Source organism: Anolis sagrei, chromosome 2 (genome assembly GCF_037176765.1).
Source record: "Anolis sagrei isolate rAnoSag1 chromosome 2, rAnoSag1.mat, whole genome shotgun sequence".
In the NCBI taxonomy this organism is placed as follows: domain Eukaryota; kingdom Metazoa; phylum Chordata; class Lepidosauria; order Squamata; family Dactyloidae; genus Anolis; species Anolis sagrei.
Genome location: NC_090022.1, coordinates 143,962,422 through 144,033,087, shown reverse-complemented (window position 1 = coordinate 144,033,087; position 70,666 = coordinate 143,962,422). Strand labels below are relative to the sequence as shown.

Sequence of the window (70,666 nt, the reverse complement as noted above, 5' to 3'; positions counted from 1 at the left end):
GTAGAACTATAGAGTTGGAAGAGACCCATATAGTCCAATCCTACTGCCATATAGAAAGACCTAGAGTGGATCCACACTGCCAAAATGCAGTTTGAATTGCATTACGTAGTCAGTATAGACCAGTGGTTCTCAACCTGTGAATCCCCAGATGTTTCGGCTTTCAACTCCCAGAAATCCTAACAGCTGGCAAACTGGCTAGGATTTCCGGGAGTTGTAGGCCAAAACACTTGGGGACCCACAAGTTGAGTACCATACAAGGCAGTTTGAACTGACCACATAATGCAGTTCAAACTAAGTTATTTGGCAGTGTAGATCCAGTTTGACTCCTGATAGACTCCCATGTCCTGAGGTTTCCGGACCAAAACTCAAGATTTTGTCATGGTTCCTGGTGATGTCACTGAGCATTGTGCATTAAGGTTCAATCACAGTTACTCACAGTGTGTCAGTCAATCAAACACAGAGAGAGAGAAGTAGAAGAGAGGGATAGAGAAAATATAAAAATATTTTCCTGTTTGAAAATTTAAACAAAAATCTTAGCTAAAAGAACTATTTCCAGATCAAAGTGAAATGAGGATATTATTTTTCTCTCTCTCTTACTTATGGAGATAGGATAATAAGCGTTTAGCACAACAGAACATGAAGCCCAGTGTTGCAAAAACTGGGAGGAGAGGATGAAACTAATTCAATACAACCCTCATAACCATGGGACTGGTATCCACAATTTCATTCATCCATATCTGACAAAATATGCCCACTCTAGGCATTTTCTATCTCCTCCAGAGTGATCCTAATGTATACTTGGGCCAGAAGGACTTCATTTCAACAGGGTTCACTTTGTGTATTCATACAAAGTCCAGGAAAGCATCCCCTGCAGATACATGGGTCATGCTATGAATGCATATAGACCTCTTGGAGAGTAAACTGCTACTTACACAGAGTTGCAGATCAGCACACTATCCTTTGCTTTTGGGGGGCTTTTGTCCTATAGAATTAATGCAATTTGACACCCCTTTAACTGCCATGGTTCAGTGGTATGGAATCTTAGAAGGAGTGGTTTTACGAAGCCTTTAGCCTTCTCTGACAAAGGATGCTGTTGCCTCGCCAAACTATGACTCCCAGGATTTCATAGCATTGAAACCATAGCAGTGAAAGTGGTGGCCAACTTCATTCATTCTACAATGTAGATGCACCCTACATTAGAGGTGAACCCACCCAAACTGGAGAACGTATGCTCTTGTCTCTCACCGGTAAATGACCCATGAAAACTGGAGACCTGGGGCCAAGCTTTGAGATCTGGCAACCCTATGAATAACTATAGAGTTGCACTAACTATAGCATGCACAGATTATACAAATTTATTGTTTCTCACAATCAGTTCCATGATATTTTAAACATAGATTAGTGTTATTGAAGGCAACCATTTCTAGGTTTCAATCCTGTTGCTACAGTTAGGCCACAGATGCCACACACACACCTTGGGGTGGCTCCCTTTTATTTATTTTTGGAGATTGAGGAGATTGAGGCATCATTACCAAGGTGCTCCCAGCATTAGGGAAGGCTCTCCAGCTGCCAAGAAACAAGGGAAAGCCACGAGAAGTTGTTTGTTCTGGCTGGGAATGTAAGCAGAAGGAAAATAAAACTAATTAGAGAAGGGCGAGCCCCCAGTCTCCCTTTCTCTCTCCTGCTCACACAGGTAGGCAGCCTGTCTTGTCTGCAAGGAATGGAGCACAGTGTAAAAACAAGGGTCTACTATTGCTATTAATTATGGAAGAATACTAGCCCGATAAATTTTAATTTAGAGGTCCAGTGGAAGACCCTTTAATTTACTGGGAAATGACAAGGTGTCTGTGGGCAACGTGTGTAAAATTTACTCCTTTCTCCCTGAGTTACATGCCATTGGATATTTACTCTGAGTCTGAGGATGTATTTACTATTCATTCAGTGTCACAACCGATCAAAGGAGGGTACTCAGGATAGGTTGTGCTGGTATCCCATGCTGCTAAATACAAAATGTCCCTCACTTAGAAGGGGGTGGGGGACAATATTTCCAAATATTTTACAAAGAAACACATTCCTGGAAGCACACGGGTAGGTTTTTAAGTTTAAATAAGGACATGGGTTTTGACCAAAATAAAAACCCCAGATAAAATGGGCAAGTTTGAAATATTCTGCACTGTATATATTCAAACCTTTTGACAACGGGGTCAAACTATCTTTTAAATAGTTATTCTTTTCCCATACTGATTTTTTTTGAAATCATGTCAGGAGCGAAACTGCAACTCACTTATGGTGTGAGAGAATTGGCTGTCTGCAGGGGACGCTCTGATGTTTTAGCATTTACGTTTAAAAAAAAATATCCAACTCAAACAGCCAACCCAAAGGCTTTATATCTCTGATATATTCGGGGTACCCGTGTTAGACATAAAACAAAGGAGTGATACCTTTGTTGGCCAGCAAAGAGGCATAACATACATCATGCAAGGTTCTGTGTTGGAGTCATTGTTATCTGCCCATGTATTTGCCCACCTGTGTTCTCTCTCTCTCTCTTTGACATTATACATGAAGTAGTGGGATTGGATTTCCACCAAAAGATGCTAAGTAAACTTAGGACTTCATCAGACACAGAGAGCCCATCAAATGATGCAAGAGTATTTATTTATTTATTTATTTCAAGTACTTCTACCCCGCCCTTCTCAACCCCCGAGGGGGGACTCAGGGCGGCTTACAAAAAAGGCACAATTTGATGCCTACACAAAATACACATACGTACAAAGCAGCAGTTAAAACAATTACTTCCACCCATTGCCTGTGGGACTCCAACTTTAAAATGTTTCATAGAGTTGGAAGAGACCTTCCTTGGTCTATGGCTGTGGAATGGACAGAAGGCATGGGCAGGAAAGGACAGAAGGTTGATCTTGACATCCTGGCACTCATGGCTTATTATGTAATTAGCATCTATTTGTGTTAAGGCAGGATCTTCAGACATGCTGGTATGCCTCTCAGTGTCTGAGCAGCATGGATCACTAGTTCTCCAAGTCTATTGTTCCTGTAGGTCAGTGGTTCTCAACCTGTGGGTCCCCAGATGTTTTGTCGTTCAACTCCCAGAAATCCTAACAACTGGTCAACTGGCTGGGATTTCTGGGAGCTGTAGGCCAAAACACTGGGGATCCATAAATTGAGAACCATTGCTCTAGGTTTTGGACACAGCAGACTGACAATACAATAGTTCTGAGACAATCACAGAGAATTGCTTCCCTTTAGTTTGGAAATCTATTATTTGCACAAAACTCAGGTAAAACATACCTCCTGTAGGTTTAGGCCAAGACATTTTATGGCCTGATGAAAAGCTTCAACACACATAGGGATACATAGAGATACACACAGCTACTAATGAGTCAATGTGTGTAATCCTGAAACTGGTGAAGTTATTTTGACATCTGAGACAGAAAATCTCAGAAACACATTTTTCATTATCTGTCAAATGAAATACAACAGCAATAGATTTCATACCTAACAAATAACACAATTTCATAGAATCCAAAATCAGCTTCTTGGAGGGATTGCCTCACTCTGATGGCCCTGTATATTTTGGCAAGAAAATATCATGTGGTAGAAGTTGAAGATTAAGGGGCTTGATCACTTCTTCCAAATAGATCTCCTTGAGTTTTGGAGGTTGTTGTCACTTGCATATCCATTTGTTCTGTTCTTTTGGGGGGTCTGTTGTACCTTTGTGGAGTACGGTTTGCTGAAGTATTTTTGCAGTCTGAGGGGCATTTTGTATTTAGACCCCAAGAACACATCAGCAAACCATATGCCATTCAGATGCGATAGCAACCCCAAGAGAACATTTAACATTTTATAAAAAACAAGAATGATGAAGTTATATAGTGAAAAAAATGCCACAGCACTATAACTGTAGCACTATTTTAAAAGAGTGAGAAGGAAAGGAAACATACTGTTTCAATTTGTCTTGAAATGAAAAAGAAATCACTTGAAGGTAGGCATAAAATGTTGCCAGAAAATAGTCTGGGACAACAGAAAAGTCAGTTGGATATTTTGACTGCTCCTGAATACTACAGTGACAACACCATAACCTCCTGACATATTTGCTCATTGTATTTCATCACATAATAGTCGTCATTGCATAATAGCAGCACCCCTTTTTTGGGTCTTGGTTTTGGGTTTGTAACATTCCTCACATAATAGTCACACCCTTAGTGTGACTGGTATGCAAGGGGGCAACTCTCTGTAGCTGGGTCAGGTGAGATTTTGCCTGGCCAACTGCATCTCCCTTCAGAGCTATGGAGGGCTGTCTCATAGCTCTCGTCGGCAGGGTCATGGATGACCCCACATAAGAGTTTGGAAAGGTTACTTTTTTGGACTATAATGCCCAGAATCAGCCCTGTGGTCTTCAAATTATTTTGCTCCTAAAAGGAAAACGTAGCTCCTGCAAAAACAGAAAGCAAACTCTTATGTAGGGATAACTCTTCTATTCTTTTTCTGTTGTTAAACACAGGCAGTTGGGAAGAAAACAAAAGCCTTGCTTTATACCAGCAAGATCCCTGAATTGCAACAATTATTCAGACTGAATAGCACTGCAGCTGATATTTTCTAAGCCACTCCAGCTGCAGCTATAAAGAACTTTCAGGTGGTCTTCATTGTACAAGCAATTTCCCCCCTTAAAACATTCATAGTTTAGAGTCCAACAATGGCATAGGAAATTTTGCTGCCTGGAAATCTATAGCCCTAAAAGAGGTAGGTGTGTGTTTGTAGCAGCGTGGGCTGTAATGTGTATGGGGTGTTAATAGTTGATATTTCGTGTTTTACAGTGTGAAACAACTCATTCTTTCTTGATCTGATTTTACTGTTCAGTGCTTTAGTGCTTCCAAGGGACTGAGAGAAATACATATTCCTTTTTATTGTATGGGATATATCAGTTTTTGCTGGAGAGAAACATTTCAAATATTAAATGGGCTCTGGAGTAGCAAGTGTTTCAGACATAGCAACTCAGCCTATTATTCTCTACTGCTAAATTATTATATCAGAAAATAAAAAAAAGTTGTTGGGACCTGCCAGCAAAATAATGGCCAGTTGTTGTTTCTATGTGCTTTAAATTTGACTTATGGCAACTCTATTATAGATTTTTTTCATGGCAAGATTAATTCAGAGCTGGTTTGCTATTGCCTTCCTCTGAATATAGTCTATAGTATTTGGCATTCCCTGGTGGCTTCCCATTCAAACACTAAACAGGTCTGATCCTGCTTAGCTCCTGAGATCAGACAAGACCTGATGCCTTCAGAGTATTTTGGCTAGCCGGATATGGATTTTAGGCCCCCCTCTACACTGCCATATAATCCAAATTATTGAAGCAGATAATCCAGGTTATCTGTTTGAAACTGGATTATCTGAGTCTACACTGTCATATAATCCAGTTCCAAGCAGATAATCTGGATTTTATATAGCAGTGTAGAAGGGGCCTAAGTTTCAGTATGGTTTGATTGTCAATGCTGGAGAGCAATATGCCTGAAAGAGGCAACTGGCACTTCTAAGCACATGTACTCAGGCCCACTTGATCATTCTGCTTGGTTTGGCAAGGTAATAATGGTGATCTAGGGAAACATAATGTTTAGGTTTTCAGAAGATGTCACCTGATGTCTTCCAATGAGACAACAACATTTGAATGTTTAGGCTTCTATCTCTTTCCCCATCACTCTGGCACTTACCCCAAATTTGCACCAAAGGATTGGAAAGATCCTCAGAGCAGAACTGGGAGAAGAAGATGAAGGGATCTTGCAGAACAATGGAAAAAGGCTTGTTCTCTGCTTTAGATAGGTTGTGTTTCATCCTGCTGAATTCTAGTTAACTAAGAAAAAAATAACATGCATTTAAAATAACTACATTTTGCAATGGATTATCTTTTCTAGTGCGTCATGTATTCTCATGATATGGCTAAAGCAAGACACCTCCCATTAGTCGTCTTGGCTTCTAGAGATAGCTCAGGCTTCTTTTGCATTAGGACCCTTTCACATTGGTGAACAACTTCTTTCATTTCCGCATCATAGGACCGGCTGGTTCTGTAGCAATTTGGAGTCAGATCAATCCATGGATCTGGCTTCTGTGCTTGCTTTCACTCCAATTTTCTGCCTCAGTGTTTTTAAAGCGGCTTATAACACTACATGCCATACTCCCAAAGCACTAATATATGGTATCAACATGCAAGAATGTTCCAAGTGAAATGAATGGAAAATCATCCGAGAACCAAGTGGCCACTGCTCCTTCTGCATACATTTGCAAGGCTTAATAAGATTAAAAGGCTTTAGCTGGTTTCCTGGACATCAACATGGCTAGTACTATGCAGCTGTTCCCAGCTTGTGTGGATTTGTTTATTTCTTCTGTCTGTGACTTGGTTGTTCATTCATCAGGAGTAGAACTTGGAGTTTTATAAGCAATTTAAGAACAGATAGTTTGGGAGGGCAGGGCATGTTGCACGTTCTGCTTGTTGATTGCAGTGTTTACTGCAGACATACTGCTGGGACCCAATACTGGAAGCTTGTATTTCAGTCCTAGTTCTCTTTCCCCATCCTTCCAATGTCAATGATGCAAAAAGCAGGTGTAAACAACCTTTTAAAAAGGAGCACCACTGTCAGAAGCTTTGTTGACATATCCGTGTACAACGGATTTCTTCAGAATCTCCTAAAATTGGCTACAGGCAGCATACTAGCATGCATTGATGGAATGACAGGCTGGATATACACTGCAACATAATCCAGATTATCAAAGCAGATAATCCATATTATCTGCTTTGAACTGGATTATATGAGTCTTCACTGCCATATAATACAGTTCAAAGTAGATAATCTGGATTTTATATGATAGTGTAGAGATGGAGCCTTTATTAAGCAGTTGTTAGATCTTCCCTCTTACAAAGAGAAAAAATGTCACTTCTCACTGCCAAGGAGGACAGAGAAATGTAAAGAATAAGTTCAAAAAGTCAGTGAGTAAATACAGGTTGCATTTTCCTTATCTGGAATTCCAAAATACCCCCAAAGTGTCTGCATGGGTGGCTGAGATAGTGACATCTGAGACAGTGACACCATCCTGATGGCAATAATTCTGCAACAGTTTCAAAAGGCTACAGTGATAAATCTGGTGGAAAAATAGGTAAATGAACAAATCACACACTTATGAGATATGAGTTAGGTACCCCAAGATTTGGCCAATTTCACATGGCTTCCATGTCAATGCGGCAGTGAATCCATTCCAGGATCTACTGCCTGGAATGGATGAAACCACCTATCTGAACCAGCCCTTCCACACAGCCATATAACCTAGAATATGAAGGCAGATAATTCATAATACCTACTTTGAACTGTGTTATCTAAGTCTACACAGCCATGTAGACTTACAGCTGTATGGAAGGGATCCAAGGCACTGGATTTTCACCATAAATTTGGTTCACACTTGTATGGATCTTTACATTTCAGACTAAAACCTGGAATGTACTCATAGCCTCACCGACATGGGGGCAGGGAACCACAGAGGCCCCTTCTATACAACCATATAAAATCCAAGATGAAGTTAGGTCATCTTCATCCCTCCTCACCTTTAGAAAAAAGTTAAAAATGTGGATGTGGGACCAGGCCTTCGGGTAATTAAGCAGACAATGACAATAACAATGTTGACAACGGCTTGGAAATGGATTATGGATAAGTTTGATGGAGCATAATAAATAATAATAATAACACTTTATTTGTACCCCGCTATCATCTCCCCAAGGGACTCGGTGCGGCTTACATGAGGCCGAGCCCGAATACAACAATACAAGCAAAACAACAACAGTACAAGCAATTAAAATAAAAACATAGACAATAAAATATACAACATTATCAATAAGATAATGCAATTAAAAACAGTGGAGCATCCAACCACAGTTTTCGGCTAATAATGGCCACCGGAATGGTAATTCTTAGTACATTTTAATTGTATTGTTTTAATGGTTTTAATTATTTATAATTATTGACTGTTTGTTTTTATTATGTATATATTGAGGCATTGAATTGCTGCCGATTGGAAGCCACCCTGAGTCACCCCCAGGGGGTTGAGAAGGGTGGGGTACAAATATTTGAAATAAATAAATAACTATAATAAATATTATCTGTATTGAACTTGATTATCTAGCAGTGTAGACTCATATAATCCATTCAAAGCAGATAATGTAGATTATCTGATTTGATAATCTGGATTATATGGCAGTGTAGAAGGGGCTTGACTCCCACAGGTAGAGATAACCAACCATCATGGGAACCTGGAAGGGCCTTTCCTTGGCATCTTTGTCCATCAAAACCATACTCAGTGGGGAAAGAGAGATGGCAGAAGTTGCGTGTTGATGTCTTTTCTTCTTTTAATAGTCTCAACTGTTTCAAAATTAAGCATCAAACCCAAGGAGTACATTTTAAAAAAAATACATCTCCCCCTGCTTCTTAAGGCATTATTTGGGTGAATTCTTCCTAAATTCCTGTGTCTGTCCCGACCCTGTTCCCGGATCCATTATAAAACACAAACATAGCTCCCTAAAGAATTTGGTAGAGAAAAGGCACCCTTGATGCTCCTGAAATGGTTTTACTCATAGCTGCTTTGAGCCAGGATTTCAGAAGCGAAAGGGGGCCTCTTTCCTAAACACCCACGTCTGGGCCTCGCTGGGCTCTAACCTGACCCCCTTTTCTGTCATTCATGCGCCCACCCCACCTTCTGCATTCAACAACAGGATGCTCTCTTCAGTCCTTTCTCTCTACCTTCCCTCCCTCATCTGGAGGTGCAAACAAACCTGGAGCCACTCTGTCTGCCTTCTGCGCTCTCCCTTTAAAGAAACAGACACACATTTCTCACCAAAGAACAGTTAGGTAAACAATAATATTTTTTTAACGCAGAAAGCAACTCAGGCTTTCGCAGCGTGAAGTCAAGGTGTCTAGTAAAGCCCAAACTAATTTTAGGAGGGTGGCATCTCGGTGAGAGGTGGCTTCCCTCCCCTTCTGCCCAGCCATTTATTTCATTTACGTTTGTGAAAATTGTGGCTACTACAAACATTTTGCTGGTCTGGGGCAACAAGGAGGAGGCAGGAAACAAGGATAAAAATAGCCCACTTGGACCTGTGGGGCAAGGATGGGAGAGGTTTCGGGGGATTGCCAGGAAAGGATCTCAGAAAACATGTACCAAAGTTAGATTTGATAGGAAGCACATTGCTCAATAATACAGGGTGTGCCAAACATCATGCCCTGTAGCCCATTTATAATCTAAATTAAATTAAATCTTCTAATTGATTGTCATTTTCTTCTGAATACGTTCTTACTCTGATGATGTCTGACTTTTGGTCATTCCCTGGGAAAGTAACATTTTTTTCTGATGCAAATGTAGTGGCCTACCGTAGATCACCAAAATTACCCTGACCATTTCACATAGGTGACTACAGAGCTCAGAAAAATGATGTTGAGGTGACCTTTTAGTTGTTGAATGTTGTTGTTGCCTTCATGTCTTGGGGGTTCCTCAGATTGAGAATATGTGACTTGACCAAAGTCACCCAGTGGGTGGATCAGCAAATCAAACCCTGATCTTGCGAATCTCAGTTCAGAACTCAAATCGCTACACCATGAAAAGTCTAAATTTCCTAACCAACATGGCAGGTATCATGCCGATTGGGAATTCTGGAAATTATTACCCCCCAAAACTCAGCAAACCCATTACATACGCAGATAATTTTATTCTCCAGAAGGTAGAAGAGGCAACAAGAGGATCAGTTATTCTGGATCTGATCCTAACCAACAAAGAGGATCTGGTCAATGGAGTGGAAGTGGGATCTTTAGGTGGGAGTGACCATGTGCTCCTAGAGTTTGTGATATAAAGGAAGGGTGAAACTAAGAGAAGTCAAACACACATTCTAGACTTTAGGAGAACTGAAAATTTAAGGAAATGCTGAGTGTGATTCCATGGAAAGGAATACTGAAAGAGAAGTGTGTTAATGATGGATGGGAGTTTCTTAAAAGTGAGATACTGAAGACACAAACAGTGACAGCAAGGATTAAAATGAGAGAAGTATAAAACAACCAGAATAGTTGTCCAAAGAACTCTTAAATAAGCTAAGATTTAAAAGAGACATGCACAAGAAATTGAAATGGGGGGGGGGGGGGAAGTAACCAAGGAGGAATTCAAACAAATAACCAACATATGTAGGGAAAAGGTTAGTAAGGTGAAGGCACAAAATGAACTCAGGCTTGCCAGACAGATTAAAACCAATGAAAAGGGGTTCTTTGATTATGTCAATAGAAAAAGGATGAAAAAGGAAAAGGGCCTCTGCGTTGAGAAGGTGGTGAAATGCTGACAGGGGACAGGGAAAAGGCAGAGCTGCTCAACACCTTTTTTTGGCTTAGTCTTCTCCCAAAAGGAGATTGGTGTTCAACATCAGCAATATTTATTTATTTATTTATTTATTTATTTATTTATTTATTATTTACTGCGCTTATATACTGCAATTCTCAGCCCAAGGGCGAGAGCTGATAAGGCAATAGGGGAAATGCAACCCAAAATAAGTAAATAAGTAGTCCAGGAATACCTGGCTACTCTAAATGAATTCAGATCTCCAGGGCCAGATGAACTATTTCCAAGAGTATTGAAGGAACTAGCAGAAGTAAGTTCAGAACCACTGGCAATAATTTTTGAGAATTATTGGAGAACAGGAGAAGTCCCAGCAAACTGGAGGAGTGCAAATGTTGTCCCTATCTTCAAGAAGGGGACCCAAACAATTACCGTCCAGTCAGTCTGACATCAATGCCATCACATAGAAAAGAATGCTGTGATTACTAAAAGTTAACATGGATTTCTCAAAAACAAATCATGCTAGACTCATATCTCTTTTTTTGATAGAATTACATGCTTGGAAGATGCAGGGACTGATGTGGATGTAGCATATCTTGATTTCATTAAGGCCTTTGACAAAGTCCCCATGACCTTCTTGCAAGCAAACTAGTCAAATGTGGGCTAGGCAATACTACTATTAGGTGGATTTGTAATTGGTTAAGCGACCAAACCCAAAGGGTGCTCACCAATGGTTCTTCTTCATCCTGCAGGGAAGTGACTAGTGGAATGCCGCAGGGTTCTGTCCTGGGCCCAGTGTGGTTCAATGTCTTTATTAATGACTTCGATTAAGATTTAGAGGGCATACTTATCAAGTTTGTCGATGACACCAAATTAGAAGGGATAGCTAATACTTCAGAGGACAGGATCATCATTCAAAAAGATCTTAACAGATTTGAGAACTAGGCCAAAACTAACAAAATGAATTTCAGCAAGGATAGATGTAAGATACTACACTTAGGCAGAAAAAATGAAATGCAAAGATACAAAATGGGTGATGCCTGGCTCGACAACCGTCCATGTGAGAAAGGTCTTGAAGTCTTTGTGGACATAAGTTGAACATGAGCCAATGGTGTGATGCAGCAGCTAAAAAAGCCAATGGGATTTTGATCTGCATCAAACGGAATATAGTGTCTAGACTGAAGGAAGTCATGGTACCTTTGTATTCTGCTTTGGTTAGACCTCACCTGGAATACTGTGTCCAATTCTGCAGTTCAAACAAGATATTAGCAAACTGTAAGGTGTTCAGAGGAGGGTGACTAAAATGATCAAAGGTCTGGAGACCATGTCCTATGAAGAGCGTCTTAACAAACTAGATATGTTTAGCCTACAGAGGAGAAGTTTGAGAGGAGACATGATAGCCGTGTATAAATATGTGAAAGTGTCATAAGGAAGAGGGAGCAGGCTTGTTTTCTGCTGCCCTTGAAACTAGGACTAGGAGCAGTGGGTTCAAATTACAGGAAAGGAGATTCCACCTGAACATTAGGAAGAACTTTCTGACCATATGAGCTGTCCAGCAGTGGAACTCTCTGCCTTGGGGTGTGGTGGAAGCTTCTTCCTTGGAAACTTTCAAACAGAGGCTGGATGGCCACCTGCCAAGGGTACTTTGTGCTTTTCCTGCATGATGTTGGATTAGATGGCTCATGTGGTCTCTTCCAGCTCTAGTATTCTATGATTCTGTGATGACAGCTGCCATAAATCCCTCAGCCAATATGGTCATACTGCAGTTTGCTCCCTTCATGTCAAACAATCTGAACTAGCAATCATTGCCTCTTATGTGTGTAACACTATTATTATGACTATAGTCAGTGTGTGATTTTTCTGTTTGACATACTGTGAACTGATGCAAAAGCTCTGTGTGGTGATGGGCGAATTCTCACAGGATTACTGTTGTGAAGCAATAAATATGCTTGAGCAAACTTCCCTTTGTACAGTGAACTCATAATATTTAAGGGTTAGACTTTATACTGGCAGTCTTAAGCTATGTCCAGAGGCAAGTGAAAATCACATTTATTTTGTGTTCATATGCTTAGGAGAAGGGAACTATAAATTAACAGCAAGTGGCATGGAGAAGTCCAATCAGCATTAGATTTTATGTATACTATAAGACATCACAGAATTATAGAATGGGAAGAGACCACAAGGGCCACCAGTACAACCAGATCCTGTACAATCTTGGAAACTAAGATGGACTGAGGACTCATCTACACTGTCATATAATCCAGTTTCTGAATACAGATTAACTGCATTGAACTGGATTATATAGTACTGTAGACTCATATATTCCAGATCAAAGTAGTTGATCAGCATTCTGAAACTGGATTATATGGCAGTGTAGATCCTGTCTGACAGGAAATATCAGGTATTTTCAGAAATATTCCAGAAGAAGGTAATGGCAAATCATCTTTGAGTATTCTTTGCCTAAGAAAGCTCTGTGATATTTATAAGATCACTATAAGTAAACAAATGGCTTGTGTGCTTATTAGTACCAGTACTACTAGCTACCTTTTAGGTGTATGCTCTTCCACTTGCCCATCCCTTTTAAATTATTACACATTTTGGTAATATTTCATTGTCCGGGTGGAGGCCACTAGGGGGCACTAGTGAGAGAAGGATAGGACATTTTATGGTGAATGGGGGATTGAAGGAGGAAAACCATTTCTCTGTTTTCCTATTATTCCCCCCACCCATGTCCACATCATGGAAACAACCCTTGTTTATGATATGGGAAGGGGAGAGGGGGAATAGCCAACAAAAACAGGGAAAATGGTATTCCTTTTTTAATTCACCCCCTCAATAAAATGGACTATCTTCTCTCTCTAGCACCCCCTAGTGAGCCCCCCCCTAAAAATGGAACGGTACCCTACCCATATGTTCTAAACCTGAGAACCTTGTTGGATCAAACCAAAGGCCTATGTAATCCAATACTCTGTTTCAACCAAGGCCATCCAGGACCCTTTCACACTCAATAATTATAGTGCTCTGTTTTCACTTTAACTGTAACATCCTATGCTATCTCAGTCATGATTATTGTTTCTTCATCTCACATAAAACAGCCAAGAAATGCAAAAAAAATCCCTTGTTCCCCTCTCCCAGACCTCAACCGTGGACTTTGACTCTAACAACTGGAAGTGTGAAACTAGGAGATGAGTGGGAAACATGAATTAGATGGTTGAGTGGATGAGCTATGAGTAGGTGAGTTTGATGTCTGTGTAGAGTGGTGGGGGAAGTAGGGACAGGGATTAATAAAGGGGTGAAGGAAGGTACAGTATGCACCAGAAAAGAAAACAGCAATCTGCAGCCCTCTCAATGTGTTGAAGGTTAAGTTGCAGAAACAGTGCTTGGAAAGAGAATGTGAATGTGTTAGCAGAGGAGACTTGCTGGTGGATGGTGAAACTCTCCAGCTATCTATTCTCCCTTTGAATGCAATTTGTTTTGCATCTGTTCTCCTGATTTGGTCTCAGAGACCAGAAGTTAGTCCAGCTGGAAGGAAACCAATGCTTGGTGTTGAAACTTCAGGTGGAAATTAATGGGCAACACTTTAACATATATGGAATCTCACTGGTACATCACCAAGAGCTGGCCCGATGTATGCTTTTGTCTGATGCAAACCATACATACAATCTCTCTTGTTGGGTAGGCACTTGAAAGTAAAATTGATGAGCCAATCAGCCACCTTTTTGCCCTTTATCTCCTTCCTCTGACAATAGGTGCAACTAGAGCAGGAGACTTCACTCTATTGTTGCATGGAAATGAGCAATGTTAAATTAACCTCTATTTGCAGGGGTAATGTGGGCTAAATATCCTAAAGACACCAGATTCCATCTGATCTTGGAAGCTAGGCAAGGTGAAGAGAAGAAAAAGGGAGAAAGGGGGAGCAGGATGGCGCCACAGAGCCCCTCACTATCACAGCCCTTGGAGTGCCACAGAGCACAGTTTGAGAGCTCCTTGTCTATATTATAGGCTCACTATATTTTAAATCTGGCTCCCTTTTTGTGTATTTTATTTATTTATTTATTTATTTACAGTATTTATATGGCGCCTTTCTCACCCCTGGGGGGACTCAAAGTGGTTTACACATAAATAATGGCAAGATTCAATGCCTTACGTTGGGCACCGATACAATGCCAATATAAACAATTACAATAGTAAAACCACAATTAAACATAAATCACAATTAAAACAATACATCAACAAGCATTGAAATAATAAACCATCTCGTTTCAAGTGGCTATTTACCAACATATAGAAATAAAAGAGCTGAGACTGTTACCATAATGTATGTGTGTTTTGTTAAAGGAAAGGTCAAGTGTCTGATTCTATATCTCACATGTCCCCTCTACCATGGCTCTAAATGAAAACCACTTTTGCTGGAATTTTGCTGTCTGTATTTCTCTCTCGATATATTAATTCCAGACTGTGCCAGGTTTTTTTTAAATGCTTGACCTATTTTATATGCAAGCTTGCTCTGAAAAAGTAAACGAATGAACCCACATTTTCACTGTTCCTTAATCATCTTGCTGATGGTTGGTTTACCCTACATAGACCTGTTGGTGTCCCTATATGAAAAGGAGCAACTGAATTATTTTGACAGGGATGAGGAGTTGCAGAGACATCATATGCGTAGAAGACCAGCTAATTGCCTCACATCAGCAACTTCTCATATACAACACGGTTTCTGTGTCATACTCCCTGTGTAATGGAAAGTGCATGGGCAAAGCAAAAGAGGAATTGAAAATGTTTGTGTTCTCTATTTGTGCAACTGGGTCTTACTGTCTCTCCTCACACATGCCACACTAATATGCACCATTTCCTCATGCAAAGCAATCCTCTCCAGTCCAGAAAACCAGACTTTGAACTTTCCCCCCACAAATATCTGTCTCATTGCTTTTCACCATATTATGACCAGGCCATCCCATTGCTCTGTAGTAGATCCTCTAGAAAGCAAGGAATATGAACCAGGGAATGAGCTCCTAAGTTGCCTCCATGAGGGCAGTATCTCTTTTCTGAAGGCATTAACACAGCCAAGACAAGTGTCTCCAGATTTTGGCAGCCAGCTAGCTGCTTCTATCTTCAGTCTGTCTTACTAGACTCACATATATACCATTTAGTGATGTCTTACCAATAGAAGAAGATAGGGACATTTGGAGGCCTGACAGGTAGGATGTACTGTTATCAAGGAAGACCTCCACTTCTTCTGAAAACACAGATCGGGGGAAATGCATAAAAGAATTAGGTTATATCCACACTGCAGAATTATAGCAGTTTGATACAACATTAACTAGCCTATGGTTCTAGCCTACGAATCCCAAGATGTGCAGTTTCACAAGATATTTCACTGTCTCTTTCAGTAAGCTCTAGTACCTCACAAAAGTACACACCCCTGGATTCTGTAGGATGGTGCCATTGCATTTAAAATGGTTTCAAGTGGCTATAATTCTGCAGTTTGAATACATGCAAGGTCATGTGAATTTACAACTCATTTTGCAATACAACATTTACTAAGGACCTTATCACATGGAAGCTGAAAAGCCAGGGTACAGCAGTGAAACCAAAGAGCAGCAAACTGCTTTGTCCCTTCCTATGGTTGGTTATGGGATCCCCTCCCACGATGTTTCTTCGCTGTCCCCAGCTTCCTTGTACATCCTCCCCAGCTTCTTCTGTGAGGAGTCGGGTGTACACTTGACTCCTCAGGGCTCAATGTGTCTGCACTGCCAGCATGCTGCTGAGATGGAGTCCAGTGGAGAAAATGCAGCCTTGCCAGAAGGAGCCCTGCACCATCTGATGGCCTCCAGTGGGCTCTGTGCCAGCAGAAGTACTGTTTTGATTCCATGTGATAAGTTCATATGTGAGATTCAAAATGTAAAATGCAGCTCAGCAGATATCTTGCTCTAGTGAAAGAGGTAGAATTAAAACTATTAGACAATGAGATCTAAAATGTATGAAACTAACATTCAACAAGTTGAAAAGAATAGTCCATTTCATTTTTTAAAAGAAAAAAGTCAAAATTTGTCCATCAAGAGAAGGAATGGTTGAAATGCCATCGTACAGTTAAAATTAATGGACCCTTTCAACAAGATTTTAATATCTCTTTTCACTCTAATGAAATTGCAGTTGATCGTCTTTTGATAAAAACCACTTAAAATCATTCACTGAAGGCAGAAAATAAAAAAACCCTGCAAAATCAAACCAGAAATATATAATAAATCATTCTTAATGAAACTGTCCAGAGAAAGAGACACCACAACTTTTCTAACAACCTCATCAGGTGGGATAAATTTCAGAGCAACACCGGTTCCTCTTTAATTTTGTAACTGAGCCCACTTGCTCCCATCCCAAAATGTACAGGTACTTTCAGCAGGACAGTGTTACAAAACTAAAAAGGAATTGGTGTATGATACTGCCCTTGCAACACAGGAGGCTTTCCATGTTACATTGGTATCATCGGGCTGGGGAAGGGTGGGGGTGGGGAGTCAGAAGCTGGAGGCTTCCCAGTGTGGGATGAGGTAGAGGGGAAGCCAGGCGATATGGGGCATGGGTGGCGGGTTCCCCATACCCCCTGCCAGGCACCTCCAGATTTCCATGATCTGTGTCAATTCTGGTGGCATGTTATGCTGTCAAACATTTCTTTCATTGGGTTTCATTGTCAAACATTACTTACTATCAAGAAGTTCTGTCTAATATTGGGACTTTTGGCAAATATGGTTACGTGATTAGCCGAATATCCCCCATCTTTTAAATGTATATGTATCATTGGTAAGATCAGCCCCCTCGCTGATGGTGTTCCGTAGAAGATTAAAAACCTGGATGTTTGAACGAGCATTGGGTTAAACAGTGCAACCAATGTGATGGTTACAGGAATTGGAAAATCGGACGACGAACTGGATCATGATTTCAGTTATGAGATGTATGGTGTTGTTTATTGTTAGATTAATATTGTATTTTATGCCCTTGTGGTTTTACATTGTATATTGTTGTTGATTTTATCTTGTTGTAAACTGCGTTGAGTCGCCGGTCAGGCTGAGAAACGGCGGTATACAAGTATAAGAAATAATAATAATAATAATAATAATTGTTGCCTAAATATAGATTTTTTAAAACTGGTCTGATCATTATCATGGAATTCTGTACAGGTGAATTTGTCTTTGACATGTAATGCAAGGCCCCTCCTTTTCTGATACATTTATTCTTTTTCAGAAGGTTGTATTCTTGAGTTGTTATATTCCAATAATGGGAGTAATACCACCAAGTTTCTGCTGTACCTGTAAAGTTTCCTTTACCTTCTTATACATTCATGTTTACCTTCAGGCTCATTTTGTATGTTTCTCAAACTCTCTGTGCTGTTGTATAGATGTCTGTAGACCTTTTTGTTGATACCCTTGTGGCTCCCATTTGAAAGAAATCTTTTGAGGAGAAGGGGAGAAGCCAAGAGAAATCTCAGCTTATCCCCTAAATTTCACATCCTTGTATTTAAAGTTTGCCTTTGAACTGATGCTTGAGCTGTCATCTTCAGCTTCTCAAAAGATTTAATTTAACATTGTTTTGATCAGACTTGCCATGCTCTACCAAAAACATTCTCCCTCTGCTGTGTTGAGTGCAAGATACTTTTGCACTTTAAATTCACTTTGCAGCAAATAAAATAAGCTGAAGACAAAAAAAAAAAGAAAGAAAGTGGGAGATGAAGAGAAATACTGTAAGACTGTAAAAGCATTTGAAAAATTAGAACAAAGGAGGATTAATAGGGATGGTAGCCCCTGTCAAATCTGGACAGCTAAAACACTGCTATATGTTCCGTAAAGCTCCTGTTGGTTTACCTCTATTTTTTTAAAAAATATGGGCAAGATTTTATTGTGGCCCAATTGATAACTCAAGCAACTTATGTGATAATTGGATGAGTGAGGGATGCAATGCGTTATAATACAAATTATAAGAAAAATATTTTTAAAAATATAGTTATCATGTCATACTGAAAGAGTATAGGAGATAGATTTAAATACCACTAAGTGAACAACTATGGAAACAAATGTGGAATAAAGGTTCTATGTGACATAAAAATAATTGTTGTTGTTTTTCCCCTCTTCCCCTTTTAGGAATAATGTTTTTGCTGTTGCTGTTTTTCTTAGCAGTAAGATTAGAAATAGCATACCATTAGACAGATGCAATGATCCATCTCTTCACAGTGGAAGAATGAACTCAAGTCCTTGGTCCATATAGGATAGCTGACTATGTTAGTTCATCAAGACTAGCTACAGAACTCATTTTGGCGTAATATAGTTTTGTTTATCATTCTAAGTGACAGAATGGTCAGTATTGTCCATTCCTTGCACACAGTGCCTCTGTCAATATTCACCTACAAGTTTCTGAATAATGCAACTATCATGGGTTACTTTGGAAGACATATCTCTTATGTTTTTGTTTCTGCTACTCTTTTGTGACCTTAAAATGCTTTTGAAATAGGAAAAAAATTCCCCAAACTTCCTCCACCTCTGAGGATGCCTGCCATAGATGTGGGTGAAATGCCAGGAGAGAATGCTTCTGGAACATGACCATATAGCCTGGAAAACCCACAGCAATCCTTATTCCAAAAATTTCAAATGCTTTTTTATCTGTTTGGCCTTTGGCTGAAGATTATTCTTGTAGGGGAGAATTCATCAGTTGTTGCCAAGTTTGCAATCAATTCCCATTTCTCTGTCCTTCATGAAGAACTTTTTTGGACAGCAAGTCCCAAACTTTCCAGCGATCATGGCAAGTATCTGTGTTGACTAGGATGTTTATTGAGTTGAGGTCCTTCCCTCCCCAATCCCCCTCAATTTGTTTCTATGTTATCCAGAGCTAACACGATTGAAGAGGGCCCACTAAGTGCCTCCCTGTATATCTATCTGGGTGTGTTGCCTCTGTAGGACAAGTCCATGCCTGGTGGCTTCCAGTCTGCAGAAAGCTAGCAGGACTTGGCTTTCAGATTGTGTTGGCAAGTGTCATTTCCCCTGTCCTTGCCAACACACAGTGGTGGGGTGTGCATGATCAGATTGCCATGGGTAGGAGCCATTGCATGCTGGCTTTTTAAGTGTTTTCTTTTCTAGTGGCTGTTGGCTGTGTAGACAGGCTGGAAGCCAGTGCTTTAATGGTTACAGTGGGAGAAAATGTCTGGACAGCTCAGCACTCAAAGTGCAAATGGTACAAACCATGCAGACAGCTTTCAGGACAAAAAAGAAACAGAAAAGAAAAAAGCCATGAAAGTAAATAGGCTGTGTTTCTTTTGACAGATATCACACAATTCAAGTCCTAAGTAGTTGTTAAAGTAGTTTTAGCAAACCACTTTAAGAAACTCTGTGAACGTGGCATCACTGTATAGTTCACATGCGCCTATAAGATACACCACAAGGTTGGAGAGTAATTCATTGGTTGCACTTCAGAATGCTTCCTTGCTTCGCAGTGACTTAACACTGATCTTTTGGGCCATATTCAGAAGATAATTTTTGGGGGAAATTCTCTTATATCTCAATGGAATATTCCCTTTTGTTATGGTTTAATATATTTGTTAGATAATACTAGGAGAGATTCTTCACTGGTTTCATACTGCTTATAACATCCAGTTCTACCTTCCCACATAATGTAATAGAGATACAGGGATAGTGCCCTGAAATGGTGGTTTTAGGTGGAGGTGGAATTTGTTTTGTCTTTGAATAGCGTTCACATTCCCCAAAGAATGAAATTAAAATCTGGATGTCCTCTTGATGTGCACATAGATGCCCAGGTGGTGGACATAACCAGGAATGCATTTTGATAGTTACATCAAGAAGGATGGGAAGTCTGTAGTATATTTTGCCTTGACTACTACATTGCTTACTATGATGCTTCTAAGGACAATTTAGGGTACCAATTACATGTTGTTCCCTCTCATGAAAGAAAGAAAGAAAGAAAGAAAGAAAGAAAGAATGGAAGGAAGGAAGGAAGGAAGGAAGGAAGGAAAGGAAAGGAAAATAGGATATGCGTTAAAGGATGACATACACTTCAAATGCAAACGTATACATATAGTCTGTTTAGAAAGAACAACTAAAACATTGAATCAGACTGATTAAGACTGTTTGGTTGATTTGGGTGCCTGTTGTATTGCCCATACTGTGTTGAATTAACATGATAGTTATATCCTCTGAGGCTCTGCATAGATTGAAACTTGCACAGAGGATTTTCTTGCTCTAATTATCTCTCCGAGCTTTAAAATCATCTCAAGAGGTCAACAGTATATTGTTCCCAGGAACTCCACTGCTTTCCTCTGAAGGCAAAGGAGGGGATATTTCTTTATATACCTTGTGGAAGATGGTAAAAACTTTCAATTTAATATGGCCTGAAGCTGAGTGGCTGAAAGGTGGCTGAGGCTGGAGCCTTATTAGACTATCTGTCTTGTCTGATTGCAATATTCGGCTCGCTCTGAAGTTTTCCCGTGTGCCATCTTGTCTTGATTATTGTGCTTTTAACAGAAGTTTAGTAATGTCACTGAATAAAACATTATTTAGTTTCTGAAATCTGTTCTACTGGGCACTGTACTGGCACTCTACAATAGTTCTGAAGTCTAGTCTACAGGGGACTGTCCTTTATGCAAAGCGTTGTCAAGGAAGTCCTCCATTTCAAAGTGTCATCCCCATCCACTTAAAAAAAACCAAGAGAAGAAGGAGAAGTCTTCATGCAGTTGCTCACTGGCAGTGAGCATTTGGGCAGCAAATTGAGACTCTCTCATAATGTGCTATTGTAACACTATGGGTGCACAGTGTTCCCTCACTGTTTTGTTGTTCGCTTTACGCAGACTCGTCGTTTTGTGGTTTAAAAAAATAAATATTAATTTATTGGGGGCTGAGTCAGGGAAAGAGGAGGAGGAGAGGGGGCCGCCATCGAGAATGAGGGGAGCATGCCGCCACCTCCTTCCTGCTCTGGTGGCTCCTTGGATTGCTGCTGATGACAGAGGGAGGGAGGGTTCAGTGCTCTGCAGCGATGAGACCCTTCCCGGTGGTGGAACAGTGCCTCTTGGTGAGCGAGGGAGGCCGGGAGGGAAGCAGAGAAGGAGGTGGGGAAGGAGGAGGAGAGGCCCGGATCTGTGGTGAGCGGGATGGAGCTCTGCACTAGGAAGGGACAACCTTGGCAGAGCTGGAGATGGAGGGCAGCCGGGTCTTGCTCCTTCACTGGAGACGAAGGGGACAGGGTCTGGAGGGTGAGGGCCACCTTCAGTAGGAGTAAAGAAGGCCTCGGTCAAGCAGGCACCCTCCTCTCTCAGTCGTTGTCAGCAGCAGCAGCCAGGCATCCCTACATCATGGATTTTCACCTACGATAAGTGAGGGAACAATGTACAGACACTGTAAATGCATGAAGTTTGACAACACTTTAACTGCTATTACTCAACACTAAGGAGTCAGAATAGTTGTAGTTTTACAAGATCTTTAGCCTTCTTTGCCAAAGTGTGCTGGTGCCTCACCTAAATACAGCTCCAAGGATTTCATAGCATTGAGCCATGGCAATGAAAGTGGTGTCAAACTCCATTCATTCTACATTAGTGATTTCCAACCTTTAGTCCTCCAGTTGTTTTGGACTTCAATTCCCAGAAACCTCAGCCATCTTACCAGTTGTTAGGAATTGTGGGAGCTGAAGTCTAAAACACCAGGAGGACCAACCATTGTTCTACATTGTAGATGCATTTATGATTTTACTTTTAATGCCTTGGTGCCATCCCACGAAACTGTGGACTTACAGTTCAAGGAAGGGCAATTTGAATTCTTAGCCAGGAAGTTCCCCTCTGACCAAACTACTAAATCCAGAATCATACAGGATGCAGCCATGGGAGAAAAGTGGAAAGCACACCTTGTCACATCATTCCATACATTTGTATTCAATTTTCAATATATCTATAATTAAAACTATCTAAAATTAAGTTTGTTTTGGGTACTCTCTCATTTGGAGTGAACATCCAGTGGATAGTGTTTTCTGGTAATTTGCCACAACCATGTATTAGCATGCTCTGACAATTTCCTTCATTAATATTTTGGTTCACATTTTAGTATCACTTGTCCTAATTCCCAATTTCTGGACTAACACAAGGATTAGAATGTAGTTATTTTTAATTGCTTTTCATTCTTCTATTTTGAGTAAAAATGCATACCAACATATAAATCTTCAGGAAAGCTTCATGAACAAATATTCCAGTTGGGAATTTTTTTCCAAAGATGTACATATTGTACAGAATTGTACACAAATAGGCTTACAGTTTTGTGCAAACATAGAAGAAAATTATGTTTACAATACCATATGGAAATAGAAAAATATAAACTCATATTTGTAGAAGAGACAAAAAAAAAACCTTACAAAAAGTAAAACAAAGACCTGCACTTAACTTTTCCGATAAGGTATTTACTGAAAATAGTATTATTGGCTGAAATGAATTTTCATATATGAACCATGTCTTTCCCATTTGAAATGAGTGTCCTATACTGTGGCCATTTTAAGCCCCTCAGATTCCTGAGGGATCCCATGAATCATTGCATAGACAGGGGAGCTGATGTAGGTGAAGCTACGGCACAAGCTGGGATACATAAATTAAAAAGATGGGGATGAGATGGGGCTCTTTGAATGGGTCCTTTCACATGACAAGCTTCTCCCAGAATCAGACAGCCTTTGTTGGAGCAAGCAAGTTTTTACAGAGGCTTGAAATAAATGTATTTTTCTTAGCATGGCAGGGTCACACTGAGTAGCTAGTAAAACCTGTGTAAGTATTTGCTAGAGCCAAGCCAAGGGGACTTGCTACAGGGCAATTGAGACAGGCAAAGAACATAACGTTTGCAATTGCGGTGTGTGCTGGCACACATGGTTTTGAACACTGCAGAGTGTGTACAGCACTATTATGGGTTATTTATTAATTAAATGTATACCTAGGCTGGGAATATGTCTCTTTAGAAGTTAGGTACCGCTACAAACAGCATAGCCAGACCTCTTAAGGGATGACAGTATTTTTTTTTATCATTTTCAATATTTAAAGAAAATGCTCAATTTCTTTTGCCCTTGATTAAGACTAGAATCACAAAATTGTCTAATGTAGCAAAGAATGACCTGGCTTTTCACAAAAAAGGGTAGATCAAACTGCTGCTACTGTTGTCATCATCATCATTTATATAGCACCATTATTTCACATTGACTGCTGTAGTTGCCTCCTGTGGAATCCTGGAACTGGTAATTTGGTTGGCAATACCAGAGTTTCCTGGTTGTTGATTCTCAAGTCTGCTCCCTCAACTGCAAATCACAGGATTCCATAGGCAGTAGGCTTGTGCAGTCTGGGTATACTGGGATCTGTTTAGGTGTACCAATTTTCAGTGGGAGACCTGATTTTTGGGAGCCTCCCGAATTCAGGAGGAGTTTTGTATCCAGGAAGCTAAAAGATTCATTTTCTGTCCAGCACATTATGGAGGGGGGGGGGGGAAGCTTCCCACACTCCCCTTCCCATCATTTTAGGCATTAGAATCATAGAATCATAGAGTTGGAAGAGACCTCATGGTCCATCCAGTCCAACCCCCTGCCAAGAAGCAGGAAAATTGCATGCAAAGCACCTCTGACAGATGGCCATTCAGCCTCTGTTTAAAAGCCTCCAAAGAAGGAGCCTCCACCACACTCCGGGGCAGAGAGTTTCACTGCCGAACAGCTCTTACAGTCAGGAAGTTCTTCCTAATGTTCGTCTTTATATCCTTCATTAAGACCTAGATTAAAGCATCAGAGTTACCACTCTTTCTGCGATCCTTTCCCTTTTGTCTGTGGAGGAGACTGGGTTTAATGCTTTATTAAAGCTGTTTCTACTCTAGAGAAGACAGGCATGCATGTGATGCCCTCTCCCTGCAGCACACAGCTTTCCAAGGCATTTTAAGGTGGCATCCCTACTTCTCAGGGAAGGAAGAGCAATTGACCTGGAGCTATCCTACCCTGGGCTGCCTTAAAAAAGCCCCCTCTTTTCTCTTGATTTGCAGGCCTTGGAGTAGTGCTTTTCTCCCCCTCATGCCTTTCTGCTTTGGGTTCAATGCTTAGTAATTTAAGCTGTTTCTACTTTAGAGGACAAAGGTGTGGCAGGCATGTGTGGCGCTCTCTTTCTACAGCATGCAGCTTTCCAAGGCATTTTAAGGAGGCTTCCAAACTTCCTAGCGAAGGAAGAGCGATCGACCTGGAGCTATCCTACCCTGGGCTTCCTTTAAAAAAGCCTCTTTTCTCTTGATTTGCAAGCCCTTGAATTATGCCTTTCTTCCCCTTGCACTTTTCCTTTTAGCGACTGCCTCCCTCCTGCACTCCATTTGTAACTAAGGGCAGCCAACAGCCATTGTTCTATTGTGGCCGAAAAAAACCCATGGAGGCTGAGGCCTTGCCATTGCAATGATCCAAACCAGCTGGATTAGCTAAAGGGAACCAGCCAAATTGAATCCGTGCACAAGCCTAATAAGCAGTTCAAGAGGAATCATTATGAGATAACTTTACAGTTTGGATTGGCCCAGGGTACCTAAACTTTGTCAGAATTGAGCCAGAAGGTTGTGCAACAAAGTCAAAAATGTCAGCTAGAGCTGGAGCAAACTGAAGAGCTAGACTTGAGCGAGGGAGTCTTTATCAGTCTGATTTTGACTTATGAAGAGTCTCAGGGACTGCTCCTCAGCAGGGAGTGAGGCTAAAGGAACAAGATAAAGTGAAGGAACAAGATATAGTGAGTGAGATAGTTACAGTGCATGAAGAGTCCTACAGTTAATTCATTAATGAGTGCTTCATATTCACTATCCCAATGTATCACCACATTTAGGGGATACATCCCCCAGTCCCACTTACTGATCAACAGCCAGTGAATCTATTCACCTGTGACTCATGGAGTAGCAGAACAACACCCTCATATCACCCCCACCCCATCTCCATGCAAGTGATTTCTGTTGTGAAGGGAAATATTGTGACAGAGAGGCTGTTCCTGTGGTGTGTCGCAATGGAGATCACTAGCATGAGGAAGTGGAAATGTTAGAGCAATTGGGAATTGGGAATTGGTAAGGCCAGGATTCATTGTGTAGCTGTGCAATAATGGCGATTACATAGTTATGTAGTGTACAGAGGATTCCAGACATTTTTTGCAGTTTACACTAGTAGTTACCACAAAATTCTATGCATTGCTTACCAAGAGTTACCACAGTCAAAGTGTTACAGCTTTTCTACTTGCAGATAATGTCAACTAGTATGTCCATGTCAGCAGTGAAGGATGATTTTGGGATAGCAAACGCTACCTTGGATAGCTCCTTTTAAAGTTCAGATTGAAGCCCTGTTGACATCAGAGCATAGCTGAGTTCCTTTAATACAATCAATGATTGGGCATGAAAGGGTATTTAAATGCTTTTATATATACTCTTAACTCCAATCATTGAATGGAAATAACAACAGAAGCACCTCTTATTTAAATGGCACCTTCCCATCATGGTACAAATTTAGTACAACGTGTGGACAGCTACTAACTGAAGAAAGTGAAAGATTATTTCTTGTGTGGATAGTTCTTTGTTCATTCCAGGAGATAAATTGTTTGGGGGCTCCTGGTGATGCTGAATAAGCAGATATTTGGTTGTTGCCTCTACCCTGACATTTTGTGGGTGCTCTCGACATCCATCTAAAAATTCCTCAGAAATGCTTACCTGTCACTGACAGGGAAACCATATGCCATGGGGTAAGGTGGGGCATACAATAGCCAAACTTCTTTTTAACCAGTTGGACCACCTTCATGACATTAACAAAGAGGCTTCAGATAAAAGATGATGCTGAAATCCTAACTATTTGCCAGGACTTAGGTAAGAAGCCAACTCCCTGGGTTTGTAGCTGAATGGGAAAACCCAAGATTAGGTTCCAACTTTTTTTTAAAAAGAGGCTGTTTTGCAGTTTGTACAAACACCAATTTTAGCAGGCAAGCAAGCAAGCAGGGTTTTCCCATCTATGTTTCTCACAACTCATCATCCCTTTGCACATGCCAGATGACTGTGCCTTGGACAAAAACCTACCACATCTTTTACTCTGGACTGAAAAAAAGTTGGGCAAAGGAAGTGAAATGTCCAGCTCTGGGATTAGTTATGATTTAACAGTATTTTGAAGAAAAGACAAGGGTAGAAATTAGCTGGTGTCTTGCAAATTGACTGAAAATTCTTCCCAAATGCTTCAGCTTGCTAAAATATCTACCCATGGTGTTCTAGTCCTTCAAAAACTGCTGAGCCAATGCTTTGCTGACAGCCACCAACAGTGGTTGGATGATTTTATCCGTCCAACTCGCTGCCAATGGAACCAAATTCTTACATTCTTACTCTGTGCCAATGGAACCAGACAGTGGAAAAATCTAAATTTATTCAGCATCAGCATGCCTGTTTTATTTTCCCACAGTACTGGAAGAAAACTTAGTTTTACTTTACTTATAATTGCATCTAACATAGTTAATGTGCTTCGTTCATAAGGTAAAGGTTTTACCCTGACATTAAGTCCAGTCATATCCAATCTGGGAGTTGGTTCTCATCTCCATTTCTAAACTGAAGAGCCAGAGTTGTCTATAGACACCCCCAAAGGTCATGACAGCATGGAGCACCATTACCTTCCCATTGGAGTGGTACTATTGATCTATTCACATTTGCATGTTTTCAAACTGCTAGGTTGGCAGAAACTTCTTTCACATTCTATCTCAAAAATCTTACATTAAAAAAAACTGGAAAGGGATGCACTTATTCAACGCATTGGAGCCCTTTCATATGATTTCATTATAACCCCATGATTCCACTTTAACTGTTGTGGTAACACCCAGTAACAGATCCTGGTGGGAGTGTCTTGTAGTTTGGTCAAAGGGACCGGCAGGGTGGTCCTGGCTGAGGATCTTAAAGATCTCTCTCTCTCTCTTCCCTCAATTCCAGGACTCTACTGGATACTATGGTGGAACAGAACATTGTTAATGTGTAGTGTAGGGCTCAAAGGCAATGATCAGTTATGGGTGTCTCAATGATTGTTTGTATATCTTTCCTTCCAACTGGTTGTTCTTTTTCAAAGCTATATGGGTTTCCCTAAAGCATGGGTCAGGCAAAGTGCAACATTCAGATGTTGCTGGATTGCAACTACTAGCAGTCCGCATTACTGGTTACATCTACTGGGAATTGCAAAAGAGTCTATGTGGTCTGGCATAGACTCTGAGAACTGGGAAGCCCTGGCCTTTGAGCGCTCCAGTTGGAGGTCAGCTGTGACTAGCAGTGCTGCAGAATTTGAAGAGGCACGAATGGAGGGCGAAAGAGAGAAACGTGCCAAGAGGAAGGTGCACCAAGCCAACCCTGACCAGTACCGCCTTCCACCTGGAAACCGATGCCCTCGCTGTGGGAGAAGATGCAGATCAAGAATAGGGCTCCACAGTCACCTACGGACCCACCGCCAGGATACTACACTTGGAGGACCATTATTCTCGGACTACGAGGGATCACCTAAGTAAGTAACTATGTGGTGTAAGTTTTTGAGTATTGAAGTAGCACTGCAAGAGACCAGAATTTGACCCATGGAAAGCTACTGGATGAACTTGGAAAAGCCACAACCTCTCAAACCCAGAGTTAGACAATGGCAACTTCCCCTAAACAAACCTTGCCAATAAAACTCCAGGATAAATTTGTTGTACGGTCAACATATGATGGAAACGACCTGAAGGCATACAGCAACAACGTCTGGAGACCTGCTCTTTGTATATTCAAAGATGAGGAACAAATATTATCTCTTCAGATTTGGCAACATACTTTAAAAAGTGACCCGTCCCTCAACTTCCCATTCATAAAAAGGATTGTCACTAACTATACTGGGGAGGGAGCAGAGAGACTGAAATATGGAGGTAGGACATCTTACATATCTTTGAACAAGACATGGGAAATAAAATATGCTTTCATGTGGTTAAGCAGTCACATAGTGGCTTTAATTACATATTGAAGTTACAAACAACTCTTTTTCTCTTCCAGTGAGGATTTAGTATGCTATTTTGCACGAGTCTCGGGACCCTTCCACACAGCCCTATATTCCAGGATATTAAGGCGGAAATTCCCACATTACCTGAGTGTGGACTCAGATAACCCAGTTCAAAGCAGATATTGTGGGATTTTTTTGCCTTGATATTCTGGGATATAGGGCTATGTGGAAGGGCCCTCAGTAAATACGATGGGGAAGGAATTGAAAATTCTTGTAAGATATTTAGAAGTCCTTTTGCCCCTTGACCCTTTGCTAGAATTGCGGGAAGTGAAGATAGATGTGGGTTGCTTCCACACAGTCATTTAGTCCAATTCAGAATTTACATCAAAGAGATCTGATTTGCTCTGGTGTGTCTATATAAGCACCCCAGGAACCAGCTACAGGCTCCCACAGAGTCCACAAAGCTTAAATGATCCAGAGCTATTCAGTACAATTTATTATCACTTGCTGAGGATGCTCTAGCTGGAGCAAGGAGATGGACGGTTCTGGTCCAGCCTATCTTTGCGACTGCATCTCCCCCTATGAACTGGTGCGGGCTCTAAGATCTGCTGGGGAGGCCCTCCTCTTGGTCCCACCTCTGACTCAAGCACAGTTGGTGGGGATGAGGGAGAGGGCCTTCTCAGAGGAACACCCCTCCCAGGGAACTTAGACAAGCCCTTACACTACAACACTTTAGGAAAGAGTTAAAAACTTGGTTTTTCCAGAAGACATTCAATAATGTTTAGACTGTAACCAGAACTGATTGCCAATCACTTAGCGCTTTATATCTATAGTCTGTGCATTCAGTTGGGCTGCTATATTGATTACATAGATCTTTTAACTGATTCTATTTTAATAGAGATTATTGTATCCAATAAATGGAGCCCCTGGTGGCGCAGTGGGTTAAACCCCTGTGCCGACAGGACTGAAGACCGATAGGTCGCAGGTTCGAATCCGGGGAGAGGCAGATGAGCTCCCTCTATCAGCTCCAGCTCCTCATGCGGGGACATGAGAGAAGCCTCCCACAAGGATGATAAAAACATCAAAGTCATCCGGGCAATGTCCTTGCAGATGGCCAATTCTCTCCAGAAGCCACTTGCAGTTTCTCAAGTCACTCCTGACACGACAAAAAAATAAAATTGTATCCAATTTGTATGCCGGGTTTATGTAATGTATTATTGTTTTCATATTGATGTATTTTATTTTATATATTATGTATGTATTTTATGTGTGGTATCTTTGTGTGGTATTTTGTAAGCCACTCGAGTCCCTATGGGAGAAGGTGGCAGGGTATAAATAAAGTTTTATTCTTATTCTTATGAGCCAGATGGACCACTTCAAACTCTATTATAGCTTGAATGTAATGAATTATAGACATTTAGTGGAATCATTTGCATGCTCTGCAATTTCTAATTGTTTCTCTTATGCTCTACTCACAAGAATTATGGGTTAGCTAGGAAGGTAAAATATTCCTGGATTTTTTAAAAAATCTTTTCTCCTCTGACTTCTACAAGTCTGGCTGAATGCAATATTGTAATGTTAAACAAGGAGACGTTCAACTATTTACTTGAAGCCAGTGGTAGCTAATTTGATGAAATAGATGAACATCTAAAAAAAAATATTGTCTTGACTTGGAGGGGTGTGAGCAAAACATGTGTTCTGGAGTCCCTCGTCAGTAATCCCCAGCCCAGGGTGATATTTCATCTTCGCTTGCCATTTGCTTCTGGAACTCTTATGTGCATTAAATTCCAGGGAGAGAATGAGCACAATTTCTTCTGCAGGCAACTGTCCACAACACCAAACCAACTAATAATATGTCTCAGTTCATTACGGTTTGGTGGTGTGTCTGCTTTTAGGGAGATCAACAGGCCGGGAATAGCAAGAACAGCACTGGCCAACACACCTTGGCAAGCCTAGGAGGGGAAAAACCTGCCCCTTACTTAATGCCAGGCTCCAGTTGACTCTCCAATGATGGCTAAATTCCCCAGCAATTAAAAAAAGCACACAGATAATTGGGAAAGAGTAAGATTGGAGACTATTAACTGCTTGTTTTGCTCTCTGGACAGGAGAACTTCCTACAATTTGCTAGCCGGAGAGATGAACAAGACCTTGTTGTAGTTCCCAGATTCCCACATCATGCACTTCTTGAGCTCAATTAATTCACAGTAGCAGCAAGTCAACCAAGGAAAGTTAAATTTGAGCCAAGACTCACCAGAACTCCACCCTGGAAGTCAGTTCCAATGCCAGCACAGCACTGCTACATCACCAAGTGGCATATGATTAACCAGTTTGCACTCTTTCTCCAGAGCAGCCTGATAACATCTTTTTTCCCCACCTGCTCCTCCTTAAAAAAGCAAACCAATGCATTAAGATTTAGGAACATGGGATGTGTATCACTCTTCATGAATATATTGTGACTCCTCAAAGGCACTCTTTTGGGCAATTTGAGAAGGGAGCTGAGAGCATTCAGTCAACTCTGCATGAACAGCAAAGCTTGGGAAAGTTAGTTTGGGTAACAGCAATACCCAGAAAGTTCTAGATGGTGGGATCACTGGGAGTTACAGGCCCATAAAATAAATCCCCTCCCAGTGTCACCCCTCTTTCCTTTTGTGTTATGTCTTAATTAAATTGTAAGGTGGAAAGCAGAGAACCATTTGTTCTTTTCCTTGTAAAGTGCCATATACCGTGATGGTGTAGTAGTAGTAGTAGTAGTAGTAGTAGTAATAATAATAATAATAATAATAATAATAATAATAATAATAGAACTGGTGGAACCACAAGCCTGAAAAAGTTATAGAAAATGAACACATCAAACTACTCTGGCACTTCTAAATTCAGACTGTCAGAGTTTTGGAGCACAATACTCCTGACCTCACAATCGTGTTAAAAACAAAGTATGAATCGTTGATCTTGCAATCCCAGGCAACAGCAGGATTGAAGAGAAAAAAACTGGAAAAAACTGACATGATACAAAGACTTAAAGATTGAACTGTAAAGACTCTGGCACAAGCCAGTAAAGGTGGTCCAGTGGTGCTCAGCACACTGGGTGCAGTGCCTAAAGACTTTGGCCTGCACTTAAGCACAATTACCATCTGTCAACTGCAAAAGGCCACCTTACTGGGATCTGCACGCGTTATACGCCGATACATCACACAGTCCTAGACACTCAGGAAGTGTCCAACATGTGATCCAATACAACAGCCAGCAGAGTGATCTTGTTTGCTGTGTACTAATTTTGTTGTGTATCTAATAATAATAATAATAATAATAATAATAATAATAATAATAATAATAATAATAATAATTTCTAAATTTTGATGGAAAACAGAGGAAGAGGGAATCCTTTTCCTTTGTAGTACTGAAAGACCAGCACTTTGAAATGGATGTGGATATTTACGACCTCATCAAACATGCCACCGGAATCACCACAGGTTATGGAGATTCTGGTGGTGCCTTTTGGGGGCATGTCCCACATTGCCTGACCCACTGGTTGCCCCACCTCCCAGGGGAAATGCTGGCTGCCCAGCTTCCCCGCATTGATCTCAATGGAACATGGGAGTCCTCCCATGTTGCTGCTGCGGCTGCATATGCCAGTTGAACTTCCCTTTTGTGATGGAACCCCACCAGAAGTAGTTTGAGGTCATGAGACCTGGGCTCTTTCACCAGCATGTGCTGCCAATTTGGACCTGTCTGTTGAGGTCATTACTGGCATTTAGTGGAGTTGGTTAACATGGGAAGTTATCATGTATAAACTGAGGACAGGTTTGAGGCCAACATTATGGATTTTGATATGATATGTGGGTAAGTTGAAGGTCATTCTGTAGAGAGGGGAAACCCTCAGGGGTCTACCTGTTACTCACAGCCACCATTATTTTCCTGCATAGGCATTCAAAATGTCCAATAGTGGTGTCATTGTGGAGAGAGTAGAGGACTCATTTATTTGTGTTTTTAGCAGTTCACAGTACCTGCAGAACTGTTCTCCAGCACCAAATCACAAATTAGTTCCTATCCACTTTCTTCACCATCCAACTTTCACAGCCTTACATAGAAATGAGAAACATATAGACATGGACCATCCTAACATTTGTTTCTATGGTATATCTTTACATTTCTGAGTCTTGTCTAATTCCTTTACAGCCACACTTCCAAATTCGAGTCTTCATCTGATTTCTTCACTGCAGTCTTCATTCTGCTTAATGATTGAGCTAAGCTATGGACCATATTTGTGCATAATAAATACACAGTCTAATGGGGGAGAAAGAGAGAAGATAAAGTAGTTGTAGGTTAGAGCAGAATGAGTCTGGAAGAACAAACAAACAAATAGGAAGATTGCAAACATGCCATATGCTAGTTGCAGTGGTCATCAACTCAAGCTTTTCTATGACCATTTCAGGGCAGCTTACAAATCTAAAATATAAATCATATTTTAAAAACCCATTAAAAACAGGAGCAAAACAGTCATCATAAAAACATATCAACAAGCAGGCTTTCAGCTGTCATCTCCGTTGCTAAATATATATTTGTGGCAACATGACATCACCACCACCACCACCCTGGCTGGCTACCTGATCCTTGACTGACTGGGATCATGCGGCCACCAAGAAGATGAGGTCTGGAGAGGAAAACAGAGCTGGTGGCACAGAAATGCTGACAAGGAGGGCAGTCATCAGGAGCAACAAAGGATGGAAAAGGTGAATTTTTGAGAGACCAGCAGGTAATGTTTCATCTTCTCTGTGAAAAAAACAATAGTCTTTCCAACTGGAAAGACTGACTTATCTGGTGCAACCTTAACATTTATAGCAGAATAGAGGACTGAATTGGCCATGTCTTCTGTTCTACAGGTGTTGTTGCTGTAGCTGTAGTAGTAGTAGTTCTTCTTCTTGAATGAAAATAGCTTAAAATGTTTCATCATGTACCATGTTTTTGTCTTCTCTCCTTTTATACTGCTTTGAATATGACCTTCCAAACTATCTCTGAGAGAACCCTTATTAAACAAGTATGTGGGTTAAGGTGAAGTCGCCCTGTAAATTTATCCAGTTTTCATAAACAAAAAAAGCTTTTGCTTGATGTTTTGAATTTTTCTTATGAAAAACGTGAAAGCATTAGCCTTCTCCCCCTTTTTCTTTCGTATTGCAAAAGGGCTTTGTGTTGTCTGTCATAGGAAGATGAACTTGATCTTTGGTCTTCAGCTCAACTTTGTTATTTGCATGTATGTATCTTGTGTAGCAACCAAAGTTACATAACTTAAATCCAGGCACTGTAAGATTTACTTATAGAATCACTACATACTTTATAATAATTAGGTCTAATTTGGAGGAAAATCCTAAAAGTGAAGGTGCCTTTTCCAATATGGCATCCTCTACATCTGCAGGACTTCAGCCATCTACCCAAGTGCCCTCTCCTCTGAACCCATTGCTAGAACCTTCAGTAGCTCACTGTGATGTCTTTCAGAACCATTTTTCAGGTTAAATCTCTCACATAAGAGCTAACTTAGACACTGTCATCGGAGCAGAAGCTGATAATGTGGTGTCCAGCAGCTCTGTAATCAGTTTCAATTGGTGAGCACTGTTAATGCAGACAAGCTGCTGGAGCAAGTAAGGAACCTGCTTTCTTCATCCTTGCTCTCTTGACTGGTTGTCCAGGGAGGAGATGCAGCGCAATTTCAAATACAACAAATTATCAATGCATCACTCACGGAAGGGAATTTTCCCTCTTGATCAAAAGAAGCAGTAATCAGACCACTGCTGAAAAAGCCCTTCTTGGATCCCCAGGACCTTAATAACTATAGACCAATGTCTAACCTCTCTTTTCTGGGCAAGCTGATTGAGAATGCAGTTGGCCTCCAACTCCAGGCAGTCTTGGATGACACACACTTCCTTGGTCAATTTCAAACTGGCTTCAGAGGAGGTTACTGAGTTGAACATACTATGTTCACCTTCCTGGATTATTTCTGTTTCAACACTGACAAGGGGTGTATGTTCCTGTATGTGTTTCTAGATCTCTCAGTGGTTTTTGATACCATCAATCATGGTATCAGCTTCTGGGACACCTTAAAGGGGATTTGGGAATCAGAAGCACTGTATTACAGTATTTCCAATCATACCTCTCAGGCAGGTTCCCAATGGTAATGTGCTTAGAGATAGCTGCTCCTCAAAAAAGGAGCTATTATGTGGCATCCCACAAAGAGCCATTCTGTCCCCAATGAGTTTTTAACATTTACATGAAATGACTGGGAAAGATAATCTGGAAGGATAGGGTTGGGTGCTATCAGTACACTGATGACACTCAAATATATTTCTCAATGCCTTCAAAAACAGTCTCAGCTAAGGTTAGTGTGTCTCCTCTGAATGAATTCCTTGAGAAGGTTATGGGCTGGATGAGGAAAAACAAATTGAACTGAATCTAGACAAGACGGAAATTCTTGCCATCAAGGATCAACTAGTTCTGATGGGTTACACTCTCCCTGAAAGACTGCGTACATAGCTTGGGAGTGCTTTTGTATTTGTCACTCCAAATGACCACCCAGATAGATGCACTGGTTAGGAATGCTTACTATCAGCTTCAGTTGATATAGCAGCTACACCCCTTCTTAGAATTGGAGGATCTAAAAATTATAGTGCATGAGCTGATTTCAAAGTTAGATTTCCGCAATGCATTTTACATTGGACTACCTCTGTACCAAGTTTGGAAACACCAATTGGTTACAGGGGCCAATTGGTTACAGGAACTTCAGTTGGTTATAGACTGGTTATAGGAACATCTAGGAGTCAGCATATTACACCCATATTAAAGTCATTCCAATACACGGAGCCAAGCAACCTCAGAGTGGGGTTGAGATGGTGCAAGTTATTAATGTGGAAGAGCACACAGCTTGCAAGAGTTTGCTTTTGTTGGAGTCTAGTGGAATAAGAAGAAAGAAATTGGAACACATGAGCATAATCTGCATATGCAGTGTTGCTATGGACCTCTTGTCCTTTTTAATCACCTATTTTTCCTGCTTCCAAACAGCGTAATCCTTAATAAACTGTAAACCACTGATATTGGTGCATCCTTTATGTTCCCAAGAAAAATTATGATTGGATTTAAAAGCAATGCCAAGAAAGAACTCCCTGCCCCCAAATAAACATTACTTGCCAACATGTTTTAATTTTGTGGCACTGCTGCCGTATGTGGAAAAAGTCATTTTGTTGTGGATTAGATTTCCAAATTTTCATTTGATTAAGTCCACCTCCCTTTCCTCCCCATTCAATTGACTTCATCTTTGGAAAGAAAAAGAGACTTCAGCATTTTACTGCCATAGCTGCCTTCGGAGTCTGAAACTTCCCAAAAGCAAGGGATTGAATACAATGCTGTGGCACTTTGGAAAGCAGGTGTCGTGCGAGCACAGCTATGCCAACCCCACCGCCCTCACCTCAGTTGAAAAGTTAGCTTTGAAATATCAGTATTCAGTTTGATAGTCCTCCCTAGCTGCATCTGCTCAGATAGCCCCAAACTACAGGCAGTGGCATTGAATGAAATCAGTAATCCAGTTCTTCGTAAGATCTTAGTTCTGGCAGGAACAGGTCTTTTGTAAAACTAATAGTTCTTAATTGGTCAATCAAAATAAAGTTGATTGTGCTGCCTCAGAGTGTGATGAAGTCTCTTTCTCTGGAGCAGTGGTTCTCAGCCTGTGGGTCCCCAGGTGTTTTGGCCTATAACTCTCAGAAATCCCAGACAGTTTACCAGCTGTTAGGATTTCTGGTAGTTGAAGACTAAAACATTTTGGGACCCACAGGTTGAGAGCCACTGCTCTGGAGGTTTTCAAAGTCTGGATGGACATCTGTTGGGAATGTATGGCGGGGGTTGGACAGAGTAGCACTTGTGATCTCTTCCAATTCTATGATTCTATCATTCTAAGTCACCCATCACCGTTTCTGTCATAGAAGAACCCACCCCACTCTACTGTGTGGATTGAACCTAAGCACAGAGAAAGCCAATGCAATGTGGAAGATGATACCATCACTGCTGCTGATGACAAAGACCTGGTCCATTGAGTCTACGAGCCCTGGTGCCACTACAACACTGTGTGAAAATAGATGGCACACTGCATATGTGGAGCTCACTGCCTTTGCTCTTCCACAGATCCTGTGCAAGGGTAAGTAAAGGACAGCCTTCCAGATATTGCTGGATATTCCATTGGCCCAGGATAATGTAGCCAATATGGTGAGGAATTGCAGCACAAGAAGAACTGGAGTGCTGTAGTTTCTCATCCCTGTCCTACTTGGCTTTTCCTTGGGGTGCTTACACATCAGACTTTGATGTGGAATTGCCATGCTTTGCACATTCCCGTTTAATGGTCATTAGGAGACCACAAAGCATCAACATCCAATTATTTTATTAGGGATCGTGCACAGGATTTAAAGGATAGCACATAAGGTTCTACTGATATTTAAATAAGTTGAAACATTCTTCAGGCTCAATGCTGGAATGTTTATAGTTGTGTGAGTACAAATGACGAAGAGCCCGTGTGTGTGGCCCTGTGAGCCCCACAAGGGTTGCTATGTCTGTCGAGGCATTAATGCACGAAAAGAGGCCAAAGGCTCCAGTGGGTATTTGCTGTGTGCCTGCAGCACATTCTTGGAGCTGATGCTTTTAACACTGGAAGTGGCGAAATATGTATGTAAACATACTCTGAGGATCTCGGGCTGGCCAAGGCTTGTGAGGTTTGCGTTTAGCATGATGCGTATGCAGACGCATGTTTTCCTCCCAAAGATTATGTTATTCATTGCAGAGACCCAGAATGAATGGACAGACTGGAGCCACTGCACTTTAGATCTTGCAAAACATCTCTGAGAGAAGAAGTGAGCAAGCAAGAGATGGTACTTCAGACCATCACGTCACACTCTTTGTGTGGCTTCTTCACTCCTTCAGGAAGCCGGTTCCCCACTTTTAGGATCAAAGAACTAAGCTCTTAAGAGGTTTATCCCACTCTTCTCAGCTGAGAATATCGCATTTCTGAAATGTCACACTGAGCTATTCATCAGCCAATGATATAGACCTTCTCTATAAAGAGTCAAGATACTAAATTTGCACTGAACATCTTTTCCTCAAATTTGTTGTGTGCTTTCACACCATTTTCAACTTATGGCGATTCTAAGATGAATGTATTGTGGAAGTTTCTTGGCAAAATTTATTTTGAGGAAGTTTGCCTTTGCCTTCCCTTTAAGCTCAGAGTGTGAGATGCTCAAGGTCATCCAGGGGTTTTCTGTGACCCAAGTGAGGATCCAAACTCTGGTTTTCCAGAGCTCTACAGATAAATTCTTCAATATGTAGAAATGGTGCACAATTCGAAGTGCTTGTGTCTACCATGAAAGCCCAATGGGGCTAAGAACCAGTACCCTACAGGACCATTTCTTCCCATGTGCTCTGGTCCCTGCTCCAAGATCATTATCAGAAGCCTTTCTCCTTTCTGACTTGAGCTGGACGAAGACTGTGGGGAAGGTCATCATTTCCTGATCTTGGGAAATTCTTCCTGCTAGTCTGCTACAACTTGGCTGCTACTCTGATATAAATCTCCTTGCAGAATAATTATGTTCAGTAGTGATTGGCTCACTTTAATCATAAATCCATCTTTCTCACTTTTGCAATTTGTTTCAGAGAGGCAGTGTAGTATAGTGAGTTGGTGAGTTTACACTGTAGAACTAATGTAGTTTGACACCATTTTAACCTCTATGGGTCAATGCTATGTAATCATGAGAGTTGTAGTTTGGTGAGACACAAGCACTCTTTAACACAGAAGACTAAAGATCATGTACAGCTACAACTCCCATTATTCCACAGCATTGTTCTATGGCAATTAAACTGGTGTTAAGCTGTATTAATTCTGCAGTATAGATGCACCCTAGGAATCTGAAAACCAGTATCTGAATCCCTGCTCAGCCATGGAAGCCCAATGGATGGCCTTGGGAAAGCCATGCTTTTTAAGGCCCCTCTATACTGCCATATAATCCAGATTATCAAAGCAGATAATCCACATTATCTGCTTTGAACTGGATTATATGCATCTACACTGCCAGATAATCCAATTCAAAACAGATAATCTGGATTTTATATGGCAGTGTAGAAGGGACCTTTGTCTCAGAGAAAGCCCATCTCAAAACCCTCTGAACAAATCTTGTCGAGAAAACTTTTTGATTTGGCCACTTTAGATTATTCACAAGTCAGAAATGACATGAATGCCCACAACAGTAACCATTTGTCACACCATCCATTTGTAAATCATAGAATGTCATTAAATAGTTAAAAGGGAATATTGTGAGTTCTTTGCCAGCAAAACCTTAGGATATGATGGCTTGTAGGTACATAACAATAACAACTACCCTATTCCCCATGGCACATTCCTCTTCTTACAGTCACCCTCCTCTACTATCTTAGTGGGATTTTGACAATGAGCTGGGCTGTCAGTGACTGAGTGGTGAGGGCTTGCTTTCCTAACAACTGTCCCTTGGAATGCCACTCCTCTTTTTGAAAGGTCTAGAGGCAATCTGTAATGTTTACGTTCTTGTTGTAAGTTGCCCTTCGCACACACGTGCACATACCTACATAATGGGCATACAGAGCCAACGCCTGCCCAGAAGAATAAATGACTAACCAGAAACCTTAAAAAAAGACCTGTACACAAGTGAGATTCAATGATTTATGAAGAAATCTTGGGTCCTGTCAAATGGAATTTTCCCAAAATAAATTCATGTAAACAACTTGCCACAAAGAGGCAGTCAGAGCTGCTAGGAATGTGTAAACAGCTCTAACAGTTGAGAATATAATCTCCTTGATGGCTGGACCAGTCTGTAAAGATTCATGCAGAGTATCCCCCTTAGCAAACCACCCTTGGCTCCAGCCATTCTGACATCATAATACCACTAATTTTTCGAGCTCCCCACCTCTCCCCCCACCCCCATGAATGTTATTCTCTTGCATGTCAGAAAGGCCAGCATTGCTTTGGCTTCCAGAGCCAAATACGACCCTACTCGGCATTCTTTATTTTCCAAATCCCCAAGATGGCATTTCAGGCTGCAGTGTGGCGGTAGAGGAGATTATGTTCCTGCAGAGAGAGAGGGGTAAAAATAACGCTCCCCTCACTAAATATAAAGCCTTTTAAACTGAGCTGCTAGCAAACAGGGGTTATTAATACACTCTCAATACACTCTCCCTCTCCAAATGCACACATTCACACACTGGTCAGATTCAAACATGCCTCTGCCAGCCTCTAGTGTTTTATATCCTTGCAAAAGGCGAACTCGCCGTCTTTGATAGATGATATCACAAAGGTGCCAGAGAGTCTTTCGGAAGCCTGTGTTGCAAAGGAATTTGCTATTTGCATCAGCTCACTGGCATGTGTTTCTCCAACTTCATTCAAAGCAATCTAATCCACGTATCTGTTGATTTATCAAACTGAACCCGAAGCATGTTTTTTTTTAAAAAAAAAAAGAAAAAAAAGAGTTTTGCCACTTATTTTCTGTGTTTCATTCTTTTGTTTGAATTAATTATTTAAAAAGCAACACAGCATGGTGTCATGCGGTTTCCATGGTGTCAAGAAAAAAACATGTGAGCATATTATTGTTGTTACTATTATTGTTTGAAACACAACAAGATTAGTACACAGCAAACAAGATCACTCTGCTGGCTGTTGTATTTGATCACACGTCGGATGCTTCCCAAGTACCTAGGACGAATAATGCATGCAGATCCCAGTAAAGTGGCCTTCTGCAGCTGGCAGATGGCAATTTTGTCAACACTGATTGTATTTAAGTGCAGGCCAAAGTCTTTAGGCACTGCACCCAGTGTGCCAATCACCACTGGGACCATCTTGACTGGCTTGTGCCAGAGTCTTTGCAGTTCGACCTTTAAATCCAGTTGTTTCTCTTCAATCCTGCTGTTGCCTGGGATTGCAACAACAACAATTCAAATTTTGTTTTTTAACATGATCGTGAGGTCAGGAGTATTGTACTCCAAAACTCTCTCAGTCTGAATTTGGAAGTCCCAGAGTAGTTTGACGTGTTCATTTTCTGTAACTTTTCAGGCTTGTGATCCCACCGGTTCTTTGTCACAGACAGATGGCATTTCTGGCATAAGTTCCAATGGATCATCTGAGCAACTGTGTTATGCCTCTGCTTGTAGTCTGCCTGCGTGATCTTCTTGCAGCAGCTGAGGATGTGATCTATTGTTTCACTTGCTTCCTTGCAGAGTCTTCACTTGGGATCTTTCGTCGACTTTTCAATTCTGGCTTTGATGGCATTTGTTGTAATGGCTTGTCCTTAGGCTGCCAGGATCAGGCCCTCCACTTCCTTTTTCATCATCATCATCATCATCATCATCATCATCATCATCATTTGTTAAACACTTCTCCTCATGTTTCAAAGCAGGATACAACACAGTCAAAGCTCATCACTATAAAATAGGTACACCAAAATACATGGTCAAAGATCAAAATATAGCAGAAATAGAATGCAAATCCCAAACTCCTGGATCAAAGTTGCCTGGATAGACCAAGGGCCCTTAATGTCAAAGGACAATGATATTTTTTTCCTTGAAGGCAATCAGAAATCAGCTGTTTTCTGAGACTGTTTGCTACACCTTGGAGTAATCAATTGAATCTACTCACCACATTCCTCTTTTACCTTGAAAATCCCGAGAACATGAAATCTCCATGTTAGAGCTAGTACCTCCACCGATGATGATGATACTATTTGTTTGTTTGTAGAGCACCTTCAAAGGTACATGTCACATTACAATTTCACAACTGTTTCATGCATTGCTGGTATGGGGGAATCCTGTGTTCTGCAGGTACAACCTTTGAAAAGGCAGAAATTGGGAAACAGAGGGAATTAGAACAATGGAAGATAGATACTATTATTTCCAGAGCAGCAAGTGTATTGTATATTCCTTTCCTCTAACTCAGTCAGTGTTCTTTCATATAAGCTAGTTTGTCCAAATCCAACTAAGAATGCTCAGCTTGGTTCTCTTTTTCTGTTCTCTCACTTGAGGACAGAAAATGGATAATTATTTTCAAAAGTCGGATATGATAAATTTAGGAGGATCAGATTCTTCTCCAATATTTATCATTCACCTAAGTTTGATACACAGCAAGGGAAAATGTATTATTATGATTACTGAGCAAAGCCTGCAGTACTGCAGGAGACCTTAAGGACAGGTGAGGGGGAAAAGGCTTGGGGTCAAACTAAACCAAACATTTCTGCTGTTTTTAGAAAAGGAGCTCCCTCCTGAGGTGGAAGATGCCTGTTTATCAGAGAAAATTATTGTTCTTAGCAACTTAGGCCCCTTCTACACTGCCATATAAAATCCAGATTATCTGCTTTGAACTGCATTATATGGCAGTGTAGATTCATATAATCCAGTTCAAAGTAGATAATGTGGATTATCAACGTTGATAAAAAAATCCTGTTTTATTGACTATTCTAAAAGCCTTTGACTGTGTGGATCATAATAAATTGTCACAAGTTCTTGGTGTTATGGGGATACCAAGCAACCTTGTCTGTCTCCTGAGGAATCTGTATAATGACCAAATAGTGACATTATGAACAGACCATGGAACAACAGTATGGTTCAAGATTGGGAAAGGAGTACGACAGCCAGGGCCGTATACTCTCACCCTACCTATCCAACTTGTATGCAGAACACATCATGTAACATGCAAGGCTTGATGAATCCAAGGCTGGGTTTAAAATTGCCGAAAGAAACATTAACAAGCTTGGATATGCACATAGAATCATAGAGTCATAGAGTTGGAAGAGACCTCATGGGCCATCCAGTCCAACCCCTGCCAAGAAGCAGGAAAATTGCATTCAAAGCACCCCTGACAACAGATGGCCATCCAGCCTCTGTTTAAAAGCCTCCAAAAAAGGAGCTTTCACGACATACCAGATGATACCACTTTGATGGCTGAAAGCGAGTAGGAACTGAGAAGCCTTATAACTAAGGTGAAAGAAGAAAGTGAAAAAGCTGGTTGCAGTTAAATATAAAAAAACCTCAAGATTATGCAACCAGACTGATTGATAACTGGCAAATAGGAGAAAACATGGAGGCAGTGATAAACTTTGTATTTCTAGGCGCGAAGATTACTGCAGACGCAGACTGCAGCCAAGAAATCAGAAGACGTTTACTTCTTGGGAGGGGAGCAGTGACCAGTCTCGATAAGATAGTGAAGAGTAGAGACATCACACTGGCAATGTAGATCTGCATAGTTCAATGGTATTCCCTGTAGTAACCTATGGATGGACCATAAGGAAGGCTGAGCAAAGGAAGATAGACACCTTTGAACTGTGGTGTTGGAGGAAATTCTGGGAGTGTCTTGAACCACAAGAAGATCAAACCAGTCCATACTTCAGGAAATAATGCCTGACTGCTCACTGGAGGGAATAATATCATTTTATTTATTTATTTACTTACTTACAGTATCTATATTCCACTCTTCTCACCCTGCAGGGGACTCAGGGCGGATTACAATCTACATATACATGGCAAACATTCAATGCCATAGACGCACAACATATCTAGACAGACACTCAGAGGCTATTTAACATTCCAGCTTCTGGCCACCAGGGGAGCTGTCGCTTCACTGACCATTTGTGACATTGATGAAGTACTTCCTCATTTTTGCATACTTCCTGGAGATTTTTATGGCCTCGCAAATCAGTTAAATTAGCCTCCCCACATAAGTGGTACCTAAATTTCCCACTTGACAGATGCAACTGTCTTTCGGGCTGCAAAGGTCGACAACAAGCTACACAATTTTGGTTGGGAGCTCACGCTGACCCAGGCTGGCTTTGAACTCATGACTTTTTGGTCAGTAGTGATCTTAATGCAGCTGACTCCCAGCCAGCTGCGCCACAGTCCCGGTGTTAGAGGCAAAGATTAAGTACTTTGACCACATAATGAGAAGACAGGAAAGCTTGAAGAAGATAATGATGCTGGGAAAAATGGAAAAAGAAGAGGAGCCGAACAAGGACAAGATGGATGGATGGTATCCTTGAAGTGACTAGCTTGGCTCTGAAGGAGCTAGGCGTGGTGATGGCTGACAGGGAGCTCTGGTTTGGGCTGGTCCATTAGGTTACAAAGAGTCAGAAGTGATGGAATGAACAAACAACAAGAACCACAACAAGGGGCCTAAGCTCTTGCCTTTTGCCACTCTACTTAGAAAAGGGACAGCTTATTTTTGTTAATAAGAATTAAGGTACAACTTGCATTGACCTATAATAAATTAATCCATTTTTTGGGGTCAGTTTTTTTAGATGTATATATAAGTATTTAGGGCACCAAAAATCCCTAGGAGTGCTAGTTGAATATGATATGTATTAATTGCTGTCCATGTTGTCCCAGCTAAATGTCTCCAAACTTCAAAGATATCATCAATAGCACAATGAAAAAGAAGTTATATATACTGAAGAATAAAATAAAGAGCTGCAGGGCTTAAATTACCTAAAGACACCGATCCTAGCTGATTGTGGAAACTAAGCTAATACTTGGATGGGAGACCACCAACGAATACCAAGGGTTGTAAGCTATATTTGAAAAGCAGGAACTGGAAAAAAATACCTCTGAATATCCTTAGCCTAAGAAAATCCTATAAGTTGGCGTGCATCCTGAAGGCACACACAAAGCAGTATGGCATAGATGTATGGATTCTGTATAATTTTTTCAAAAAACCCTGCCATTTATTTCTTGGGGAATAAACACAACAGATAATATTAATTCAGTCCAGGTCAGTCACAGGGTATCCAGCAGAATGAAGCAATAGTGGTCACTAGCCGGTTCATAGATTGTTCAGCAAGTTGGTATCCCAGGTAAACAAAGGCAGCAAAAAGTAAAACAAATCATAAATCATAGCCAGTCAAAGGATGGGAAAAAATGAACAATGACACATACTCGTGGTCATGGGAAAGGAGGTTGAAAGCAACAAGGTTGTCAATGAGTAGCTGGAAGACTTATAAGCAGCAGTGACTAATTAGGTCATTGACTACTACTTAACAACTAGGATCAATGTGATCTTTCTTTCACTCTTCCTTGGATGATGAATGATGGCAATGATTCTTCAGTGTCTGCCTCAGCCTCTAACTACTTGGACTCATAGCTATCAATCTGCAAAGATTTAGAAACATGAAAGCCTAGCAGCTTTGTCAGTGTAGTGTGAAGATGAAAGATTTCAGTCATCATATAAAAGGTTACAGGAAAATATAAATTCTTGCCCTATATGAAAATGTTACTACTTTTTTTAAATGACAGGGTAAGATTGCTGGTGTTTCACCAAACTATAAACCCTACGGTTCCATAGCATTGAGCTATGGCAATTAAGGTGGTGTCAATGTAGTTGCAGGTTTAGTCAGATCAATGTCAAAGACTGACTTCTATGTATAGCACTTTGTCAGAAACTCTCTATACTACCTGCCTTTTACTAGCTGAGAGGAGGAAGTGACATCAGGGAAAGGAGTCTATTCATAGCAATGCACAAATAAAATCTAGTAAAGACAAGAGGTGAATGAAGTGCTATGGGGTTTTTTTTTATCCCCTCACCAGCACAATTTACTTGCTACAGTTATTTCTTTTTTCCAGAGAAATAAACTGCCTGGCAGCTGTGATGGAATGATATCTAAATGGAACAATACCATTGAAGAAAGGCATCAAACTCCAGGTACTGAAAGAAAATTGCCAGATCCCTAGATTATATAGAAACGTAATTGAGGCTGCAGCTACAATGTAGAATTTATTTATTTACCCTATTTATATCCCGCCTTTCTCTACCCCAAGAGGGACTCAAGGTGGCTTACATATGGCAATTATTCAATGCCTGAAACACATACAACATTAAGCTTTAAATCCATTGAATTAAAATGAATACATATTAAAAATTTAAACATTACATTAAAAACCATGCCATCCAAAAATCATAGTCTGAGGTCATTCCATACAAATGTAAATGAAGTTTGATACCACTCAAACCATCCAAAAATCGTAGTCTGAGGCCGCTCCATATAAATGCAAATGTAGTTTGATGCCGCTCAAGTTCCATGGTTCAATACTGGGATTTTTAGTCTGGTGAGGAACCAGCACTCTTTGGTATAGAAGGCTAAAGATGTAATGTAGATGAAGACATGAAGCAGCGATTATAGCCACCTATAAGGAAATGCTTATACAACAAAGAGAACCATGGCAGTGCCAGTGCAGCATTACAGCCCCCCGCCCCCAGACCTACACATATAACACTTGTCTTCAGTAGCAACAAAAACAAACAGCTTACAACTCAATTGAAAAAGGAAGGACATTTCACAGAGAGCATTTATACTAACCCAAGGTTAAAAAAATTACATCAAAACAAAATTATCAACTCAAGCAGATGAGGAAGGATCTGAAGGAATAAAATAATCCAAGTGACCAAGGCCACTTGATGGTTCTACAAAAAGGAGTTATTCCCTGAAATAAATGTAGGTCCTCTGAAATGAAGTTCTAAGTAGGTGAATTTATCAAATACAGAGAAGGGATGGAAGATTAACATTAGTGCCAGAATGGTATTGACCAACAAATTAGATCCAGGATATTGTTGGAGGCTTTCATGGCTAGAACCATTGGGTTGTTGTAGGTTTTTTGGGCTATATTGCCATGTTCTAGAAGCATTCTCTCCTGATGTTTTGCCCGCATCTATGGCAGGCATCCTCAGAGGTTGTGAGGTCAGAACATATAGCCTGAAAAACCTACAACAACCCAGAGGATTCAAGATGGTGGGTTCAATATAGGAACCCTTGGATATGCTCAAGGTAATGCCAAAAACTGAAAATGGGTGCATTAGCAATATACTTCAAAGATTCGATCATCCTCTACATACAGCCACCTTAACTATATGAATGGTAACTTTGAGGACTGCTTTTAGATCACACCTTCACACATTGGTTACTACATATGAGGACTGAGATTTTATTTTATTTGCAGACAGTCTAGTTCATTAAAGTGTGTCAGAGCCCCCAGTGACGCAATGGGTTAACCCTTGTGCCAGCAGGATGGCTGACCGAAAGGTCGTCGGTTTGAATCTGGGAAGTGAGGTGATCTCCTGTCTGTCAGCTCTAGCTTCTCATGTGAGGACATAAGAGAAGTCTCCCACAGGATGGTAAAACATCTGTGCATCCCCTGGGCAACATTCTTGCAGACAGCCAATTCTCTCACACCAGAAGAGACTTGCAGTTTCTCAAGTCACTCCTGACAAGTTAAGAAAAATAGTGTGTCCACGAAATGGAAGTTTCCACTCCCACCAATGTTTTTTAAATTGCTAAATTATAGGTTTCTCTGCATGCTTTCATTTCAGTGCAAGAGATCTCTCAATCAGTAGCTCCAAATCACCAGTGTCACACATGAGAGTTGACTCCTGTCACTTTTTAAACGATGACACTTTATTCTGACTGCATGAATCATATCACAGCATCAGTTTGGCAGGATGGAGCTCCCAGGCGACGCAACTAGATTCCTGTTTGCCATGAATCATTCATGGAGTCTGTATTCTCTTGTATGTTTCTGTTTTTAACAACCCGGCATCATTCTGTGAAAGAAAAATGCCACACTGTAAATCGTTTTCAAACTGTGCTGATGATGAATGAGCTGTCATAACACTGCCAACCTGCTGATCTTCCAGCCCCACCTGGAGAGAGGCAGGCAGCCTCTTCCTTGCCACCGGGTGTCACCATTGTCCTATGTATTGCTCCTCTTTTGAGAAGTGCCTTGACGCCACTAAAGGTGCCTTCTTCATCTCCACCAACACTGTAGTACAGCTTTCTCCAACTCAGGGTACATCTACACTGCCATGCAGTGCCTTTCCCATCTCCTCAATCATTTTTGTGCTCCGATTGATGACACTCCAGGCGATGAACAATCGACACTAGCCATGTTATGTTTGCTGGCTGCTGCTACAGCAATAACAGGAGGAGTAGGATAGGGTTGACCAAAAATACTGTTTGAGAGATTTCATTTCAGAAGTTCATAGTGCACTCTGTTTTGCAGATCTCCTGCTTCTTTGGAGTGGGTATGGAGACATTTGAACTTGAAATAAAATATTCTAAATTTACTTTTATTTATTTATCATATCAGAAGCGAACCAAGGGTACTGTTGTAATGTGTGTGTGTGTGTGTGTGTGTGTGTGTATACACAAACAAACACAAATTTTGCATTATATTAAATGTCCTTTGACCAATAGCTGGCCACTTGGAGTGCCTCTGGTGTTGCTATAAGAAGGCCCCCCATTGTGCATGTGGCAGGGCTCAGACTGCATTGTAATAGGTGGTCTGTGGCTTGCTCTTCTCCACGCTCATATGTTGTGGACTCCACTTTGTGGCCCCATTTCTTAAAGTTGGCTCTACATCTCATGGTGTCAGAGTGCAGTCTGTTCAGTGCCTTCCAACTTGCCCAGCCTTCAGTATGCCCGGGGGGAAGGGGGAGGCTCTCATTCGATATCAGCCAAGGCTTGAGGTTCTGGGTTTTTTTCTGCCACTTTTGGACTCTCACTTGCTGAGTTGTTCCTGTGAGTATCTATTTCTTGATTTAAGGCATTGGCGTGCTGGCTGGTATCTGAACAGAGGAAAGGCCAGAGATGCCACTGCCTTGGTCTTTTCATTGCTGGCTTCTACTTCCTGGCAGATGTCAGGTGGTGGTGCAATACCGGATAAACAGCCTAAGAGCCACAGCCACTATTATAGTGTGGTGAGATGTATTCCACACTGGGCATGCATACTCAGCAGCAGAGTACTTACTAATTTGATCTCAGTGCCTCATATGGGCTGCATTTCCAGTTCGGTTAACATCTTTTTTAAAAACAGAGGATCTTTGAAACTAAAGGTGGAGGAATTTAAATAAGGACTGTGGAAGGATGGTCACAGTTTTCAAAATGAGTGGCTTAAATCCTTTTGTTAGTTCAGACTTGGGTAGAGCTATTGAATCAACAGGATCTACCATTACGTTGACTCAGGATTCACCAATTGATTCCATGGGTCTGCTCCAGTTGAGACTAATTAAAACAATTCTAGCCATAGTTACCTCCTGCAGTCTCAGGCTGCCTGCTCCCTTGCCCCATACCAACTGCTATTTGCCCCATTTAGGCAATGTAATAATCAGGTGGAGATTTTATTGAGATCAGAAGTACAGTGGGAGTAGGTAGTTATGCCTTGCCAGATCAGGACCTTCTCTTTTCCAGCTGTGATTCCTTTTAAAAGAAAGGTTAAGATTTTCCCCTAACAAATCGTGTCATCTCAATTTCTAAGCCAGAGAGCCGGCGTTGTCTGGAGACACCTCCAAGGTAATGTGGTCGGCATGACTGCATGGAGCGCCGTTGCCGCTGAAGCGGTACCTATTGATCTACTTGCATGTTTACAAACTGCTAGGTTGGCAGAAGCTGGGACTAAGAGTAGGAGCTCACTCTGCTCCCTGGATTTGAACATGTGATCTTTTGGTCATCAAGTTCAGCAGCTCAGCAGTTTAACCCGCTGCACCACCAGGGGCACCTAAAAGAAACTTGCATACAATTTTTAAAAGGAATTTGCATACAATTGCTAATTTTGAGAAGTATGTCAATGCCTACTTGAGCCATTAGGCTGCTCCACAGAATAACTGAATGAGCTTCATGATGCATTGGGGACATGGACCTGTGTCCTTCTGAAGTGATAAAAGCTTGCAAGCAGGACAGCCAGTCATACTGTTCTTACTCACTTTGACTGGACAGCAAGCAATCTCAGTGCAAAAATTATATTCAGCTTTCCCTCTCCCTCTCACCCTCCCCAGCCCCCCTGAATCCATGGAAGGCTTGTTGGTAGACAAGAGACACATTACACCACGGCGTGGGAGCTCTGAGCTCAGAGAGGCAGACAGCAGAGGCAAAGATGATGATTCCAGACTTTGCAGAGGTGCCAATCAGTCTGCCTGGGCCTATTCGTAGGACTGTATGGAGGTCAGGCTTCACAACTTTCCATGAGAGCCAAAATTCCCTTCTTTAAAAAAGCCCCTCTCCCCATGTTGATGGAAAGTGGAGGAAAATGGTTGTTAAGAAGAAGAGAGGGGTGGAGAGAGAAGCCAGCATACTTTAATAAGCTGTGCCTTGGTGTGATGGATTTACAGTGGATTAGCAGAGATATGGAGCTCAAAGAAGTTGGAAAGGCCAGGGGCTCCCGTTGTAGGAACATTTGAAGCTGTCAAACGCCAAGCCAGACTGTTGGCATATTTCATTCAGTGTTGTCTGCTGTACTGATCGGTAGCTGTTTTCCCAGAGACTCAAGCAGGAGTCTTTTTCAGCCGCATCCAGAGGTGCCAAACCAGGTAGTGAACCTGGGATATCTCTGGCACGGAAAGCATGTGCTCTGTCACAGAGCTATGAAGGTGTTCATTAAAGATTTCCCCCGACCCACTTCCTGTGGACTGAGACCAATGAACTTGGCAGAGTTATTAGTCCTTCTCTACATAAGTGCCACCTAGGGACACACTTCTCCCATCTTTTTAAGCAATTGTAAACACCTCGCTTGCAGAAGTTGACAGGTTGCTCCAAAAGCTACATTGTGACTGCGGAAATCATCATCATCATCATCATCATCATCATCATCATCATCATCATCATCTTTAATTACTTATTAATCGCCGTCCATCTGAGATGCTCCAGGCGATTTACATTGCAGAAATTATACAGGATAAAACACATACATAAAAATATTAAAATTAAAATGCCCTAAGTTACGCATGGCTCTCAAATAGGGAGGCAAAGAATTCCATAAGGTAGGGGCAGAAATAGAGAAGGCCCTGCATCTGGTGCTTTTCAAGTGCACTTCCCTAGGTAAAGGTTGTCCCCTGACATTAAGTCCAGTCATGTCTGACTCTAAGCTGAAGAGCCGGCGTTGTCCATAGACACCTCCAAAGTCATGTGGCCAGCATGACTGCATGGAGCGCCGTTACCTTCCTGCCGGAGCGGTACCTATTGATCTACTCACATTTGCATGTTTTCGAACTGCTAGGTTGGCAGAAGCTAGAGCTGACAGCGGAAGGTCATGCCTCTCCCTGGAATCGAACCTGCGACCTTTAGGTCAACAAGCTCAGCAGCTCAGTGCCTTAACCCACTGCGCCATCGGGGCCCCCCGCACTTCTCTAGGACCCAGTATATAGAGCAAATCGCATTGGGATGGTTGTGGTGGCCTCCAATGATGGTAGAAGGAGAGACGGTCTCTAAGATACAATGGACCCTGGCCATATAAAGTTTTAAAGGTCAGGACCAGCATCTTATACAAACCACGATACTCAATTGGGAGCCAGTGTAGATGCCACAGCACTGGTGTTATATGACATTTCATTGGTGTTTTTGTGAGTAACCTGGCTGCAGCATTCTGGACAAAATGGAGCTTTCAGGTCATAGAAATAGGAAGGCCAACATACAAGGCGTTACAATAGTCTAGCCTAGATGTGACCGTGGCATGGATGACTGTTGCCAGAGCCTCATCTGACAGGTAAGGTGCCAGTTGCCTCGCTTGTCGTAGATGGAAAAAGGCCTGTTTGCTGGCAGCAGTGACCTAAGCCTCTATCGTCAGCTGCAAATCCAAAACGACACCTAGGCTCTTAACGGTAGGCGATGGAGATAGAGCAGCGCCATCAGAGTCTCATCATCTGAAAAATGCTTGCCCTTCAGAAATAACTTCATTGTTGGAAAAGTTGGACGTCCGATGGGGAGGTCGGGTGAATAAGGGGAAATGTGGTAGGATTTCAAAGGCACAGGAGCATACTTCCATTTGGACAACATGTGAGTTGTGAACTGATGCATTGTCTTGCAGAAGGCAGACACCTTTGGTGAGCATGCCACGTCTCTTGGTTTTGATGTCTTCCTGCAATTTCCGCAGCAGTGAAGCATAGCATGCTCCAGTGATCATGGTACTCTTTCCTTTGTTGTTGTTCATTCGTTCAGTCGTTTTCGACTCTTTGTGACTTTATGGACCAGCCCACGCCAGAGCTCCCTGTCAGTCGTCACCACCCCCAGCTCCTTCAAGATCAATCCAGTCACTTCAAGGATACCATCCATCCATCTTGCCCTTGGTCAGCCTCTCTTCCTTTTTCCTTCCATTTTCTCCAGCATAATTGTCTTCTCTAAGCTTTCCTTTCTTCTCATGACGGGGCCAAAGTACTTAATCTTTGCCTCTACTATCCTTCCTTCCAATGAGCAGTCAGGCTTTCTTTCTTGAAGTATGGACTGGTTGGATCTTCTTGCTGTCCAAGGCACTCTCAGAACTTTCCTCCAACACCACAGTTCAAAAGTATCTATCTTCCTTCACTCAGCCTTCCCTAAGGTCCAGCTCTCACATCCGTAGGTGACTATGGGGATTACCATTGCTCTGACTATGCTGATCTTCGTTGCCAGTGTGATGTCTCTACTCTTCACTATTTTATCAAGATTGATCATTGCTCTCCTCCCAAGAAGTAAGCGTCTCCTGATTTCCTGGCTGCAGTCTGCGTCTGCAGTAATTTTTGCACCTAGAAATACAAAGTCTGTCACTGCCTCCATGTTTTCTCCCTCTATTTTACAGTTGTCAGTCATTCTTGTTGCCATAATATTGGTTTTTTTTATGTTTAACTGCAATCCAGCTTTTGCACTTTCTTCTTTCACCTTGATTAGAAGGAAACCCATTAATGCGACTCCATGCTGGTCCCAAAACGCTGTGAGCATGACTTTGCCTGTTGAGAGTTGGGCATGTGCCTTCATTGGAGGCAGTGAGTCACAATGCTTCCATTGCATCGAGTGGACTTTAGTCTCAAGATCATAGTCATGGAACCAGCTTTCATCCCGTGTGATCAGTCCTCCTGGTTTCCACAGCAAATCGTCAATACAGCTTGAGAGCATTCAACTTATTCCTGCTTCTGGAAAAGTGTGAGCAGCCAGGGGACCCAGCGAGCAGATACCTTATGCATGTGAAGGTGGTCTTGGGTGATTTTTTCCACAGACCCCACACTAATCTTGACATTTTGGGCTAGGTGACGAATGGTTACATGGTGATTTTCCAAAATGGCAACCTCCATTTGCTGGATGGTGTGTTCATCAATAATAGAGTGGGGTTGTCCTGGAATTGGAGCTGTCTGCACCGACGTCCGACCACATTTGAATTAACGATGCCAGTTCTTGATTACATCATATGATGGGGAATCATCACCATAAACCTCTTTCATCTCATCAAACGTCTCCTTTGGTGTGCCGCCTTTCAAGTAAAGAAACTTGATGACTGCTCTGTATTCCACTGGGTCCATTATCAAACCTCACACCACTTCAGCACCTGAAAAACAAGAATGTTATCGGTTCTGAGTTGTAAATTGGCACATAACCTATAGATACTTTTATCATTACACATGTACAGTTTCAGCATCCTGTGATAAATAGAAAAGGGGTCAGGAGAAATCTTTAATGAACGCCCCCGTACCACCTTTCTTCCCTGGGCAGGCAGTTCAGTACTTCTCCTTTATCCAGAATAGATGTCCAAACTGGACCTTTTCAAGGACATTCTGAAAGAGAGTTCTCAGTGGTCCCAGCAGCAGAGAAGTATTCGGCAAGTGGCTGTTCCTCCTCCTTTTATTTCCTTATTTATTTTGCTACCTTTCTCCTAGAATGGGATCTGAAGCAGCACACAATGTTTTAAAAGTCTAATACCATTTTAAAAACTCTCCCAGTACACAGGTTAAAATATCATCAAACGACTGTTTTCCAAAGAGAGAGAGGGGGGGGGGAGGTTAAAATACTTAAAGCATCATGCAATATGACCCTAGAACCTGCTTGTCCGATATCTGTAATGTCATTTTGTCCTCATCTAACAGATGGGTCCTCCAGTGCATCTCTATGGCATGCTTCTGCTGGACGTAGTTCATTCAATAGGGTTCGGTATTGTCCATAATTTTTATTAATTATGGTCAGTCCAGGAACAGATCCCCCTGAAGTGTGAGCATCTTACTGTAAAATCAAAACACTAAACATCCAATTAAAAGCTTTGAGTGTCACAATGCACTAAAAATCAAAAGCTTCCTTCAATAAATAGGGCTTTGTTTGTTGGTGGAAAAATAAGAGGGAGGGACTCAATTGGACCTCCTGAAGAAGGAGAGTCACATTACATGGCAGCAGCCACCAAGAAGGCTCTCCCCAACAAAACAAAGCAGATTGTGCTTGTAGTAGCCCTGAAAACCCAGGTGTTTTAATAAGTTTGCATTCATGTTCATAGTTCCATCTTCATGGATTTAAGTTATACTGTCTTGCTGCTTCCAACTCTGGTGCAAATTAGGTCTCTGGTCTCATCTACACCGTCATATAAAATCCAGATTATTTGCTTTGAACTGGATTATATGGCAGTGCAGACTCATATAATCCAGTTCAAAGCAAATAATGTGGATAACTTGCTTTGATAATATGGATTATATGGCAGTGTAGATGGGACCTCATATAATACAGTTCAAAGCAGATTGAGCATTTCTTATCCAGAATGTAAAAACCCAAAATACTCTGATTTGGCCATCTATAAATATGTGAGGGGAAGTCATAGGCGGGAGGGAAAAGGCTGGAGATTAGGACGCAGAACAATGTCTTCAAACTACAGGAAAGGACATTCCACCTGAAGACTAGGAATAACTTCCTAACTTTGAGAGATGTTCAGCAGTGGAACTCTCTGCCCCAAGTGTGGTGGAGGCTTCTTCTTCGGAGGCTTTTAAATAGAGGCTGGATGGCCATGTGTTGGGAGTGGTTTGAATGTGATTTTCTTGCTTCTTGGTAGGGGGTTGGACTAGATGGCCCACAAAGTCTCTTCCAACTCAATGAGTCTATGATTCTATGATTTGATAATCTGGATTATATGGCCCCAGTTATGCTTGAAACCAGAAGTTTGAAAAATTGATTTTTTAGATTTTGGAATACCTGCATTTGCATATATGGGCCTAATGAAATGTCTTGGAGATGGGACCCAAGTTTAAACACAATTCATTTATGTTTCATATACACCTTATATACATAGCTTGGAGGCACCAATTTTATTCACTATTTAATACTTTTGTGCATGAAACAAAGTTGGTATACCTTGAACCATCAGTGTCAGTGTCTCTCCATGTGGAAAATTTGTGAGTTTGGAGTATTTTGGGGTTTTGCATTTCTGGATAAGAGATGCTCAATCTGTATTTCCCAAGAAAATCCCCTGATTGACTGCAAGGGCATCTGGGATCGTGCCGCTTACTGTTATTTTAGAGAATTGGCCAGTGAAGGCTCTCGTCCCAGTATATCTCTGTACAGAATTTTTTTTAAAAAAAACACTGCCTGAGACACAAAGCCATGTACAATTCTTTAAGAAGATAGGTATCTCATTATATACATTTTAAATAACATTTTAGAGGCCTTGCTTCTTTTCATATTTAATCTCAGATCCCAGGCTTGGCATCTGTTTCTCCTTTCAGTCAAGAAAATGAGGAGACTATTTACATATTCTTAGGGCTATATCTCCAATTAAATCTTTTTTTCAGAGCGGCACTCTCAACATTCAGTATTAGGTTTCTTGGCAGACAACTATCTTTTTCTTTTGAGATTTATTTATTCAGTTCGCCTGTGCATCTAGAGTCTCCCATCTTACCATCCCATAATTAGAAAAAGGACCCTACCTCAGACATCTCCAAACTTTCCCCCCAAAATCTTCTTCCCCCCGATTCATTTATTTATCTACTTCTTTATTGATGTGGTTTTCTTGTCCAGTGTTTGCATCTGTAACATGGTACATACTGGTGCCACAATATAATTCAATCTGGTGGAGTAATTCACATGATTATCTTTTCAAGCTCACATCAAAAATAAGACAGCAAAGCAAAAAGGGAACTTAAAATGACAAAATACTGCCTTTATTACTTTAAACACTGCTTAATAGGTGAACTGATTTGGTCCCATAAATGTCATCACTGGGTTTTGGAGATTTTTTTGGGATCCAGTCTAACGACATTCAGAGGATGTGGATTTTTCTACTTGCTTTCATAACTACCTTTAGGGGAAAATCCCACACATGTCTGCTCTACACTTATATAATAATATCAATGAGATTTTTTAAATTAGGTAATACCTCTGTGTGTTCTTAGTTTAAGAAAACCCTATGTAATTCATGGGGTTGCCATAAATTGACAGGTAACTTGAAGGCACGGTCACATATAAACATAAGGATATTAGCTAGCTGGTGGAGTAGTTTGGGTGTTGGACTAGGATATCAAGAAACCAGGGTTTGAATCCACGTTCAGCCATGGAAACCCACCAGCTGACCTTGGGCAAGTCACACTCTCTCAGCCTCAGAGGACGGCAATGGTAAGCATCCTCTGAATTATTACTCTTGGCAAGAAAACCCTATAAGAAGGCTTACATCAAAATCAGATTGAAGATGGTAAGGTAGGGTTTGTTCAAAGTTCATGATGGCTCATAGCTAGATAGATGATTTCATAATCTTCAAGTTGGTTCTTCCTGTTTCAAGTCTAGCACTTTAAGTCTTACTCTATTCTGCTTTTCTCAGAAAAGTTCTAAGTGCAAAGAAATGGTAGGAAGTTTAAAATATGGTGGGAGGAAAAAACGCACAAATTAATGTGCCTATGTTGTATAATCTGAATGAAAATTACAGCAATTGGGGGCAATTAGAAACATTTTCATACAATGTAAATTGGACATTTAGACTCGAGGAAGTGGAACATGAGAATGCTAATTGAAGACTGAGTGTTCCCACTGTTTCTCAAGGCAGTCTCTACTTTTCCTCTTGTTTTGTACATGAGAAGTAAAAATTGTACTCTGCATCCAGGCCTTTTTCTCAGGCTGAGAGAGTGTGGCTTACTTAAGGTCACACAATAGCTTTCCATGGCGCAGTGGCAGTTTGAACCCTGGCCTCCAGAGGCATACTGACCATTAGATCACATTGGTGCTTGCTCTTCTTCCACTGCAGAATAAGAATAAGAAGAAGAAGAAGAAGAAGAAGAAGAAGAAGTATGGATTGTTGATGTTGCAATCCCAGGTGACAGCAGGGAGCCCCCAGTGGCGCATTGGGTTAAACCCCTGTGCCGGCAGGACTGAAGACCGACAGGTCGCAGGTTTGAATCTGGGGAGAGGCAGATGAGCTCCTTCTATCAGCTCCAGCTCCTCATGCGGGGACATGAGAGAAGCCTCCCACAAGGATGATAAAAAAAACATCAAATCATCCGGGCATCCCCTGGGCAACATCCTTGCAGACGGCCAATTCTCTCACACCAGGAGCGACTTGCAGTTTCTCAAGTCACTCCTGACACGACAAAAAAAAAAAAAAGGTGACAGCAGGATTGAAGAGAAACAACTGGAAAAGCTGACATGATATGGGGATTTAAAGATTGAACTGCAAAGACTCTGGCATAAGCCAGTCAAGGTGGTCCCAGTGGTGATTGGCACACTGGGTGCAGTGCCTAAAGACCTTGGCCTGCACTTAAACACAATTGGCACTGACAAAATTACCATTTGCCAGCTGCAGAAGGCCACTTTACTGGGATCTGCACACATTTTTCGCTGATACATCACACAGTCCTAGACACTTGGGAAGTGTCTGACGTGTGATCCAATACAACAGCCAGCAGAGTGTCTGCTGTGGACTCATCTTGTTGTGTTTCAAATAATAATAATAATAATAATAATAATAATAATAATAATAATAGACTGTATTTATGTTCTGCCTTCTCCCCTAGGAGACTCAAAACAGATTACAGCATTTACATACTCAGGCAAACATTCAATGTCTTTACAATCATATACATTGAGACACACAAACACAAACAAAGGCAGAAGTTTCTCTTTTCATTTCCAGCTTCTGGAGGTGGTGGTCATCTGTGGCTCTGGGCAAGTGCTTTCTCCATTTTCAAGCTGAAGAGTCTGCATTGTCACCTCTGGGTTATGGGGCCAGCAAGATTGCTTGGAGCGTCTCTTTGCCTTTTCCCTCTGAAGTAGTACCTATTTATCTACTCACATTTGCATGTTTTACAACTGCTAGGTTGGCAGGAACTGTAACTGATAGATGGGAGCTCACCCTGTCTAGTGGATTCAAACTGCCAACCTTCAGGTCAGCAGTTCAGCAGTACAAGAGTTTAACCTATTGCGCCACCACAGCTCAATGGGCTCAGAAGCATTTTTGACATCCTAGTGGAAAAAGTCAGTAAATCTCAATCTCATGCCTTCCTATTTGAATGATTGCAAAACAAAACAAAACAAAACAAAACTTATGTAAAGTTTGTGTGTGTATATATGGCCATGTTCTAGAGGCATTTCGGGCTATATGGCCATGTTCGGGCTATATGGCTATGTTCTAGAGGCATTTCTCCTGATGTTTCGCCTGCATCTATGGCAAGCATCCTCAGAGGTGAGGTCTGAGGATGCTTGCCATAGATGCAGGCAAAACGTCAGGAGAAATGCCTCTAGAACATGGCCATATAGCCCGAAAAAACCCACAAGAACTGAATGGATAAGATGGTTCTTGTGACCATTTATAATGCCGTGATTCTAAGTTCTTCCTTGAAACTTTTCAAATGGACGGTAGCCAACTGAGCTTATTACAGAAGTTGGCATCTTTCCATGTTGGTGGTGAGGGCCCTTTTCAGCATTGGCCAGTTGGTGAAGATGCCTCTCTTTTAAAAAAATGTATGTTAATTCCTAATTTTAATAAACTGTAATAACATTGAGAGTTATTAATTTAATTTACTTCATTTGAATATTCAGAGCACCACATTCACTGCTTACAGCTGTTAGAACACTATACTTTTTGATCGACTAAAGGTAATTGTATCATGGAGACATGGAGTTGGCAAGCCTAGGATGCTCCATGAGGCTTGGGGAATTACTTTTGTACTTAAGGAAGAGCAATGCTAAAAAGGGGGGAAAGTTGGGGAGGGTTCCTTGTGATTAACCATTTCCTTTCTTTAAGAAGTGGAATATTTCTGAGCTTCTGGACTCACCACAATTAATTATTACCCTATTTAATGAACTATGTCCCAACTTTAAATGTGCCTCTAAAAGCTGTCCCTTTAAATCAATTCCCCACATTAATTACAATTCAGTGCCACTTTATTGCTATTCTGCTGCTGGCACTCTTTGTAATGTTGATTGTACCTCTGAACTTCAGTGATGACTTTTCACTTTCCGCAAGAGGGGATGTCTGTCTCTGTGTCAATCTTTGGCAGTTTGACAATCTTTGCCTGACAGCAATGTGTGCCTCCACAGCAGTTTTTTCGAAAGATTCAGAAACAAACAACATTGCTGATCTCTGGATATGCATGCTGCCAAAATCTGACCGCTCTCCCCCCCCCCCCCCCCCAATTCTCAATTTCTGTTTCAGACAGTCTGATATCCTCCATCCATCTTTAAAGATGGGCTCAAATCCAACCTCAAAAACTCTGGCATAGATGCTGAGAACTGGGAAGCCCTGGCCCTTGAGTGCTCCAGCTGGAGGTCAGCTGTGACGAGCGGTGCTGCAGAATTTGAAGAGGCACGAATGGAGGGTGAAAGAGAGAAAAGTGCCAAGAGGAAGGCACATCAAGCTAACCCCAACCAAGACCACCTTCCACCTGGAAACCAATGCCCTCACTGCAAAAGAAGATGCAAATCAAGAATAGGGCTCCACAGTCACCTACGGACCCACCGCCAGAACACCGAACGTGGAGGACCATCATCCTCGGACTACGAGGGATCACCTAAGAAGATCCTCCAACCATCCTAGCTTGTCAGGGATGATCCTGGCTCTGCCATCCTGTTTTCTTAATTGCTTTAAAGGTGTCCCCATTTTTCTGTTGTTCTCCCACTTTAGCATTTCCTCCTCAGCTTACTTTAGTTGCTGCAAACCGAGTTGTAAGCAAGTAATTTGTATTCATCTAACTCGGCTGGGAGGAAAATGCAGCATCTTGCCCTTCCCTGTAGTCTCAAGCAAAAGCAAACTGCAGCATATTCTCCCAGCTTGTGTTTTCTTCCTCATTAAAAACGTCTGCTGTCTTATCCACATTGCAATGTTCCTTGGTGGCAACAGGTCCCGGGGTATCTACACTGTAGAAGTAATGCCATTTGAGAACACCTTAATTGCCATGGCTCAATGCTATTGGATCAGGGGAGTTGCAGTTTTACAAGGTCTTTAGCCTTCCCTACAACTCCCAGGATTCCATAGTATTGAGCCATGGCTGCTAAAGTCTCAAACGGCATTGCTTCTACAGTGTAGATGCATTCCCTGTTCTCATCTGTGAAATCTTGTAGGATATGCATTCTATATCCTGTTTCTTCCTTATTCACTAGATCTCTCATCCTGTTCCTCAGTTTCTGTCACTGTGACTGAAAGAAATCTGCTAATTTGCCCAAAAGTTCACAAAACAGTGCTAATACATCTGTTCTTTCTCCAAGCCATGAAAACAGAGCAATAAAATAAATAAAAAACCACAAGAGCAAGACTAACAACAAAATGTAACAATAGAAATCCTGCCTAATAAAACCACAAGGGATGTGGGGAAAATTTGCTTCACTGATTTTGTGTGCGTGTGTGTGAAAAATCCAGATTTGCACAAAACATACATCTCTAGACCAAACATGGAAATGGATTTGATTTGAGGTGGAAAAAAATACATTTTTGAGCTTGCAGTTCATTCCACAAACAAGGAAAACGCAGTTGCCAGCATGTGCTTATTTGACAAAACCACAAAAAACATTGCATGCATTTTTAATATGTACACAAAGATGTTTTAGCCAAGGGGAGGAAGGATGCCTATTGATACCTCTATCTGAACAATGCACACAAAATACTTAGCATCTTCTTTCACTTCAGCTAACACCTGGAAGACACTTTCCGATTGAGCTTCAGACTCCGAACAATGTTTAAGCCCCCTTACCCCCATAATGTATTTGTCAGTTTGGAAGGAAAGCAGTCCAGGTTGTTGTTGTTGTTGTTGTTGTTGTTGTGTTTTCTAAGTTGCCTCTAGGATGTGTAACCTTTCAAAAGAGATAATAAAATCCAATGATAAATAAGTCTGGAACATGTAGAAAACATAGATTGCTGTGGTTTGTGCTGCCCTTAAACCTTGTAGAACATTTTAAACAAATGACATTGGGATAACATTTTTGATGTTTACTGCTCCTTGGGGAACTTTCTTGCCCATTCTCGCATGGTGCACTCCCCACTTTTCTTTTTTATTAGTCTCCTGGCCAATTTCCAAACCATTTGGCAGGTGATTTTTTTTCCATTTGAAAGATTATGTCTCTTCTCATGTGTTACAAAAAGCCTGTATGTAACTTTTTGAAAATAGTTCATTTCCACCAATTCTTGCCATGTATGAGAATACATTATTTTTTGTTAGTGGTATTTTTGTGAAAAAGCAGCTACAATTTGAGCCTCATATTCATGGGGGATACGCTCACAGACTTCACATGGAAATTAAGACAATACATCCCACAAGGATGGTAAAACATCTAAACATCCGGGTGTCTCCTGGGCAACGTCCTTGCAGACAGCCAATTCTCTCACACCAGAAGTGACTTGCAGTTTCTCAAGTCACTCCTGACACACACACACAAAATTAAATCAGTGGATAATTCTCATCCTGGAGGAGACAAATTTGTTGCATGTGGATAAATGAAACTGTGGATATCAGTCCTGCAGATACTATACTTATAGGTATTCTGTCACCCGCTGGGCCTATAGTTAGTTGACTTTAAAAATAGGATGTGTAACCTTTGCCCAGTGGGAAGCCAGGGGCCTAAGGAGAAGTTCTCAGAGGTTTCCACTACGAAGAATATTCAGATGGCTAAATAATATTAATGAAATCAAACAGGAACTTCAAGGCTTTATTGATAAAGTATTGGTTCTCTCAATCTTGTCCACAGGGGACAGGCACTATTTTCAATAATGTTTTCTTTAAACGAAAATTCCCCTTTTTAACTTCTCCCAGGCTGACTGAAATCCAACCCTCACTGATGTGTGCTCCGCTACCGGGCTGAACCGCTTCTCGGACGCCGAGTTGACCTACCAGCAAGGCAGTGGATATTCTCCAGCTGGAGTTCTTTAGTCTTTAAGGCTGTTTTCCTGGAAATTCCCAAAGCTGTGGGAATGCTTCCCTGGAGTTCTTAGGAGACTCTTAAAGCTATTCTGCTCTGGATTTCTTTCCTTTCTGTTTCTGTTGGAATTTCTGTAACCCTGGAAATTCTTAAAGCGTGAAGCCTTTGTACAGGGGAAGTTGCACACATCCTATACAAAGGTTAATCTGGCTGAGACTAACTAACAAAATGGCTCACTTCCCTTCCAAAACCCAAAAGGGGGGCGGGACCAGGGAACCTAATGATAATTGACAAGCAATTGACCCAATAACTGCAAGGTAAGGAAAGCCATCTAACTACAAAGGCATAGAACTTTAAAATACATGCAGTAATCAACAAATAGCAAGATAAGCTGGAGCTCCTGGTGCGGCTGTACCAGAACAATAGGTGTCCTCTATTGCATGTTACTCTTTCTTTCCTCCCCCCCTCCATCTGTTTGTCTGTCTTTTCCTATTTTATCCTCTCTCCTTAACTCTTTTCTTTTCTTTTTTTGGTGCTGAAAAATCCTTAGGATTGGTAAAAGATTGCTGTAGAACATGAACAATTCCACTCAAAATGGAATTAATCCTAAGCGGGGTTCTTTAGATCAGCATAACTAGGGGGTTATAGTTTATGCTCCTGAGTCATCAGCATGGCAGCCGCATGGCTGAGCAGTCCTGGAACCAGTTCACCCATAACCCATGCCTTCCCCTCCATGATCCTTCATTTCCGATGCCAACTGAGCTGGACATTGCTCAGCACCTGGAGTGATAGTATCCAGGGTGATGAAATGACATGAGAGAAGGGAAGGTGATGAAAGGAGGAATCACTTCCTCCTCTTCACTTCTCTTCTCTGGCTGACAACCTTGTCTCTATGGATACCATCACACTAGGTGCTGAGCAGTTTCCAGCTTCATTTTTGTTCCTGGAGGAACTGCAAACATCAGATTGAAGGGGAAGGTGCCCAATCCAAAGAAAAGCGAGATGGCAGTATAGCCAACTGTGGCTGCATCCTGAAAAAGAAGTGGCATAGCTGAATATACATGCCCAAAGTCATGGATTTGAGGAAGCTCCAGAGTAGCCCATGACTTCCATTAACATTGTCAAGACCATGTTAAGCCAAACCAACTCCAAGCATTGTGCAACCACCATATAGCTGATTCAGCCATCCTTTAGGGGGTTTTCTTTCCGTGTCTGGAGTGACTTGAGAAACTGCAAGTTGCTTCTGGTGTGAGTGAATTGGCGATCTGCAAGGACTTTGCTCAGGGGAAGCCATCCTGTGGAAGGCTTATCTTATGTCCCTGCATGAGAAGCTGGAGCTGACAGACAGGAGCTCACCCTGCTCCTCAGATTCGAACTGCCAACCTTACAGTCAGCAGTCCTGCTGGCACAAGGGTTTAACCAATTGCACCACTGGGGGTAAAGTGTCTATGAAGAGACACCTTTGGAAATGCTATTCATAATTCCATCCTACCATATGACAATATCTGGGCTCAGGAAATGTCAATACTGTTATGCCCTTGTTCCAATCAATATGCTGACTTGCTCCTTTCCAAGTAGTTTTAAAAAACACTAGTAGCATTTCAAAACAAGGCCTCTTACTCAAACATTTTAATTCTGAGGATCCCTTTCTGGCTTAGCCATTCCCCAGTCAGGAGTCACGTTGCCGAAGCAAAACGTACACTCATCCATACCGCCCCATTCCAAACCCCTATCGAGTTTTATCTATCATGCTGCAGATTAGAGAGAAGGCCACAATTCTATCCCAGAGGGGAAGATGTGATATTAGAACTGTTGATAAAATGCCACAACTTTGCCTTTGTGGGACATGATGTCATTGAAATGAAGCGATGGAATCGCAGCCTTATGTCGAGCCGGGTGTATATTATTCTAAGTAAATGAGATCTTTTGAAAGCCGAGCTTATTGTTTTTAATAACTTGAGGTTGTATAATTCCCTTCTCATGTTAGTGCTTCAAGAAATATTTCTCATGTTCATTTTTTACTCTCAGCCCAGCCCTGGCAGCAAAAGGCTCAGAGATGGCTATACCGGAGTAATCCTTTTCATTTCTCGTTCCAGAGATGTTGTGCCGTTCACATGATGTCATCATTGTGTACGTTTGCCTTCATTAACTACTGGCGAGTCATGATTATCATGGCTAATAGAAAGGGGATTATCTCTTAATTAAATCAGGCAGGAGGGTGCTTTTGTTGATTTTTCTCCCTCTCCCCCACAACTGTACCTCCTTGGTGGTTAACCCTTTAATTCTCTTTAATTGTGTCTCTGTGTAAATAATATCTGTATACTCTTAGTCAACTTCAGGCCTTCAGTCTTATTATAAATTAACATTCTTATTGTTGTTGGAGAATCCTGTTGAAGAAAGCTAGGGGAACCTGCTTGAGCCTACCAGAAAGGGCAGGATTCCCGCTCTCACACACTTTACCTTCCCTTTTTTCCTTTCTTTTCTCTTTCTGATGCTGAGTTGAGTGTTCCAAAAGTTGCCATACATAGAAGAAATGGAAAATGTGATTGACCTATGCGACCAGCAATGGAGTGAGCCTGGATCATGATTTTAAAGTGGCAATTTAAAAAATTTCTACTTTTTGGTGTATTTATAATTGTTTTAACTGTTGGTTATTGCTAATTGTTAGTACAATGTTTGGCACCTAATGATTGCCTTTTGTAAGCTACCTTGAGCCCCCCCCCCCCCTCTCTGGGTATAAATGCTTGAAATAAATAAATAATAAACACCTTTATTTACAAAATATACACTACAAAATTTACAAAACATATAATAATATAAATATAACAATATTATAAATAAAAAACTTAATATGATATGAGTTTGTTAAATTTTCCTATGTATGGAGACTTTCGGAACACTCTGTACTATAAATAATAATAATAATAATAATAATAATAATCTTTATTTATACCCCACCACCATCTCCCATAGGGACTCGGGGCAACTAACAAAATAGCACACAAAGATGCAATACATAAAATACATAATACATAAAATAAAAAACTACATGAATATTAATATTAACATCCCTAACCTTTCCTGTTTCCCTATCATATCATACTATTTTATTTATTTATTTATTTACTTGTCACATTTGTATACCCACCTTTCTCAACCTGGAGGCGACTCAAGGTGGTTCACAGTAGGCAACAGTTCGATGCCTCAACAATTATAAAATACAATTAAAACAATTATAAAATACAATTTTAAACATTTAGCATATAATAAAAAACCGTACAAAGCCATAAAAACTATTGTGGTTTTAATTCAGTTTGCAGCCATTGAAGTAAGCCGAGGACAAAAGAATAAAGTAGGAGGAGGAACAAGAAACTGGTACATTTAAAAAGCAACTGAAAAAGTGGGATGGCAGAGGATTAATTGGGACTATCCCTGACAAATTTGAACTGTCGGAGCATACCGAATATGTGTTGCCTGCAGTTGGTTGAGATTTCAAACCACTTCACACTCTTGAATAAATTTCATGCTCCTGTGCAATAAGGCAGAATCATTACATCTGCTGAGAAGATTATGGCAAAGTAAGCCTGATTCTTAAATTGCACTTTTCAAGGCCATAATTACGCCAGCATAAAGTCTGAGGAGACAGAGCCAAGGAGAGGGGAATCTTTGTACACTGGAGGAGCAGAATAGAAACATATGCAATCAGCCCTTCATAGTATAGCAACTGCACAAACATTACTATGGAATATTATTCTACTAGGGTGTCACCATTCTACTCTGGTAAGAATGACCCCAGGTGATTTATGACTCATATTAGCCAGGCAAAGTGTCCTGCTTTGCCTAGCATCTGGGAGGAAAGATGAAGTAGCAGGCTGAATCTGTCACCCCACATGCAGTTCTCTCTCGGCGACACTTTCTTCATCATATGGGGAAAGCATCACTCTCCTGGAAAGGCCCCATGCTGGCTCCATTGGAGCTAGCACAACACGGGAAGTCTCCCATGTTGAGAGGAAAGTGTCATATGATGCTTTCCCTCTAGTTAGAGGAAAGACTCCCACAGGAGGCTCCCTTGCATCATCTGATGAGCAGCAGGCCCAACGGTCCTCCAGCTGGAGTGGAAGCATCGTAGGATGCTTCCTCAGGTAAATGTGGTGAGGTGGTTACATAACTTGAAAGTGGATTACAAAGACATCAAAATAGTCTAAGACTTTCTATACCTTGACTAAGTTATAAATAAAAATGGAGACTATAGTCAAACCAGGGGAAGACTAGTGACCTCATCACATTACCTATGGGATTCGTCACACATCATGGCAAATCTGTTGGGGCCTGGCGTGGGGCTTGGGGAACGCATTGCCCCACACCTCACATCACCCAACTTCCCCCTTACCTCAGCTCATGTGGGGAGCATCCGCCACCCAGCTTCCTCCAGTTGTTGGTTATGTAACACAGAAAGCCCCCCCCCCCAATTCTGTTGCGCGCTGAGCCTGTAACAGCTGTCTTTTCTATAGGACGTATACTTTAAGCCCAGCGGGAAGCCAGGGTGCCTCAAAGAGAGGTTCTCAGGGATTTTTCTGAAGTAATGGTCTTTAGAGTCCAACCCTGTTTAACCTCTCCCAGGCCACTTTCTATCTATGCCTCATCGGTGTGGGAACTACTACCGATTCCAAATGTGTCTGGGTATCGAGTAGACCTACCAGCCGAGGCTTGAAGACATTTCAGCTGGAGTTCCATGGATCTGTAATGCTTTCTCCCTTTGAGAATTCTTAGAAACTTCAGGGCTGTTCCCTCTGATGCTGTGAGGCTGAGAGGCTGTGAGCTCTCAGCCAGAGCTTTTGAGACCTTTCTCCTGGAATTTCTGCTTCTGTGTCCCCGGATGTTACTTTTTCCCTGGATGGTTAATTCCCCTGGATGCTCTTGAAAAAGGAAGCTTTTCTACGGGACAAGCTGGTCTATGTCCTATAGCTTAGCTACCTTGTGTGAGACAGCCCAAAAAATGGCTCCTTTCCCTCCCAGAGCCCAGAACAAGGGGTGGAACCAAAGCTTAATTATGATGGACAGGAGGCCTGCCCTATAACTGCAAAACAGATAACAGAAAGAAAATAAAGTTGGAGCTCCTGGTACAGCTGTACCAGCACCCCCCCCCCCCCAATGTTGCTGCTGGTGCAGTATGTGACTGTCCTACTCGATTTGCGCCATGGAGCCTCACTAGAAATAGTTTGACATTGTAGGATGGGAGCTCTCAGGCTTGATTGCACAAGTAGAGTGTGATGGAGTCTGCCGGCTCCCATCTTACGATGTCTTGTCCTACGGACCATTGTGTGACTGGCAATTTAGCTCATCTGATGAGATCCTAGGAGTTGTAAGGGAAGCTATGAAGAAACTAGACAAGATCTTGAAATATAAAAGTATGTTATTAAATCTCAAACTCAGAATCATCCAAAACATAGTATCTCTGATTTCTATGTGCAGTTGTGAATGCTGGACCATTAACTACATTAACATGAAGACGTATTTAAAATATGGTGTTGGAGGAGAGTTCTATGGACACCATTGACTGCCAAAATGATAAAGAATGGCTCCTAAAGCAAACCAAGCCTGAACCCTCTCTACAAGCCAAAAATGACTAAGTTGAAGCTATTTCACATTATGATACAGCATTGCTGATTGGGAAAGAGGCTACTGCTTAGTAAAGTGGGAGGCAGTGGGAAAAGAGAAAGACTGCACTGGATTCAAACAGTGAACAAAATATTCTAACTATAGAACAGAAAACATTAAGAAGAAATTCCTTGGTAAATTCTGTTCAACAGTGGGATATGTTGCCTCAGAGTGTGCTTTGAGTCTCATTCTCTGGAGCTTATTAAATAGAGGCTAGATTACCATCTGTTGGGAATGCTTTGATTGCACATGGCAGAGTGTTGGACTGTATGGCTCGGGTGGTCTTTTCTATATGATTCTACATTAGAAGTGGGTAGATTAAATGAAGGAAGTCACAACCTTGGGTTTGTAAGACCTCATAAGGAATGTTGCCCCTGGTGGCACAAGGGGTTAAACTGTTGTGCTAGCAGGACTGCTGACTGACAGGTCAGTATTTCAAATCCGGGGAGAGTAGTTGAGCTCCCTCTGTCAGCTCCAGCTCCCCATGTGGGGACATGGAAGAAGCCTTCCACAAGAATGGAAAAACATCAAAAACATCTAGTGTCCCCTGGGCAACGTCCTTGCAGACTGCCTATTCTATCACACCAGAAGTGACTTACAGTTTCTCAAGCTGCTCCTGACACACACACACACACACAATGACTGTTGATTGTAGGTTGCATTAGAGGTCTCTCATTCATAGGATCGCTATAAGTTGAATCTGACTTGACGTCAATAAACAACAACAAATTTGGGAACCCTATCTAGAACTTGAAAGCTATTCTATAATGCAGAGGTTAATATAGTTCAGTTCCTCAACCAGTGGTGCAGTGAGCATTCTCCCTTGAAGCCAATTTCCCTGTGTAGTATGCTTATTCTCTGAACACTGGGTAGGAGAACATTTATTTATTTATTTGAATTCATGAAACAATATTTCAATAAAGAAATCTCAATCACTTTGAATTCAGCAATGTGTTTTTGCCTGCTAAGACCAGTGTTTTCAAACTGTTGAGTCCATTTTCTTAATCTTTATCCTAACCTTATCTGTGTCTTACTGTGATACCGCCACCATCATGCTTTGTGGTTAATTCCCTGCAATTTTGTTATGTTGTAAAATGATTCAATATTGTATTTTAAAATGGGGTTTAATCTATAACCCCTTGAAATTCATTTTAGGCTGTAATCATTTTAAAATGTTGTGCTTCATAGGGCTTTGTAATTTCACCCATCAACAGTATTCTTAAGTTACTGAAAACAAGATTTTTTTTAAAATAAGCTACTAGCTTCTCCATGGCTGCTTTCCTGCACTTTAATTCACCTTGAATCAGAAGGTGCCACGTCAGTATGCTTTTAATCTATAAGCTTTAGATATCAGCTCTGGCCTGGAGCCCTGTTTTGGCTTCTCTTTAGATTATTGTCAGCTACAACATCTTTCCTCCAAAGACCACTAATACATAAAGTCAGGCCACACATATCTATGGAAAAAAAAATCAACCTGAGCGAGGGAAAGATTAAAATAGGAACAAAGCATTTTCACACCCACTGGTTCAAACTAAGATTTGGGATATATTTTACAACCAGTGAGGAAAGTGCCTGAACAGTGAAGACAATGCTCAGAAGATGTACACAACACTCTGTCACCCCGACAAGACAGTAGGGCAAAGTAGGCAACACACTACACTGCAGATGCCTATTTTTGTATTTATTTACTTCACTTGTATACCACTTTCCTCACCCCAGCCGTGGACTCAAATCAGTTTCTAACATAATTATGACAAAATTTAATGTCTCAAATACAGAAACCCAACATAAGGATAATAACATACAATTATCAATTAAATCATAAAACATGACATCATTTAATATTAAAACATTGAATAAAAACATATCAATATAAACATTAAAATTGCACAATCCAACAATTGTAGCCCAGGCCGTTCTAAATGTCGTATCTATTGCACATAATCCATGATAATTCCTTGTACCGCTTACTGCCCAGTAGCTTGGTCCCATAGCTTGGTCCCATCTCTGCTGTTTTTTCCAGATCTATGCCAGAAAGGGGAAGAAATTGAGTATTTTGGCTTTGGGATGAGAAGGTTGGGGCCAAAACTCCAACCAGCCATAAAACTCACTGGATAGAGATGACTGGTGTTGTCCATGTCAGGAAGGTGTTGAATCTGTTCTGAGTTTTAGTCTGATTTTTAAGTGACAGATCTATATGTTGAACCTCTCTGAGGGATGAAGTTCAGCATCTTGGATATATCCTTCTAATGGATGTGCCGCCATTGATCAGGAAGCACTTTAGCCACCACTGTATCCTGTACGATCCAAGATTCTGAGCAACTTTGGACCAACTAGTCTCATAATCAGCTGCCTTTTCCCCCCCAGCCCCATCTGTAGTTGTTCATTCCTTCAGTCGTTTCCGACTCTTCGTGACCTCATGGACCAGCCCACGCCAGAGCTCCCTGTTGGCTGTCACCACCCCCAGCTCCTTCAAGGTCAATCCAGGCACTTCAAGGATCCCATCCATCCATCTTGCCCTTGGTTGGCCCCTCTTCCTTTTTCCTTCCATTTTCTCCAGCATCATTGTCTTCTCTAAGCTTTCCTTTCTTCTCATGATGTGGTCAAAGTACTTCATCTTTGCCTCTACTATCCTTCCCTCCAGTGAGCAGTCGGGCTTTATTTCCTGAAGTATGGACTGGTTGGATCTTCTCACAGTCCAAGGCACTCTCAGAACTTTCCTCCAGCCCCATCTACACTACCATATAATGTATTTAACTGCATTCTATTGTCAGTGTAGACTCATATTATGCAGTTCTGTGAGAATAAACAGTAAACCATATTCTCCATATAGTTCAGTCTCAATGTTGCGAAGGAAAAGTAGGATATCATATGATATCATGTGATGATGGAGGAAAAGACACTTTTGATATACACACATGCCTTCGTGTAGCTGTTCTGTGGCAGGTTTGATTTGTTGCTCTATGGCCCTCTCTTCTCCATATAAAGTATTCATTGATGGTGTCCAATCCAAGTACTCACCAGGGCTGACACTGCTTAGCTTCCAAGATCAATTGGGATCTGGTGCCTTTAGTCCTAGCACTATCTAGCCATTTTACAGACATGGATTAGGTCATATTCTTTCCTCCATTGGCTCCATGAATCGTATAGCTTGCCTCTATCCAGGCTTGCTTAACTTCTTATTTCAGAGGTATACATACCACCTGTCATCACCAGATATTGCTGTTGTTATTTTAATCATTTATATATCCTCTTTCCTTCCAGTTCTTGGATTCAAGGCTGCTTATAACAGAGTAAAAACTCACATCACTAAAAACAGAACAAAGTTAAAATAGATTTAAATGGTAAATAGAATGAAAGGCATAATGAAAACATAACCATTAAAAAGCAATGAGTACTGACAGTCAAACACATTATTAAAAGTCTCATAAACATTTCTCAAAGACTTGTTGAGACAAAAATGTCTTCAACTGTCAGTGGAAGTACAAGAAAGCAGGTAGTTTGGCTTCTCCAGGAAAGTGTTGCTTTCAGCTGTAGATAAAGAGCAA

The 70,666-nt window shown here is 41.3% G+C and overlaps 1 long non-coding RNA gene across 2 annotated transcripts; it reads left to right on the top strand.

Annotated features, from left to right (window-relative positions):
* Positions 1–32,977: 32,977 nt before the first annotated feature.
* LOC137096409 (uncharacterized) lies at positions 32,978–45,080 on the top strand. Of its 2 annotated transcripts, none has more exons than XR_010909448.1 (3): positions 32,978–33,100; positions 36,309–36,520; positions 44,992–45,080. It is a non-coding gene; the product is annotated as an uncharacterized lncRNA (long non-coding RNA). The 2 variants fall into 2 exon arrangements; XR_010909449.1 differs by lacking the exon at positions 44,992–45,080 and adding an exon at positions 40,445–41,911.
* Positions 45,081–70,666: the final 25,586 nt, after the last annotated feature.